At 35.6% G+C, this 66,133-nt stretch overlaps 4 protein-coding genes across 4 annotated transcripts; 2 read left to right on the top strand and 2 right to left on the bottom strand.

Moving 5' to 3' along the window:
- Positions 1-15,533: 15,533 nt before the first annotated feature.
- LOC128237720 (uncharacterized) lies at positions 15,534-17,611 on the bottom strand. The gene is made up of 3 exons (XM_052953302.1): positions 17,582-17,611; positions 17,159-17,322; positions 15,534-16,497 (listed from the first exon to the last, which is right to left on the bottom strand). The coding sequence occupies exons 1-3, from the start codon at positions 17,609-17,611 to the stop codon at positions 15,534-15,536; spliced, it is 1,158 nt and encodes a 385-aa protein (XP_052809262.1).
- An 11,934-nt stretch (positions 17,612-29,545) lies between these two features.
- Positions 29,546-31,312, top strand: LOC128236546 (uncharacterized). Its single transcript, XM_052951467.1, has 4 exons — positions 29,546-29,686; positions 29,897-29,938; positions 30,108-30,190; positions 30,838-31,312. Exons 1-4 carry the CDS (start codon positions 29,644-29,646, stop codon positions 31,033-31,035), a joined length of 366 nt encoding a protein of 121 aa, XP_052807427.1. The 5' UTR covers positions 29,546-29,643; the 3' UTR covers positions 31,036-31,312.
- A 589-nt stretch (positions 31,313-31,901) lies between these two features.
- Positions 31,902-33,005, top strand: LOC128237719 (U1 small nuclear ribonucleoprotein 70 kDa-like). Its single transcript, XM_052953301.1, has 2 exons — positions 31,902-32,234; positions 32,265-33,005. Exons 1-2 carry the CDS (start codon positions 31,902-31,904, stop codon positions 33,003-33,005), a joined length of 1,074 nt encoding a protein of 357 aa, XP_052809261.1.
- A 1,525-nt stretch (positions 33,006-34,530) lies between these two features.
- On the bottom strand, positions 34,531-35,405 carry LOC128237718 (neurofilament light polypeptide-like). Its single transcript, XM_052953300.1, has 2 exons — positions 35,358-35,405; positions 34,531-34,893 (listed from the first exon to the last, which is right to left on the bottom strand). Exons 1-2 carry the CDS (start codon positions 35,403-35,405, stop codon positions 34,531-34,533), a joined length of 411 nt encoding a protein of 136 aa, XP_052809260.1.
- Positions 35,406-66,133: the final 30,728 nt, after the last annotated feature.

Below are 66,133 nucleotides of genomic sequence, written 5' to 3'. Positions count from 1 at the left end.
GTTCGTTCATGTACTTTGTTCATTTGAACATCCCGATATAAAAGCACATAGTCACATAAGGTATGATACAACATTAAAATTATAAATAATACTTTCAATATTAAACAAACCGCACATTTTAGTTAATACCACGTGGTTTAAGGTTGTGGTAACAGAATGAGCATGGGTATTTTTATCATAATTAATCGGACCTAAAGGTGACGAGGTGAAATATATTTTTTATCTTACACTGAATCAAACCTTTTTCCTTTTAGATACAATTAAAAGTGGTATTAAAAGACAATAAATTTATAAGAACAAAAGCGCAAAAGTGAAATTTCATTTCGAAAATGACGTTGTTGATTTTATGTCCCAGCCCTGTGCGCGTTGATGTTTGATTTGGGTAGCAAAACGAGCTTACATTTCAAACAGTGAAAAAGTGATCAAGCAGTGAAATATCAATTTCATTTCACTTATAAATCTCTATAAATCACCAGAAATCATATAATAATATATAACACTCAGTAGGTCTGTACCGGACTATGATTCAGCATGAGATTTTGCAAGCTTTTTTCGTACGATTTCATTTGCCTTAGCGATCTTTATACAATCTTTTTCGTCTACGTAGAAGTCTTCATTCCAAATCTTAGACATGACATGGAGAGTTGTACTATGATTATTAGTTTTAATATCAGAGCAATATGTCCCAACGGTAAAAAGCAGCTTTGTAAAATACACCACTTCGCCTGCTATGTCGTTTTCGGCTTCTATTTTCTGTTCAAATTTCAAAAGAAAGTATTCATATATTGCGTAATCTAAAAAGGACCTTTTGCGAAAATTCGACAACTCTGTTTCATTGAAGGCCTGTTCCCTGTCGTATTGTTTGTTAATATTTTTCTTGGAATACAAAATATCTTTTAATGACCAATTTAGCATTCGTTTTAATAACACGAGAGATTCATCCAGCCTTTCCATAATCAACACCAGAGCAAATCGTGTATTAAGATAATCAAGATATCTTTTTACATCTTCTTCGCTTTTTGAGGCGTGCTTACAGAAACCAAAATCAGCTCCCATTGAATTCATGGTAAATGAGCATTCCGACACATCACTCATTAGTAAGTGGTGAATATAATCTGTTTCTGGAAATTTCATCAGGTATTCCTGTTCGTTTCTGTAATAGTAGGCGGCGCTAATCATTCTTGCTAACGGTTCGCGAATTATCGCTATATCTTTTCGGTCTTTTGTGAGCAATTCATCGAAAAATGTTTCATTATAGTAGTTTGTGTGTACTGCAAATATGTCAAACTTTAAGGATCCGTTGATAGGTATTATGTTCTCTTTATTGTTGACGTAATGCGTTTCCTTGGGCACTACGGCTCTCAGATTGTGGTCTGCAGCGAACCGAAAAAGTAATGTTGTTAATGTTGTTGATCCAGCTTTTCGAACTTTAAGGAATCCCACACGAGTTACCATGGTTTTTGCAACTCCCCGTTTTACTTCATTTGAGTTTTGAGTATTTGTATTCGTGTTTACATTAAATGTCGAGTGAATAGAGCCATGTTGATATAAAAAGACGGCCATGGATGTAGCGACGGCAACCAACAACCTGCAAACAAACACATTCATTAGCACGTCATTCTTAATTGTATGAGGTAACAAAAAATAAACAAGAAGGCTGGGCCCTTATCCACTAACGTTTCTATTCTGAGAATAAACATGTCTGTATCATTAGCAATGAACTTGTTCAGGCAGTCATCCTTTGTCAACATCAGTTATTTTATATAATACTATATTATGAAATATCTTTTTTGGATCCTGAGTCTCAACCCAAGGCTTAAAACCTTAATGAATATGGCTCAAGACCACAGTTATCTGTCCCCCGTTGACCAAGATCCGGATGGGAATACAGAAAAAAGAGTGCTTGTGTTCAAGTATCAATATTTGATTAAAATTGAATGAAAAAGAAGCAAAAAATGTTCTTTTTGCAGAGAACTTGACTGAATTTAACACTCCATTGCAGAAATTGATAGTTTTAGTGTAAATATTTGAAAAATCATAGCTTGTGGAAGTCTGAAAATTAGGTGTTTGTAGCCGATTGACTCCTTGGCGGAAGGGTAATGTTTTTGAACTCAATTTTGACAGTCGGGCCAATGGTCAACATGGTGTTTTCTTGTGATTTTATTTTGTGTCTTGAATTGTTCTAGAGATGCCATGTCCTTGTTTTTCAATTGGGATGTGTATAAAGTCAAAAGCCAGGATAGTGTCTATATGAAACATATAGTAAAAATAACTGTGGTATCACGCCTGATATGGAGATCCTATAGCCCGTTTTGCCTTTCCTTAGATCAACGACTTTGCAACCACTACGTCTATCTGTATAGTTGCATTTGCAGGGACGTGTGAACGGGATAGTTGGTGTTGGAAAATATCTCTTAAGTGTACTTGACGAATATCTATTGCTAACATGAATAATTTCCCTCGTGTTCACTAATGTAGATACTATAGTGTACATGTGCCCATGCGAAGTCATCTTGCATGAGAAAACTCATTTGTTTAACAAATGTCAAGTTGCTTGAAATGTGCCAAGGTTATTGGTTAGAGGCTTCAAACACATTTCGTTTCCACATCAACGTACTTACATATTTGATAAAATCACTATTATTAGTAAGATCAATGTAGTATTACGCTAAATGCATATGTTAGCAGACAATGTATTCAATCTTCTCACGTAAGCTATGCTTGAATATTAGTATTATGTTCTGAAGAAAGTCATCATAGAATGTGTTTAAAGAGTTATCGATTTTCGTATTTTAGGTTCTTCACATTGACTGTAAGTATTAATCATTGATAGAATGGAAGTCATAATAAGATGCATTTTTCTTACTTGAAGTAACTGATACGTTTTTGTTTACTGTACATACTGTTCGTTCTCCGTATATACCATTAACATTTGTTCACACGTTGTATTATATATGCACTGACTCTCCGTATTGGGGGGGGGGAATAACGAATATCTCTCTCTCGTTTATCTTAACAGTAAGATATTCTTTACATTAAAATATTCTAAACAGCAAGACATTGATGATATTCTTGATAAAGAAATCAGAAGTTCAAACATCATAACCAAATTTAGGAAAGCGTTTAATCAATCAGTCCTTATTTTGTTAAAAGTGGAGAATTATTAAAGATATAATTTCTCCTGAATTCATGACGCTGCTATTGTAAATGAGTTATAATTAAAACACCCATCCAAATGGTTTTTGTATTTTTGCGTGCTTTTGAAAAAAAATGTCATGACCTTCGAACAAGAATTAAACGGGATTAAATTCCGTACTTATGGATTTTAGGTCAGCCTACGTGTACGTACCAATGTATATACATACACGCACTCTTAGTGATCCGCAACGTCTTTAGTTCTGGCGAATACAGCCGGTTGAGAGTGATCTATTGGTATATGTGAGAAGTGGTATAGCTGTCCGCCTCTCAACCAAGAGGTCGTGGGTTCGATTCCCAGTGATAATTTCTCATGACTTCTGAAAATGACACAGTGCTGGTTTCTGCCCAGGAATCTGAATTGAGAGTGATTCTATAAGCTATCAGCTTTGTCACAATCGAGCTAACATAAATAAGTATATACTAATACAGCCGAGGATTTGTTTAAAAATATCTATACTCCAGGTCTATTTCCATTGGAGCTTTGTCTGACACACTGTCTTGCTAACACATAATTAAGTAACGTATTTTACAAATACCAACATTCCTATCCCTTTTTAAATTATCCTTAAATTTTCTTAAATAGAATACATCAAATTACGTTCTCATCGTACATATGGGAAAATGTATTGTTTATAAAGTTATTCGTTCACACTTGTAGTTCCTTTTATGTTTGTCCAAAAGTATTTTATGCATGAAACGCAAGAAATGTTCAGGCGCCCTTGATTTTTGTATCAGTATTACGCTCTAGCTAGATAAGGATAACGTTCAATGGCGTTAAATTTGTTTTTTGCCTTCAATAAACATTCTATATATTTATTTTTTTTACTAAACATACACTTAATGATCAAGAAACACATAGACTGATTGAATGATTGTTTTGCTACCTTGACCTTCTTAACATACCTTCGTACAGCACGAACACACCCTCTGTTTTAAAGTTTAAAATATACTTGGAATTGAATACTAGTATAAATGAAATTAAACACACGGACCATGCAGAGAAGTAAAACAAACACTCACCAAAATGGTCCTTGCGCTTTCTTGAATACAAATATCATGTTTTAAAATGATGTCGAGGAACAAATACTCATATCTGTCGAACGGATTGATACGGAGTGCAATGTGTTTCACAATTGTAAAGTTCTAAGGCCAAACAAGCATAAAACAATATTAGAATAACAACAATTACTTGGACTATTACTTGGTTATTGGAACGTTTGGTCGACAATTTATCTAAAGAATGGTAAGGACTTGTAAAAAAACCATGTACGGACCAGGTTTTCCCAGCACAATGGTTTATGGTCTGCCATCGTATAGATGTATGTTTCTACAAGTTTATTTCTTAAAACTACGCTATTATAGGCTCGTCTCTTTATTTGTATTTACTTCTGAGGTGCCAATAATCACATACATTTTTTGGTGTAAAAGTTTTAGAATATACTTTATAGTTGTTATATGAAGGGGTAAAATCCTTACTTGACAGCATAACCAATCGTGTAATAAGGTTCACTTCAATTATTCACATCGCTAGAACTACTTTTCGTCCGAGTAACCAAGGTTGTCAACGGGTAAAATTGTAAAATAAACACGGTTTTGGGATTTAAATAAATTTCTACTGATGTAAGAATTTGAGCAGCAAAGCTGGAAACCAATTTATTGAAAATGGCTTTATTATGATGTTTTTCAACGACTTGATTAAGTATCAAGTACTGTCAGACAACCCCGCTTTTTTGCTTTGTTCTTATTAGGTATTATTTAGCAGCGTTTCGTAATAAAGTGTGAATGTATAAATCGTTCCAAGGCGGTACCTAACAATCCTTGATAAACATACCTAGTGTTATATATGTAGTATGTATGCACTGTGCTGCTTGTGGCGTTTTGTGCTGTTCTTCCATGTTTCTTGTTTGTGATTTTATGTTATATGTCTTTGATGTTTACCCAGTGCCATTAAACTGGGTTTATGTCTAAACCTTTTGCTACTGAGTTTGTTTCTGTAGCTTTTTGCATAAATATTGGTAATACTGTGGCAAAAAATTCCACTAATTTGATTTACTATTCTTTTTTTCAATTTGCGCCATCGTATTTGAAACCAGCTTACAAATTTTCGTTTTGAATAGCCTTTCTTGACTCAACAAGTTTTACATCTGCGACATTTTATAGGGTAATTTAGCAGTCTCTTATGGTCATTCCAAAGGAAAATTACATAAGCAGATGGCATTTTATAGGGTAATTTAGCGGTCTCATATGGTCATTCCAAAGGAAAATTACATCAGCAGATGTGAACAATCCTTGCGAGCTAGGTGTGATTCTTCCACTTCCATATATTATAGAAACGTTTCCTCGATAAACAATGCTCATAAAGTGATCATCATTTGTGCTTAAAAGCTCCATTTCGGTTAAACAACAATGTGACCATCTTAAATTTAAGGATTAAAAATCATTTCGGGGTCCTTCATGCGATCTTTAATTCCACGCTCAAAATGGCAATTCATGTGAAGCACGTGAAATCAAATGAATGCACCCAAAATGCATTTCAATCCTGGTGTTTACCAAATTTCTGCACAATTATCCAGGTTTCTTTCGAAATGAATTTACAACGCTGTCCATTGAATGAAACAGCAAAGTACCGCCCCGTTTAACCGCATCACACCAATGCAGTTTTATCATAACGCAGAAAATAGTTATGTTATATTGCCTCGTATTTTTATCTTTATTTGATCTTTAAAATAGAGGAAACTGTCTCAAATGTTTCCTTTAATAAAAACTCATATCCAAAAAAAAAGACTAAAAAAGGACATACTTTAGCTTTTACTAATACTCGACAAGTCACTGTGTGCTCACACAAGGGAAAGAAAATAAAAAATAAAAATGAGATAAACGAGAAAACCCAATTCTAGTTAACAAAATATCTATTGTATTTTGATGTTATGCGTTACCTAATTAAAATTCAAGACAGTCCGACTGAATTTCTTTGGTAAGTTTATTACATAACTGTATATTATTTTGAAAGTTTACCTCAAATACTTTGTATTCTTGATGTCGAGATATATGAACAGTGTACAGAATGTAAGGAAATACAAATTTGCCATCCTTTTAGTCTACACTTATTAAGTCATACTAGCATACTTTCCCACACTGTGTTCGATGTTTGAAGAATGTCAAATGGTTAATGTGAAGATCTTGGACAGAGCCATAGGCGGGAAGCCTAAAATAGAGACACCTGTAGATGGACTTTACGCTGCTGAACTTGGTCATAAATAATGATTTCAGCGCTTGCCAGGTACGTAAAATATTTCTATGATGATTCATTTTACAATTTTACAAAAAAAATTAAAGATTTAAATGTATTTTTGTTGAAGCGACGTAAATCTTTTTGATAGGAAGCAAATATAAATCAGGCTAACGCCGTGTTTGGTTTGGCTGCGGAATTAATCGGGTTCGCCATAAACCATTTGACAAAAGCAGGACGGACAGACGTTTTCATATTATGCCCAACACTTTTTTCCATTCATATGGTGAAAATAGAGCACGCTGTATTGAAAATCTATATCACGCTACATAGCTCATTCACTATTCAGTTGGTGGTAGAGTAAAAAGTGTTCTTTTAAAAAATCATTTTACGGATCACTGGATTTCTCAAAACGGATTGTTATTACATATTGTGATATTTATTACAAAATGTTCTACCCAAAGGGAGTCCATTTTTTATTTGTGATATCTATAACAGTTATTTTTCTGATCATGAGCCGGTACCAATACATAAACGAACGACTTGAGCCGGGTTTGTGTTCCATATATTATTGTGTCGCATGCAAAGCATGACAGACACTTAGGGATTACTTTATCCGTCGTCATTCTGATTCACAATGTCGACAGCGGGCGGCGTCATACTTTCGTATAAATACTATTACATTTAAATTACTTGTTCAAGATTGTCAAAGTTATGGTTACCATAAATGCTCTAGGAATACTAGATTTTGAACATGAATCTTTCAAACTCTTTCTCACACTGTTCTTACTACGGCAGTAACCTTACATATATTACTGTGGTTATATTAACATAAATATATAATAAAATAGCCGATGTCAATGATTTAAATACGAAAACCGCTGTTTGATTGTATGCGGTTCGTTTAGAGTTTTAATAAGAGCGACTATGTTAACTCCTCTAGAATCCCATATTTATAAATTCAAAAAGGCCAGAAAATAAACCTTTATTAAAAAACAACCTAAGAAATATTTACAAATGACGGTGCAGGGCTAATGTAACGTATGTCTGAATGTTGCTGCTGCTGCTGCTGTTGTTGTTGTGTTGTAGGTGGTGGTTGCTGATTGTTGTTGTTGTTGTTGGTGGTGCTTACAACAGTATTATCACGTGTTCGATTTTCAGATCGGATAGGCCACGCCAGACCGCAAAAAAAAATTCAGACATACGAAACGATATTTCAACACAACAAAGAAGATGTTACAGTTTGCATCTAAAGCAAAGCAACATTTTGTCAAAATTGGTCAGGAAATAAACAACACGTCAGTGCAGAACTACTTCAGCAGTACATTGTCTGATGTGAACGCCTTGTTTGAGTAAGTGTATGTGATAAAATTGTTGAAACATGTATTGAAATATTTTAAGAACGCATTTGTAAATACTGAAGTAAGTACCAAGGTTATTATCCCATAACATGTTCTTTTATTATTTAATCAACTATTCACTAAGGTTATTTCCAAACGCGGCATTTAAATGTATATGGCCATTACAACAAGGTGAAGGCGCCATAAACTATAAAAAAAAAGTAATACAAATCCGACAAGGGTTAAAGTTTTATATTATAAAAATGAACTAATATAGTTTAAGAAACAATTAAACCTACATGGTAAAGCTCCTTAATTCTATTTGAGCTTTGATACATTAAGCTACCTTTAACAGTGTTCTCGTTTAATTGGATAATACGAAATACTTTAACATATTGATAGAATATGAACGTTCCAATTCAATTTTGCAATTTACATGTTTAAAATTAAAGTTGAATTTGATTGGGTTTTTTTCATGCAAAGTTAAACTTTAAAAAAATTTGGACATATTTAGTTTCAATAAAAATGCGCTATAACTTACTTATGCATTGATGGATTACCATATTACTTGGTACAAATGTTGTAACTTCTCGGCCATTTCCGCACCGCATGAGGTGTGTCTCATGCGACCAATCAAGCGGCTGGATTTCACCTTATTAATTATTTATGAGTACGAGAATTTTACAGCTGATTTGCCCAGGGTATCATATAGGTTATTGGGTGCCGGGGATGTGTGCCTCTTAATAGGGTCTACTTTTGAATTTTCGACCACTGGGCTTGTCCATTTGTTTTTGTCATTGTATTGTTCAAAATCCTACCACAATTATATGGGGTCACTAGCAGTCACACTTTTATCAATGGCTTGATGACATGACAGGATACATTTCACATCAGATACTGAATATCAAATCTATTAGGACGAAATAAAAGAACGCATATTTACAAATTGGAAGTGTATAACAGCAACGTATAAAAAATATGATCTTGGATTCCCATGTGTTCAGCAACATTTGTTACAAATTACTCATATTGTTTCTTGAATTAAACCAATGTTCATTAATATTGTTTTTCCATTTATGTTTAAACTTTTGCGTTCTCATTACTTAAGACTTAAGTTTGCAGTAAAAGATAATGAGGGTTTACCACGAAGTCAAGCAGAGAATAACAGGATGTTGGCTGTGCTGTCAAGCATAAACTTAAATAATATTCTATTGCGCAATCAAGCATAAAATAACACCATGATAAAGTGCACAGACTTGCAAATTTAATGTATAAACAGATGCAAACAATATTTATTAATGAATCATTTAGCTGTTATAATTCTAAGCATGCAAGCATCATAATATCTTATTCCATTACGTAAACTTCTTTTAAATGGTTTTGTTATCAATTCAAGTCTGACTTATTCTATAATAATATAATTGTATACAGTTATTGCAATGTTAGATAACTTTCTATTACACGTATCATTATTATCTTCAGAGTATTGTTTAAACAATTATTGTGTCCCTTCTCCTAATCATGTATGTGTATGTACCATATTTGTAAATATTGTTTGTCCTCATGGGCCGTATGGCTTATTGGATGTGTAATAAATCTTTTTATTCATAAGATGAAACGATGTTTTCAACATGCACGATGCGTGCTTTGTTTTATTATTCCATAGCAGACACAATTCAAAATGAATGTACAGTGTACAAGCGGGGATAATGCAAAACTCGAATAAAATATTTAAACTTTCCTTTTCAACGACTCAGATATTTGATGCAATCTACTGCTAGGTATTTGACTATTTAAAAACACTATTACATTTTAAGTTTCATATTTGACAAAAGTTATACAACAGCTTGGTTTTTATGTAGTATCGCTACAAGGTATAATATATCAAAACTTAAATATTGGCTTTTTTTGTCATTTAAACGTCTTGCAGGTATCATATCCGCCTCCCTTTGGCGAAAACGGATAATAAGTACGTTCCCAAATCTTTTTTTCTATTAGAATATTCGTTTTGGGCAATAGAATTCCCGGATGATTGACTGTTTCTGTTTCCGCTTTTCCCGGATGTCCTTCGTTACTGATATATATGTTTTATTTGCTAGTCTTTATTCTCTACAATTAGTTTATTTTCATACATGTAGAGTCAATGGAAACAAATCAAGTAAGAAACAGCATCCAATTATATAAACGTGGATAAGTCCTACCCAGTGGTTATCTTTTGGTTATCTTCCTGGTCAAGTTATCCGATAACCGATTATATAAAAATTAAGTTACCCCAACCAGTGCGTGATTCGGCTATTTTTTGGACAAAATTTAACCGACCTCTGGAAGTATGGTTAACTGACTTATTCAAAACTGATGGCGGATCAGATATAAAAAACCCCAGATCGATTCCAAAATAATTTTGACGATTTTACAGACACATAGACTCTGCCTAAATAGAAAATAATTGTAGAAGACCGATATCCATGTTTTTTATGAATTAAGAGATAAGAAATAATCAATGTCTTATCTGTGGCCCAATTTATGCATGGAATGTATCCACGGAACCAGAAAACAATAATTGTGACAACAAGCTGCATTTTGAGAACGATATTTACCTTGTATTGTGTGCATATTATTCCTTACACACTGCGTATAGACCAACAATCGCTTGCAGGTCTCGCCCTTACTGTGTATTAATATACCCTCTCTTTCAACATATTTTGTTTCATTTGCACAGATTTACAATCAAAATAAACCGCGTGAAAACATTGAGAAAAGTTGACAGCGATTACATCATTTTCAAGGAATCTTAACTATTCTAAAGTATATGTCTGCAACTTTCTCTTAATACACCCTGGTAAAGGCACCCAGCAGGATAATTGCTACTGTTCAGTAATATGCAATTATATTGAAAACACATGAAATGTGTGCGTGGGAAATTAAGGAGAACATGTAAGCATAATTGTAATTTAAGACCGTCCTGTATTCTTCGGATAATATGTCAAAGATAAATAGATATATATATTATTTATCTCATATTGTATAATATGTTTATTTATGTTCATGTGCCTGGTTTTACCAGCCAAAGTCGGAAGAACCAGTGTTTCAAAGTTCTACACAAGTCTGCTAGGGAATGGAACTGACAACAGATCTAATACATTAAGAGCAGTGAGATAATACATAGCAATATCAGGTTAGTTTATTATAATACAAAATTATATTGTGAAGTTGAAAACATATTCCAAAACATAGCAGTATACTCAGTACAGTCATTTAAATTAAATCGAACATATCTATTTATATATAATATTTGGCTTCTTTATAATTCAACCATCATTAATTACAATGAACATGGATATCATATAATAAAGGGAAAGCAATTCTTTCTTGCAAATATTTAGAATGCCTACCCTACCACATATGGGTAGGATGTTGAATATATGTTTGTCTGTCTGTCTGTTTGACTGCCTGTTGTCAAATACTATGTCTTGAATTCTCCCCTGAAGGGAAACGGATACATTTTTAATGGAGTTTTACAGGAACATTTAAATGTAAAGTATGGATTTCCATATGTATACATGCTCTATTGCTTATTGAATAGTTTAAAATTAAACATTTGAGTAATTGAACATTGGAGTATTATAGAGACAAAATTGCATCTGTTGCATTAAAAAAACATGAATTGACAGTCCATTTCTTCGGATTAGTTTCCATGAAGTTTGGAAGGGCAAAATAATATCATTTATCTACCTTTAAAATGTGATCAAATGCCTAAACACACATACATGATAAGTATCATTTCAAATACTTCACTTTTCTTCAGATTGCTGCGCATGGAGGACCAAGTTCATCTGACTCCTGTTTAAGGAAATTAATGGAACTTAAAAGTTTATAAGAGGAGAAGAAGAATTTTCAATTTGCTGCTCCCAGAGGGCATAATTGTCTACCTCCTATCTTGTATTGGCAGGGTTGAATTCTAAATGTTTATTGTTAATAATTATATTTTCATCAGATTTGTTTGTTAGCTCTTTTTCTTGCAAATTTAAATTAACACAATAATGGATAGTACCATATGTGTTATATTAAAGAACTAATAAATACCATTTATCATGTTAAAACAATGTTTGATTCGATTATATACTTTTTAATTGGAATGTACCAAAAAAGATATTCTATATTTAAATTTTACTATAATTAGATTTCTTTGTAAACTATTCAATTGGCTGTTAATGGTTCGATTTGAATAAAAACAATAGCATTCGACATTTTCTGATATAGACACTTGACTGTATTTACTGAAAAGACCCTCCGTTGGCGCAAAACGCTTTTGGACTAGGAATCCACCTAATTTCACAATTTTTACAAATATAAAGTCAGCGAAATTGAAATTATTCGATTTTGTTGTTTGTCTGTTTATAATGTATTGTTTTTTTCTTCCTGAAAATTCGGTATTTCAAAGTCTCATTTGGGTCCACCGCTACGACAAAGTAGGGTAAAATCCCCGATTATTACTTAAGTAAATAATAACAGTAGTTTACTACATCTTCCAAAATAGTATTTTGGTAATCGAATTTCGAATATTCGATCGAAAGAATTACCGAATATTCGAATATCAATTTTGCCATTCGTTTGCATCCCTAGTTTTTTTGGAAGTATTGGTGAAGGGGTTGTTCAATATTTAAGTGAAAAAACTACAGAAACCCCTTTTAATGGCACTGGGTTAACGCCAAAGACATAGAACACAAAAACAAAACAAAACACAAACAAGAAACATGGAACAACAGCACAAAACTCCACAAACAGCACAGTGCATATATACTATATAAAACACTATGTATGTTTATCAAGGTACCGCCTTGGAACGGTCAGTAAACTGTAAATTTACGGGGGGCTTACACCAGTTTACGTGCACAAACCTCACTCTTATCCCTACAATCATGAATAAAGAAAAACACGTAAAAGGAAAATCTTATCAAAGTATGCAATAACTTGAGGAAACTTAATAAAAAAACAAATAATAGTAAAATAATAGGTAAACCCCAAGTGCTTCAATGATAAAAGATCCTAACTCTGTCTGCAGACGGAGGAATACAACTCATGAGTATAACACTTTTCAAAGTTTCAGCATCGGAATATGGTCACTTTCACAATGATTTTGCCGTGATTCACGGAATAAATCAGGTAATTTTACGTTGCCGGGTTTCAAAACAATCCTTGCAAATGTAAACGTAGTTCGTTTCACATCGTTTGCGTAACAACTCGCCTACCCGACTGACCCAATGACCAATCTTATTAATATACTTGATATCGCAAAAACACTTATTGATATCTCGTTTTAAAAACGTTGCCATTCAGTCTAATTGCGGGACGGGATTGTCGCCCGTAATTTTTGTGCACCATTCCCGATCAAGCCTGTTAGAGCCCTTACATAAATTTCATAAACAGACTGTAAAAAGTTGTTACTACCTCTACACCGTTTGCAAACAGTTAAAGCCCATTCGGCATTTTTTTTTAAAAGTAGTGAGAACGATTTCGGTGTGATGGGGTTTTAAGCAGCATATGGTTAACGCCTAAGATATATTTCTAAAACGAGACCAAGGTTTATTAAAGGTGCCGAAGGAGTCTGCAATGTTTTTAATCAGTAATTCAATCACAATCATTCAAATGAAACGTGATCATGAATGTTTATGGAATAATTAATTAATTATGTTTTATGGAATTGGTAGTTCACAAACGACGTAAGGCTCCTCAGCATTGATATATAATGTAAACAGGCTTAGATTTAAGAAAGGTTTATATTACAATGCATTACTTCTTTTGTTGAGCGTTTAGTTTATATTTTCTTAAAGGGACTCGTTCATAATTCGGACTTTTTTACGAAATAAAGTGGTAAATTATGAGGAGTGTTAAAACAAGATATTGACGGCTGGAATCCTTCAACCAATGTTGACAATCATATATGTTCAAATAATGTCTTTGTTACTTACGCCATTCAACAAAAGACTGTTACATGATTGGTTGATTGACATTATCACTGGGTGCTACCTATGTTTTAAATAAAGGTTAAAATATCCATCACCTTAGTATGGTTCTATGGGCGAGTAGATTAAGTATTGGTTTCCTCATTTTATCTTGACAGTACCGTTGTGTGTTAGCTCCCCACTGCTATTAGGTTCTTTAATACTTTAATTGTGTTTTTTTTCTGCAAATTCGGTAACAAAGAGCAAATTAATTATAATACGAGTATATGTGGTTACAGATGCATAGCCAGGAAAACATATTTTGGGTGCCAAACATGAGCGAGTTACTGTAAAATAAAATAGTTTCTTGGAAGAACAAATCCTGACTCTTTTCTGGTTTTAGGTGTTAGGGAAAAATTTCTTTTCTTTAATTTTATGTATCTTTTGGTAAATAGTTCCTGAAATATAGCCAGATGAGCAATGTATTATTATTATTATTATTATTATTATTATTAATATTATTATTATTATTATTATTATTATTATTATTATTATTATTATTATTATTATTATTAATAACAATTATTATTAATTATTATTAATATTATTATTATTATTATTATTATTATTATTATTATTATTATTATTATTATAATTATTATTATTATTATTATTATTATTATTATTATTATTATTATTATAATTATTATTATTATTATTATCATTATTATTATTATTTACTGTTATTACTCCGGCGTCATATCACGTACAGTCTTGTCCCGTCGCGTCCAGTCACATACTTTGAATCGCAGGTAACATCAAAAGAATTGAACACACTGTCATGAAACTTGATAGGACTGTTGGCAAGCATGGTTTTTTGTGCACCTTCTAGTTTTGTCACATTCAACACTTAGTCTTATCAGAGTTATGGCTCTTGTCTTAATAAATAATGGATAAAATATTCACGAGTCTTGTGTTGAATGCAAAATATAGATATTCCACTTACAGTCATAACTAAATAAGTATATTTGTCAGAAAACTCTGTTGTGCACTTAATAAATTTGTCAAGTTCCACCGAACGCAGTGTACACAATCAGAGAATAGAAAGATTTTGGTGGGATCTTTACGTGATATGTACAAATGTTAGTAAAACAATGTTTTAGCCTTTCGATGAAGAGTACATTCTACGCAGTTCGTTTACTTGTCGCGACTTGTCCTCGTTGTTAACGGTTTGCCCGTGGATGGAATGCCTGTCTACCTGTAACCGGGGGGGGGGTAGAGGGGGGGGGAGGGGCGCCACTACATTTGTTTGTACAAGGCATCCTTTAACACAGAACGCAAGGTCAGACTAGAGGGCGAGTCTTCAACCAATACTGACCAAGTCCAGGAAGACCATATATTGCCCAAGTTTCGGTGAAGATACGGTTTTGCTAACCTTTTATCTTAAATTGACCGAGAACGTTATATAGAGAGTATATAATGGAACAGAAAAGAACCAATTTTATTCCACGTTAACAGTATAGCTTTTCTATAACAATACCATATACATATATAAACATTTCAACTCCATAATTGCAGTGAGCGACATTAAGAAATGTTTTAATTGACATAAAAAGGATTGACTGAAAATATTACTGTTTCAAATTAACGAAGCATAAACTTAAAGAGTTTTTCTGATCATATGCATATGATATACAACTAAGAAAATGAGATACATATATTATCACAGATTACAATTTAGATATGCTTACTCTTGAATGGTTTATTTGTTCAGGGATTGCACATCGTTACACATTGATTACTTTGATCGTGTTATTATCTTCCCTAGGCAAAGTCCATTTCCCAGAAGTCGCTGTTCAATTGCTGTTGCAGTTCGTTAGAAAACTCGTTGTACGAGTTATATGAAGTAGGCAGATCAAGCGTAACAGAACATGTGTGGGCGACAACCCTTCTTGCTAGCCCACGAAGGTGCACGAAATTAATGTATATGTTTGAAAAGTTGACAACATCGCTGCCACTACAAAACCGTAGGAAGTTCCTAAGTAGCTGATCGTAAGCGCTTTTGATAAATTGTCTCAGAAATTGGACGACTCTTTTCTGCTGTGGGTTTGCTATCTCCGCCGTTATCATGGCCGCAATTTTCCGGCCATCTGGGCGCAAGGATCGGAGGGTATTGGTCAGAGACTCGATGCTGTCGAAGGAACTCCGAAGCCTCTCCAGCCTCATGATAGTCAGTGGATATAGCGCCTGCTCTACACACATCACGCTGGCACATCGCTGAGCCAGCCGGCGAACGTTTCCAGCGTTTGGCATCTCCTTCACGTGATACCTGTCAAAAACATCAACGAGGTCGTCTTTATCATCATGTGTGAAACCGCCTGCCAACATCCGGGTCATTAATTTTCGTTTGTACCCGCCGAGAGTGGCCAGCCAGGATTGCATCAACATTTCTAGCGATACATCCCCAAACAAAGACCTGGCAATACTAGCAACGCTAAACTGTAGCGGAAGGTATCCGGCCTGTAGGAATCCCCTTACGAAAACATTCCCGATTGCTCTCCACATATTTTCAGTCACACTAGGGGATACAACAGGCACTGCTTCGACATCGCCCTCGAAATAACGCCCTATAACGTCGGTCCAGAAATCGGTCAGCACATCCCGAAAGACGCCCATGTTGTCAACCGCCTGCTCCCCAATGACTTCTACGTGTACATGTCTTTCGTCATCATTCTCGAAGTGGGCTAGTAGATCCGAGATCAAAGATGATCTTCTGACTTGGATAAGGCTGAAAGAAAGCAGACTTAATTGATTTTTTGAATTATTTAAATGTTTTATTTTGCTTTCTTTAACAAAAGCCATCATTTTTAGTCAATCACTCCGCAACTACCCTTAGTTTGAAACACTTATTGGCAAGGGACGTTTTCAAGAGATGAACAATATATCAGACTGAAAAAGGAATGCAAACATTTAAGTTATAACTGCATTCTTTAGTTTAAAATGACATATGTATAAAGTCCGATCAAAACTCCGGCAATTTTACAAATATTGCGGTTTGAATCCAAGGAAACGGTCATCCAGGGAAATTTGAATTAAGCAAAGCTCCAGTCTCAATCTGTATAACATGCATATTATTAACTAATTTAGAGCCTCAGACGGTTATATTGGATATGCATATATACAAAAGGCGGATTAATAAGTCAAGTCAAGTCAACAGTTTATTGAGTAATTAAAGGCCACTGGCCCAAATTACCTAACATACAAGAAAGGCATGAGTTGTGTCAGCGTAATTAATCGATACAAGCAAAGTGTAAATAAAAATCATGATGACTTCCCCTTAATCTTAACTATTAATGTCAGTTTAAGTGAAAACAATTTATCTCTACGGTTTTATGGCCGCCTGTTGTATGTTTATGTAGTATAAGAGTGAAATATTTGTATGTACTTACACGAATGGAGAATTTTCACCATTGGCAGATGCGGGTGGGGGATCCGTGGCGGATGGAGAATCCAGTGCATGTCCATGATCCCGTTCTAGTCGGTGAAGAGGTATGGATCGGGGAACCGGTGGAAGACATGAAACCGATGTTGGTCGATGATCCGGTCCGGTGAGCTTTAATTAAAAATATAAGTTTTCGACACAACCCTTCAATGACTGATGTCCAGGTCGCCGGACAAAGGACATATCAAATGTGCTGAATATAAACTTAACCTAGCCTTTGTCTAGCATTTGTATACTGATAACAGAGGAGCTTCCAAGAGACATAATTCAACAAGCTATACATTTATATATTTGCAAATTTGTAACCAAATTGATTCGTTTAATCCGACAATGCCACTTAAACACCGTATGTTTTTATTTCTGTGCTTACTTCGTCATTTTGCTGTTCCAATATCTGCATGTCATCAAAAAGGTCCCCGGATTGATTGTCTTGCTGGATTAAAATTCAAATATGTTCATAAATGAAATGATTATTTGTATAGTGATGTCACTCAAAAGAAAAAAAGAAGAAAACGAAGGGGAAGAAGAAGAAGCATGCATGTTTATCGCTCGTTTCAAAATTGCTCAGTTGCATGATAACAATACACATTAAGATAAGGAAGCCAATGCATTTCGACTCTGCTTCAACTAAGCCAGTAAATGACTAGCTAATTGAGCTATCCCGAAGAGTTAACATACTGCGCTCGGATTTTGATGAACCTATCTTTAACTTTCGCAAATGGAAGATACTAATAATCTGATATCTCTGTCGCAGTGATCCAATATTCTAAATACAATTAAAGTCGTTATTTTTAGGCGAAGAGACGGACGAACGCACAAATGGACGGAGAGACATAAACTTAATCTTTGCGCAGACCATATAAAAAGTCAACACTATGTAGCAAATAATGTTTCCATTCCATTTTTGGACGTACGGGAATAACGAATAAGAGGTTAGTATCGTGGATAGAGAAAGTTCATCCGGCAAGGCGGAGTAATATATCGGATTAAAATATGTTTTGTGCTACACCATGGCTACTTACATCTTCTATCCACTGAATGTCAATTATTGTTGCTGCACGAATTTCGTTTTCCGACAGGGAGCCCGTAAGAGTGGAAGCCGGAAAAGAATTATTCGATCCAGGGAAGTGGATGTTGAATTCTCTGGTTGCTCCAGGTTGACTTCCTGCTATGCTAACAATAACCTGCCAGATAACCAAGCAGACATATATCGCAAGCAAAAAGTTAATTTCCGTCAATATATAAACTTATATGACGAACATATCTTTATAGTCTTGATCGACCGACCGGTTGACCGATCAACCATCTGACCGACTAAATGATTGACTGACCGACTGACTGACCAACCTACCGAATTGCCAACGCGGGTATAATGACATGAATTTGATATAAACATTGCATGCTGTGAGCATTTTTGCTAAATCGTTACTTCTTTTTACTTACATCCATCGACATTGTAGGTGAAAACCGCCGCGTTAGTGTTGTCCCTCCGGGCAAACGAAATCTTATCATTACTCCTTCGGCGGGCTCTGGTGGTATCGCCGCATTTATGGCCTCGCGGATCTGAAAGTTGTTTACTTTAAGTTGTCAAAAACAGAACGTGTATCACTACTTAAACGTGAATAACACGTTTCTTATCTTATGCTTTTTTATTTTACATAATTGACCCCAGTGGCATGTTTGTCCATTACCATGTGGGTAAATTTGCCTCTCACGAGAGACTGGGGTGCACCCAATTTACCCCTGTTGTATTATGGACGTGTTTATATGACAAATAATGCTATTTAAAATATTTTATCAATATGTGAAAAAGCGATAACTAGATCTCATTATTTGTAGTATCGATATTAGATAGTAAACATGTTTTGATAATGTTATTGGTATTTCATCGTTTATCTCTTTGAGGGAAAAGGAACACATATGAAGAAATCGCGTGTTAATGTATCTTTCATTCATCTGTGTCGTTTTATCCATTCACACGTGTCTATTTGCGTTCCAAACACTGTTAAATTCGATATATATTGGTACATTCACAAAATGGTTATTTGATCATTTCCATTTCGTTATTCGCGAATATCCAACTGCCACCCAGTCGGTAGTTTGGGATAACTCATTTGATCGTTTGAACTATGGTTAATAATAACGATAATAATAAAATGGGCCAAGTTATCAGCGTGGTGCTGAAAAAGCTTTAAAAAGCATAATGCTTAAAAACAATTTTGAATGACCCTGTAGCAGTCTGAAAGAGTCAGCATGATGCTGAAAATTAAGCAAAATACAGGGTGGTGCCAGTGACACCCTAATCGTAGGTCCATTGGAAACCATGTTATGTAACGAACGTACTTGATTTACTCCTGCTAGCTCGTTCAGGAAGGCGCACGTGGACGAGCAGTTTTTAATGTGCTCTGACAGCGGGTCGTCATCGGCATTCAGACTTCTTAACTCCAGACCGCATGAAAAACATCGAACAAGGTCGAGGCCGTACCCTGAAATTTAACTGAAAAAAATATTGCAAGAAAGCCTTTATAGATAAGTCAATCTACATCAATTTGTTTGCATAAATAACCAAACTGATTTACCTCATGATGTACCAATGTTCCTTAATATATTTTAAACAAGATCATAGTGCATGCATATATGTATAAGGCATCAATTACGTTTACATTTCGAATTCAAATATATGTGTAACCATACGTGTAATGTACTTTAGTTCTGGCTTCCATATCTTTAATGTTGATATTTATTTTTTTGATGTTTACAACACATTAACACGTCCAAAAAGGTAATATATAACGTGTTCGCTGAAGTTCTTTAGCTAAATGTACTTATCAGGAGAGGATCCAGAAATTGACGTGATAGGTTACCTCCAAATTTTCAATTCGAATTTAACCATATAGCATGTAGTGAAATACTTGTAGAAACCTGTAGCATAAAATCCCGCATTAGCAAGTCTGGAGGAATCAGAAAGGAAGCTCCAGTTGTCGAAGCTTCTTATTCAAATGCTTAACTCAGCGTAGTCGGTATTTTCAGGCATTTAATTGTATGTAACGCAGAGCACTTGGTTATTTTATACTTTCGTCTATCAACGGTAATATCTTTCTAAACCTGATTATTCATACCTTACATTTATTCACACTATGAAAGTCACGCGGGAAACCGCAATCCATGTTACTATATATAGAGTGAAAGAGAAACAAAAAGAAATTTTGGAACATTGGAATCCCGCACATCAAGCCAAAACTTGATCTATCTCATTAGTGAAGTATTATTATCATACATGTACTTAAATTGCAAAACAAGTATTCAATGCACTTCGATTGTATTGATTATCAAACGCATTGTGCGTAAGCATATACTGCCCATAAATACAACGTATAGACCTTTCGTTACCTGGTGTATTGTACGTTCCTTGTTCTTCTTGTTCTTGTTCTTGGTCTTTTTGTACTTGTTCATGTTTTTGTTGTTGTTGTTCTTCTTCTTGTTCTTGTTTTTCTTCTATTGGTCACCATGCCGGACAAGTGGGTTTTCTCCGGGAACTCCGATTTCCCTACAACACACACACGCGCGCGCGCACACACGCACGCACGCACGCACGCACGCACGCACGCACGCACGCACGCACGCACACACGCACACACACACACACACACACACGCACACACACATATGGGCACGCGCGCGCGCACACACACATAATACACACTACCACACTCTCTTTTAGTATCGTTCCAACTAGAGTGATATATAACATGTTGAAATAATTTGTTTGGCAACCGTTTAAAACAAACATCAAATAGATGAACACTGGAAGGTTAAGATAACACCGTCGGTGCTTGAGGTGTTCGACGAACAAATATTAGTAGTTTCAAATTTCACAAAATCATGTTAACACCGAAACTCGCGCATTGTGTACTTCAATAAGCTGGTAAAATGATTTAAGCTTTTGAATTTATTTTTCTTCTTGGCTTTGCCGGTTATATATATAACATTGACCTTTGTGTTTTAATAAAAATAATTAAACTCATAATAATACAAAATAATAGTAATAATTAATAATAAAATAATAATATAAATAGTTTTATAAATAGTTTTATTAATTGTTTTGAAACAATGTGCCTTAAAATCTTTTAAAGGTTTTGATCTTTTGAAATAAATTAAAAATAAATTGAGTTAATATTTGTTGGCTTTCCAAAGCCATCGTAAACACGGACCTGATGGGTTTCCTGTGTGACGCCACGCGCATTGCTCGAGCCCTCGGTACTGAGAACTCAGGGACGGTCAGTTACAGTGTATCTAAGTTACACGATTTCATTTTACCTCGATTGTGAAGACATCTCCTAATTTATAAGACTCCTACTTAAATCTGTTTCCTGGTTAGAAATAAATGCTGATGTCCTTTTAGAAAAACAAAGAGGACGTTTCTTATATATGCAGTGGGCCTCGAGCCGATGGTATCTTGACTGAAATGAACACTCGTAGCGCAAATGCTATTTTTTATTGTTCAAGGTAGGCAGTTTAAGGCTTGCAGTCACATAACCACTTAGCTTTCAAAGGTCTTGCGGTACTATATAATTGAGGGTATGTCACATGATTATCGAGAAAATGTTAATTTGACATTATTCATGAAACCTATACAAATATTTTCATATGTAATCGTTCTTGCTAATTCCCTAAACAGCAATCAAATAACAGGCGGATAACTTAATAGTATAGTTTTACGACACCTGATAATTAACTTGTTAATTTTCACGTTACCTGTTGCCTATAAATCTATTACTTTAGTATGTATTTGTTTTTGGACGGTGCCCCTCAGGGCCCGTCCTAAGTAGGCACATCAGCCGATCGAACTACAAGCCAAAGCACGCCAATGCGCTCAGTAAATAGTTCGTATCATTGTTTTGAATACACAGTTAATTTAAAATGGTTGTTACATAGTTTTTTTCTAAAATATCTGGGCGAATAGTGAGGGAAGTGGGTCATGTATAACTGAAATTGACCGAGGACGTTATATATAGAGTATATAATGGAACAGAAAAGAACGTATTTTATTCCACGTTAACTTTATAGTTTTTCTGTAACAAAAACATATACATATATCATTATTTCAACTCCATAATGCAGTGACCGACATTAAGAATGTTTTAATTGACATATAAAGGATGGACTGAAAATATTATTGTTTCAAATTAACGAAGCATAAACTTATAGAGTTTTTCTTATCGTATGCATATGATATACAATTAAGGAAAGGAGATACACATAATATCACAGATTACAATTTAAAATGTGAACTAGATACGCTTATTCTTGAATTGGTTATTTGATCAGGGAGTGCATATCGTTACACTTTGATTACTTTTATCGTGTTATTATATTCCCTAGGCAAAGCCCATTTCCTCAAAAGCGCTGTTCAATTGCTGTTGCAGTTCGTTAGAAAACTCGTTGTACGAGATGTATGTAGTGGGCAGATCAAGCGTAACAGAACATGTGTGGGCGACAACCCTTCTTGCTAGCCCAAGAAGGGGCACGAAATTAATGTCTATGTTTGAAAAGTTGATAATATCGCTGCCACTACTAAACCGTAGGAAGCTCCTAAGTAGTTGATCGTCAGCGCTTTTGATAAGTTGTCTCAGAAATTGGACGACCCTTTTCTGCGGTCATTTCTAGCGATACTTACCCAAACAAAGACCTAATTGATGTTTTGAATTTTGTAAATGTTTTATTTTGCTTTCTTTAACAAAAGCCATCATTTTTAGTCGATCACTCCGCAACTACCCTTAGTTTGAAACAATTATTGGCAAGGGACGTTTTCAAGAGATGAACAATATATCAGACTTAAAAAGGAATGCAAACATTTAAGTTATAACTGCATTCTTTATTTTAAAATGACATATGAATAAAGTCCGACCACAATTCCGACAATTTTACAAATATTGCGGTGTGAATCTAGGGAAACGGTCATCGAGGGAAATTTGAGTTAAGTAAAGCTCCAGTCTCAGTATGTGTAACATGTATATTATTAACTAGAGCCCCAGACGGTTATGCATATACAAAAGGCGGATAATTAAGTGAAATTAATTTATCTATACTTTGTTCTATGACCGCCTTTTGTATGTTAATGTAGTATAAGAGTGAAATATTTATATGTACTTACACGATTGGAGAGTTTTCCCCATTGGCAGATGCGGGTCGGGAATCCATTGTGGGCCGTGGATCAGGTGTGGGTTGTTGATTCGGTGCCCAATCAGAATGTGACTTAAAAATACCACGGAATTCTAATTATTACGAAGTACATGAAATATTCGTTTTTGAAACAACCCTTCAATGACTGATGTCAAGGTCGCCGGACAAAGGACATATCAAATGTGCTTAATATAAAGTTATCCTGACTTCTTTCTAGCATTTGTATGCCGATAATGGAGGAGCTTCCAAGAGACATATTTCAACAAGCTATTCATTTATATATTTGTAAATTTGTAATCAAATTGATTCGTTTAACCCGACAATGCCACTTAAACACCGTGTGATTTTATTTCTGTGCTCTTTTCGTCATTTTGCTGCTCCAATATCTGCAGGTCATCATAAAGGTCCCCGGATTGATTGTCTTCCTGGATTAGAATTCAAATATTTTCATTAATGGAATGATTATTTGTATAGTGATGTCAAGAGAAAGGTAAGGGGAGAAAAGAAGAAGCATGCATATTCGTCGCTTGTTTTAAATTTTCTCTGTGCATGATAAAAATACACATTAAGATAAGGAAACCAATGCATTTCGACTCTGCTTCAACTAAGCCAATAAGTGACTAGTTAATTGAGCTATCACGAAGTGTTAACATACTGCGCTCGAATTTAGATGAACCTATATTTAACTTTCGCCAATTGAAGATACTAATAATCTGATATCTCTGTCGCAGTGATCCAATATTCTAAATGCAATCAAAGTCGTTATTTTTAGGCGAAGGAAGGGATGAACGCACAGTCAGACGGAGAGCCATACAGATTATCTTTATGCAGACCATATAACAGGTCAACACTATGTAGCAAGTTTTTTTTCCAGTCCATTTTATGGACGTACGAGAATAACGAATAAGAGGTAAGTGTCGTGGATAGAGAAAGTTCATCTGGCAAGTTGGAGAGCAATATCGGATTAAAAATATATTTTATGCGCTACAGCATAACTTCTTACATCTTCTATCCACTGAATGTCCATTATTGTTGCGGAACGAATTTCGTTTTCCGACAGGGAGTCCGTAAGAGTGGAAGCCGGAAAAGAATTTTTCGATCCAGGGAAGTGGATGTTGAATTCTCTGGTTGCTCCTGGTTGACTTCCTGCTATGCTAGCAATAACCTGCCAGATAACCAAGCATACATATATAGCAAGCAAGAAGTTGATTCCCGCTAATATATACACTTATATGACGAGCATATTGTCTTTATAGTCTTGATCGACCGTCCGATTGACCGATCAACCATCTGTTCGACTAAATGATTGACTGACCGACCGACTGACTGACCAACCTACCGAAATGCCAACGCGGGTATAATGACATGAATTTGATATAAACATTGCATGCTGTGAGCATTTTTCCTAAATCGTTACTTCTTTTTACTAACATCCATTGACATTGTAGTTGAAAACCGCCGCGTAAGTGTTTAACCTCCGGGCAATTGAAGTCTTTCCATTACTTCTTCGGCGGGCTCTGATGGTATCGCCGCATATCAGGGCTCGCGGATCTGGAAGTTGTTTTTTACCTTTAAGTTGTCGAAAACAGTTCATGTACATATACTAAAACGTGAATAACAATTTTCTTTTCTTATGCGTTTTTATTCTACGAGATTGACTCCGGTGGCATTTTTGCCCATAATCATGTTGGTAAATTTGCCTCTCACGAGAGACTGGGATGGATACAATTTACCCCTGTTGTAATACGGACGTGTTTATAGGACAAAAAATTCTATTTAAAATATTTTATCAGTATTTGTTAAAGCAATAACACGATCATATCATTTGCAGTATAGATAACTTTTTGAGAGTAAACATGTTTTGATAGGGTTATTTGGGATTCATATTATTTATTTTTTTAAGTCAAAGGTACACGTATAAAGAAATTGCGCGTTAGTGTGTCTTGCATTCATCTGTGTCGTGTTATTTATGTACTTGTAAGTATTTGCTTTCCGAACATCGTTAAATGCGATATATATTGGTACATTCACATAATGCGTTTTCGATCATTTCAAGTTGGTTATTCGCGAATTTTCAACTGCCACCTAATCGGTAGTTTGGAATTCAGTTGAACTTTGATCTATGGTAAATAATAATAATATAAAAAGGGGCCAAGTTATCAGCGTGGTACTGAAAAAGCTTTAAATAGCATGAGGCTTAAAAACAATTTTGAATGACCCTGTAGCAGTCGAAAAGTTTCAGCATGATGCTGAAAAATTAAGCATAATACATGGTGGTGCCATTAAGACCCTATCCGTACGCCCATTGGAAACCATCATGTTATGTAACAAACGTACTTGATTTTCTCCTGGAAGCTCGTTCAGGAAGGCGCACGTGTACGAGCAGTTTTTGGACTGTGCCCCTCAGGGCCCGTCTTAAGTAGGAACATCAGCCGGCAAATTGATCATCTTGTGCACAGTTGCTTCAACTAAGGCCTACGTTTTTAATTTTGAGTACAACATTGAACTTTGAACCATGTGTACTGTTTTGAAAACATCTGTTAATGTTATGCTTCGGTTATCTTGATTGAGTCCTTTTGGCGTATTTGTTATGCAACTGGAATAAAATTTTGACCATGATGTAGTTCTGCACACAAACATTAACGATGATATTGCCGGGTGACCGTTTCATCAACTTTTCAAAGCTACAGCAATAAAATGAATATGTTTGGAAAATAAATATCAAGCTTAGATATTTGGTTTGAAGCATTGTCTAATTGTCCTCACCTAAGAGTGTTCAAGTCATGCTCCTATATTCAAGATTAGGTCCCGATGATTTTCTGTGTTTATAAGAGAAAGGACTTAGTTCTATACTTGCAGCAGACCGAACAATGTCACCGTCCATCAGCACTTTCAGTGCTTTGATTTTATGTGCTCTGACAGCGGGTCATCATCGGCGTTCAGATTTCTTTGCTCCAGACCGCATGAAAAACATCGAACAAGGTCGTGTCCCTACGCTGAAATTGAAATCCTCTACGCTTACGTGAATTTATTTCATTTGGTTTAATTTGAGTAATTAACCAAGTATATTTAATCCATTATGTTCCAACTTCCGGTGACATTTTACACAATGTCATATAAAATGCAAATAGCTATTAGCTGTAATAAATGTACAACCGAAACCCGTTGGCTCGAACTCGCTTGGCTCGAATTTCTCGTTGGCTCGAACCAGATAAAAGGACTGATTTCTTTATACTGAAGGTAAACATTCCTGCTTGGTTCGAATTCTCTGAGGTTTGGGGTATATTCGGCGGTCCCTCAGAGTTCGAGCTAACGGGGTTCGACTGTATAAGGTATAAGTAATGTATACATTTCGATTCAAATATTTTTTTATTGAGGGGAGCAAATGAAAATGCGTACGTGAAGTATTCTTCTTGGTACTCCGCGACCATCCGCAGCTGTATAAAAGAGAACACAAATGAATAAATTGGATTGTTCTACTAAATTTTTATTTCTAGATTTAACTATCAAACAATTAACAAAACACTTAAAAAATATATGGTATAATGGGCCCATCCAGACTGTAATACACTCGGTGACCACTTCTTATTTTATATAAATCCGCCATCTTGGACGCAATAGAAACTGATCGCTTTTCGGGCGCGCTCGGGCGTAACATTATTGAGACGGCGGCTCCGACGTGACGCTACAGAAATCTAGCCAGTCGTTGGCGGTCCGCCGAGCAGGAATGTGAATCAGGTGGGTTCATCCAGTCGATATGCACTCAGTGACCCCACTGTATATACTATATAAAGCCGCCATCTTGGACGACGTAGAAAATGAGTCGTTTTATGGGGGGGGGGGGCTCAAGCGGAACTCTTTGAGGGTATCGATTAAACGTTTTCGTTAGCAGATGCATATTTTATATCAATAGACAGGTACACCCAAATGTTTAAATTATTTAACATATGTAACAGTGTATTGGTTACGGTCAGAGTGTTTATAATTTTAAACTGAAAATACTTACTCTACGTATGTACGGTGTCTGTGGTGTAAAGTTTATTTTACTCGCTTACCATGCCAGCGGTCCCGGGTTCGATCAAAGGAGCGGGTGGGGGGTAAAAAAACTAAAAGTTCTTTCTTGTTTTAATCAAATTACAATTATCTTATCATATAAATACGCAGACTCAATGGAGCGTATCCTCCTCCTAATAGAGCACAGGGAGCGCCTCCTCCTCCTCACGGAACACAGGGAGCGACTCCTACTCCTTCTCAACCTCATGGAACATAGGGAGCGACTCCTATTCCTTCTCAACTTCATGGAACATAGGGAGCGACTCCTACTCCTACTCCTCCTCAACCTCTTGGAACATAGGGAACGACTCCTACTCCTACTCCTCCTCAACCCCATTGAACATAGGGAGCGACTCCTACTCCTACTCCTCCTCAACCTCTTGGAACATAGGGAACGACTCCTACTCCTACTCCTCCTAATCCCCATTGAACATAGGGAGCGACTCCTACTCCTACTCCTCCTCAACCACATGGAACATAGGGAGCGACTCCTACTCAACCTCAACCTCATGGAATATAGGGAGCGACTCCTACTCCTCCTCAACCTCATTGAACATAGGGGGAGACTCCTACTCCTACTCCTCCTCAACTTCTTGGAACATAGGGAACGACTCCTACTCCTACTCCTCCTCAACCCCATTGAACATAGGGAGCGACTCCTACTCCTACTCCTCCTCAACCTCTTGGAACATAGGGAACGACTCCTACTCCTACTCCTCCTCATCCCCATTGAACATAGGGAGCGACTCCTACTCCTACTCCTCCTCAACCACATGGAACATAGGGAGCGACTCCTACTCAACCTCAACCTCATGGAATATAGGGAGCGACTCCTACTCCTACTCCTCCTCAACCCCATTGAACATAGGGGGAGACTCCTACTCCTACTCCTCCTCAACCTCATGGAGCACAGGGAGCGACTCCTTCTCCTACTCCTCCTCAACCTCATTGAACATAGGGAGCGAATCCTACTCCTACTCTTCCTCAACCTCATGGAACACAGGGAGCGACTCCTAATCCTACTCCTCCTCAATCTCATGGAACATAGGGAGCGACTTCTACTCCTACTCCTCCTCAACCTCATTGAACATAGGGAGCGACTCCTACTCCTACTCCTCATCAACCCCATTGAACATAGGGAGCGACTCCTACTTCTACTTCTCCTCAACCTCGTGGAGCGCCGATAGCGCCGCAGGGAGCGCCGAGAGCACCGCAGGGAGCGCCGGGAGAAAAGACAATGATCCTACAACATCCGTTCACCATGATGATATCTGGACACACAGGTGTGTTTTGCTTCCTGCTGCGGCGGCGCTCTCGGCGCTCCTTGCAGCGCTTCAGGCGCTCTCTGCCCTTCATTCTGCTGATGTAAATTGTTTTGACTATGCTCTTTGAAATCGTTTTTTTTTTTAATTCACTACATTACCCATTCAACTATTAATCTGAAATTGCGCGTATATGTACGTGAGTTAAGTGGTCGAGCTAGCGTTAAGTGGCTATGCTATCGCCTGTCATTAAATAGAAATGCCCCCTCATAGATAACACAGCTGGAAGGGTTACCGTCCAGCCAGTTTGTTGTATTGTAGACTTTAGAATACTATCAGAATAAGTGTGCGTATAGCACGCAATAGCGTGATAAATAGACTGCAATTTGTCTCATTTAAAATGCATTCTCATGCATCAGAGGTATGATAATGATGGATCTTAAGCATAGTTAATTATGGAATGGTATTCAGGTTAATTAATTGCATTTAATATGCTTAATGACATTTGTATTATACTTGATGACTTCCCGTTCGGGTACTTACACTGGTATGCGTTATGTTGGTAAAACATATTGTCATAAAACAAACAAGCCAAATTCAAAGTCCCATTACCGTCGTTCTGTAGTAAGAAACTGTAAAGCAAATGTCAGTTTTCAATGTGTTCCCGCAAATCCACTTTCAATACCGACTGAATTCAATACTAGGTTCTTTGTTTGATTTAAGGTTGAGAAAGGAGAAAAAATATGAAAATCTATAGGTTTTCCAATAGAGAGTTATATAACGTATTGAAATAAGTTGGCAACCGTTCAAAAACAAATGGATTTGTGCGACGAACGGGTATTGTTAATATTTCATGAATATTAGTAATTTCAAATTGCACAAGATCACATTTACGCGGAGATAAGCGCATTGTGTACTTCAATTCGCTTGTAAAATGGATAAAGCTTTTGGATTTATTTTACTTCTTGGCTTCGCCGGTAATATATATATTAAATAATAATAATACAACTAAAAATAAAAAAAAATAAAAAAAAATAAATAATAATAATAATAATAATAATAATAATAATAATAATAATAATAATAATAAAAATAATAATTTTATTTGTGTTGAATCTTTTAAAGGTTTTGATTGTTTAAAATGAATTAAATCTGATTGGGTTAATATTCTGTTTGACTTTCCAAAGGTGTCGAAAGCACGGAACTGCCGGATATACTGAGTGACCTCGGTAATATAATTTATCAAATAATAGTAAAAAATAAAAATAATAATAATAATAAATAATAATAATCAATAATAAAATTGATATGATTATTTGTGTTGAATCTTTTAAAGGTTTTGATTGTTTTAAATGAATTTAATCTGATTGGGTTAATATTCTGTTTGACTTTCCAAAGCCAAAACAGTCAAGGGAGTGGACGAATTTGTGCAGATCGGCACGCACCTTGCTGGAACCCTCGGCACTAAGGACTCAGGGGAGGTAAGCTACAGTGTGTCTTAGTTACACCATTTCATTTAACCTCGATTGTATAGACATCTGAATTTATAAGACTCAAAATGAAACCATTACCTGGTTAAAAACCGAACATGATGTCCTTTTAGAAAGACGTTTAAAATATATTGTAGAGAGGTATGAACCAATGATTATTAACTGGAATGAACACATAATGCCCATATGCTCTTTTAATAGTTAAAGGGGAGCAATTTAAGGCTTTCAGACACGAAATCACTTGATTTCAAAAAGATTGCAGTAATGATGGAGAATATGTCGTATGATTTTCTAAGAAATGGAAAATCGACTGTTTTCATGAAACCTATACGAATATCTTGATATGTTATTTTTTTTCTAAACTGCAACCAAATTAATGGTGGATAATTTAAAAGTTTTCACGATACCTGATATTTAACTCATTAATCTTAACGTTACCAGTTGCCTATTAATATATATATGTATTTGTATACAAGATGTTGATTTTTTTTCGCAAAAGTTTTCATGTAATATCTCCGGACAATTGCGGTAACCATTCATCGGACTCCACACACTTTAACCACTCCAATTGCGTTTTTACCCCGAAAATGACATCAATCCGGCAATGCATTCCTTAAATGGTTATATGGTTATTTCAGATACCTTTTGGTGAGGATGGGAGGACGATAAGCTGGTCCTTTAAAGGGAAGATGATTGGCTTCCAGTGGAAATACATGGGAATATGCACTGACTCCAAAACGGGCCATACTGAGACAGTGTTCATGGAAAGCAGAGGGGGAGCATTGGACCACTGCTTAACGAACCTCATAGGGAGACTCAAAAGAGAGGAACTTTAATTGTTTACTATTATCAGGAATGCAGACACTTGATACAGTTCTTTAGTGATACTGATTTAGTTTCTTTATACATTCGAATGGCAAATGTTTTAAAACATATAAACATATAGCAAGTTTAAAATCTTTAATACCTACCTAGTTTCCAGCTTTGAGGTTTTCAAAATGTGAAGAAGAATATTAAGAAGAAATAACAATCTTTGTAACAAATGACCAGCTTATGAAAATGATTTGCACTTAATTATGTATTGTACTAAATTTGAAAGTTATGAATCTTTTACATCGTTTTGTGATAATAAGTTTTCAAATATGATTCAGGTCTACTTTAAGCGGTATCTTAGTTCAATGAATCATTATGACATATGAAATAACACTGAAGGGAAATAAAATAAATATCTACACTGTTGAAGAAATACGAATAACTCTTTAACCGCCGCACAAGCTAATATATCAAATACCCGTTTAATTTGTTTCTGACCGCGTATTTTTGGCTAATAGCGTCAAATGCCCATTTGTGATCAAACATTACCATGTCAGTATACAATCCTCAAGCAGTGTTGAGTTATAGTAAAATAGTATTAGTATGCGTTTACCAAAATAAATGGGCATGGAGCGTCGCAGAGTGTTTGAAATACAAAAATTCCAAATACTGTTTAAATCTAACGACTCACCTGATAAATATAACTTACGACTGATTGCGGATTAAAGGTTCTTTCTTGTTTAAATCAAATTACGATTATCTTATCCAATAAATACACAGAATCAAAGGAGCGTATCCTCCTTCTCATGGAACACAAGGAGCGAATCCTACTCCTACTCCTCCTAAACCTCATGGAACACAGGGAGCGACTCCTACTCCTCCCAACCTCATGGAGCGCCGAGAGCGCCGCAGGGAGCGCCGAGAGCGCCGCAGGTGGCGCCTAGAGCGCCACAGGGAGCGCCGAGAGCGCCGCAGGGAGCGCCGAGAGCGCCGCAGGGAGCGCCGAGAGCGCCGCAGGGAGCGCCGAGAGCGCCACAGGGAGGCCGAGAGCGCCACAGACAGCGCCGCAGGGAGCGCCGCAAGGAGTGCCAATAGCTCCGAGAGCGCCGCAGGGAGCGTCGAGAGCGCCGCAGGGAGCGTCGAGAGCGCCGCAGGGAGCGTCGAGAGCGCCACAGGGAGGGCCGAGAGCGTTACAGAGAGCGCCGCAGGGAGCGCAGAGAGCGTTACAGAGCGCCGCAAGGAGTGCCAGTAGCTCCGAGAGCGCCGCAGGGAGCGTCGAGAGCGCCGCAGGGAGCACCGAGAGCGCCACAGGGAGCGCCGGGAGCGCCGCAGGGAGCGCCGAGGGCGCCGCAGGGAGCGCCGAAAGCGCCGCAGGGAGCGCCGAGAGCGCCACAGGGAGCACCGCAGGGAGCGCCGAGAGCGTTACAGAGAGCGCCGCAGGGAGCGCCGAGAGTGTTACAGAGAGCGCCACCGGGAGCGCCGAGAGCGTTACAGAGAGCGCCGCAGGGAGCGTCGAGAGCGTTACAGAGCGCCGCAAGGAGTGCCAATAGCTCCGAGAGCGCCGCAGGGAGGGTCGAGAGCGCCGCAGGGAGCGTCGAGAGCGCCGCAGGGAGCACCGAGAGCGCCACAGGGAGCGTCGAGAGCGCCGCAGGGAGCGCCGAGGGCGCCACAGGGAGCGCCGCAGGGAGCGCCGAAAGCGCCGCAGGGAGCGCCGAGAGCGCCACAGGGAGCACCGCAGGGAGCGCCGAGAGCGTTACAGAGAGCGCCGCAGGGAGCGCCGAGAGCGTTACAGAGTGTTACAGAGAGCGCCACAGGGAGCGCCAATACCGCCGAGAGCGCCACAGGGAACGCCGCAGGGATCGCCGAGAGCGCCGGGGGGAGCGCCGCAGGGAGCGACGAGAGCGCCGCAGGGAGCGGAGGGAGAAAAGACTATGATCCTACAACATCGTTCTTTTTTAATTCAGTACCATTACCCATTCAAATATTATTCTGAAATTGCGCGTATTTGTAAGAGATTTGTGGTCGAGTTAGCGTTAAGTGGCTGTGATATCGAATGTCATCAAATAGAAATGCCCCCTCAGAGTCAAAACTTTGGCCGGCTGGCACCGGCCACAAGGAAGCGGCAAGAGGACGGTGTTGAACGGTATGAGGACGGTATGAATACGTTATGAAAACGGTAACACTGTATGAACACGTTCACAACACGCTCATAAACCGTTACAGAACGGTGATGAACGGGCAAAAAAAATCCACCGTCTGCAACGTGTTGTAAGCGGGTTGTGAACGTGTCATGAACGTGTTGATACCGTGCCACCGTCTTCATACCGTATTCATACCGTCCTCATTACAGTGTTCATACCGGACTGCCAACGGGTGTTTCCAAAGCGGTACCGCCTGATTCTGACGGCGCCGCCTCCCTAACGCATGGGTAACATCCTGTTAACGCCTTGACGTTACCATAACGTCCTATAACGGGTCCATAACGTGTCCTTACCTTCACAGTAGCGTCATATGAACGTGCCATTACCAACAAATTTACTTTTGTCACCGTGTGCCACCGTTTGTCACTAATTATTGGGTATATATAGAGGGGTTGCGTCAGATGAGCTTTACTTTTTCTTGTGTACATGGTCGTATGAGTCGGTGACCAACTGACCAACTGACCAACTGACCATGGATTGTCCTGACAGGGTCCGACTCATGTACATGTTGGCTATTGCCAAGCGTGAGCGTGATGAGTTGGACCTGGACGTCAATGACCACATTGTCAGGAGAAACCAGAGAAGGGCACAGAGAGGCCAACGCAAGAGATGCGCTTGGACGAGGGGGTGGGTGAGGCGTCGCCGTGAGTTTGTCCCCGCTTGTGCTGTTTACACGGGGACACATTGAACACTGGAATTTGCTGTACAGTTTCCGACGTAGAATAAGAGAATGGGAAGAAACCGGAAATCGTGGCTTTTTCGTCACAAAGGAAAGTTACCCTAAGCGCCTGTACTAAATGTACCTATACAAAATGTTGCCTTCCGCCGTAGCAAATAACGTAATTTATCACGTGTTATACACACACTGAGGCTGATATTGTTAGAAAAGGCCAATACCATCAATACATTATTTAAGAACATGTTTGATAAAGATAAGCTGTCTTTTTATTACCAAATAATATGTTGTCAATAGATTTTCCAAAACCTCGATACTATTCTGAACAATAGGATTTGTATTAATGGAATTAATAGTGGGTTAATACTTCTTTTTAAGGTCGTTAACATATGCAAATGAACGAAGAATGGTTTAGAGCGCGAGTGCGTAGGCTATGGTATCTTTCGGTCTTTTGATATAAACCATACATGTATTTAAAATATATATATTTATCAAACGCATTTCGCGTAAGCTATACTGTTCATGGAAACACCTGATGGACTATAGTTACCTGAGGTATAGTATGTACCTGCATATATTAAGTGCTTAATAGTGTGATAGTTTACTAGTTTTATCATTTACTTAATCGGTTACAATGCATTTCATTTTTCATATTTTTTATCAAGAGGCATGTTGGTCTCCTCCGCCACCTCCTCAGCCTCCTCCTTCTCCTCCTCCTCCGCTTCCTCCTCCTCCTCCCCCGCTTCCTCCTTTTCCTCCTCCGCCTCCTCCTCCTCCGCCTTCCCCTCCTTCACCTCCACCTCCTCCTTATCCGCTTCCTCCTCCTCCGCCGCCACCTCCTCTGGGTCCTCCTCCTTCTTCTCCTCCTCCTCCGCTTCCTCCACCTCCTCCTCCTCCGCCGCCTTTTCCTCCGCTTTCTCCTCCTCATCCGCCTCCTCTCCGCCACCTCCTCCACCTCTCTGCTTCCTCTCTGCTTCCTCCTCCTCCGCCTCCTCCTCCGCCACCTCCTCCTAATTCTCCTCCTTCCCCGCCTCCTCCTCTGCCTCCTCCTTAAACATACCATTTCATTTATTAGTTTACATGTATACAGTTATAATAATACATTTGCATAACTGTTTTTTACATACATGAAACTGCTTATCGTTGATGAGAGTAGCAATATTAGTGCCTTAATGTATCATAAGTTGATATACACAACGTTTCAACAATGAAGGCATTCCAACAACTGACTCCTTTGCATGCGAGACAGACCTTACACAATCAAATCAAATCTTCTTGCAGTTGCATGATACTGGATGACAGCCAGTTTGACACGTGTGCCTTATTACTTTCATAATATGAGCAGTTGGTGCTGTTTCAGTTGTCACTGTATATAGTTGTTTGTTACTCACTACTTCCCAACCCCAAATTAGCGGGTTCAAAACAGTGTGTCATTCCCAGTCCTGAATTTAAACAAATACCCACAAACTGTATCTTTTAACACATAGTACTTCATCACCACTTTTGATCCAAGCATTGTCATTAATTTGCACAACGGTATCTTTCATTCTTATAAGAAAATCATATAAAACCAATTTTTTATATAAATGGCCTCAATTTTACGATTCCGATAAATATTCCGATGAATTAATGAAACATTTAGACATTTCCACCGGTTGTCTACGGGATATATACCTGATGGGTTTAGTACGTGACCCCATATGATATATACGGGGCTGAGGAAACCATATTCGGGTTCGAGTTTCGCTCTCACCCATACGGGTTCCTTTGTCCTGTACATTCCATATCGGGTCACCTACTAACCTCGTAACGTATATATCACGTCTACAATATGGTAGCATGTTTAAATGATTCCTTTATTTATCGGAGTCGGAAAATAGACGATATATGCGATATAAATTTGGTGAGCCAATATGGAAATATATTGGGTCGCCGGTCATGGCCCATTGTTGTCGCGTCATTCATGTTGGAGGCTTGATAAAGACAAAATCCAGAAACTCATACTTTTGTTTACATATTTCAACATTTTGCCCCCAAAATCACATTTCACAATATATGTGTCTCCACATAAGGTATCTATGGTGATGTAAATATAATTTCCTACGTTTGAGTAAAACGAATTAGAAGGAAATTAATTTCCCTTGTTTATAATGTAATAACCGCCAGGTGGCGATTGATAAGCACGAGGAATTCGTGCGAATATGAATGTAAAGGCATTCAGCTTTGGGGAACCGATCCGTTCACATCGATTCAATTGATTGTTAAATTTGAGGTCGTACCGGGCAGTATGCAGCAGTCCGTGTTTACTGAATAGGCCGTATAAAGCATGGTTTAAATCCTCGTGCAGAGGGTAAGTCGTATTGAAAATATGTTTGTTGGATTTATATGATATTACGAATTACATGTATGATCATAATTATTCAATATACGTAGTAGAAAAGTGAAAAATTCAGAAATGATGAGTTTATTCAGTTCATATGTACTGTGTTATTAGTGAGAAAATGTCCTTGTTTTTAAAAGCATCGATAAATTTGTTCTAGAGAAAATATTTCCGCTATTTTCATATTTAGTGCTTCGAGTTTTACTTATAAAGAGTGTTTTTCGTTGACATATTATTAAAGAATATTTAGGTGACATTTTATTTCTGTTTTGCGAGCTACACGTTGGAGAAAGATGCAAAACAAAGAAGTCGGGGCTACATAATTTCGCGGTTCAACCACGTGGGTGTGAACGCATGAGCTGGTCAAGATGGTCATCTCGTGACAACATTTTTGGGTTGATGTCATCGCCTGTTCACGTGCCACGCTTCCGGTGTATTTCCCTCGACTGTTGGGGTTTTCTGTTATAATATCACCAGACAGCGTCACCCATAGTTGTGGCCATACAGGCAACATAAAAGATAAGTATTATAAATAAAATTCAATCAGCTCTGAATTGAAAGAGAAAGATTTTAAGCAATGCTGTTAAATCTGCAAAGCATTACAAATGATAATTATGGCAGAGCCATTGGCTTTAAGTTCAATGATGAGGCGTATGGAGCGTTATGGAGTCTGTCCGTGTGTATGTCAGTAAAATGTGTTCGATATAAAAGGAATTCATATACTTATTATTCAATATTCAGTTTGTAAATGGTGTGATACTACCGACATATTCAAGTACTTACTGTATATAAAAGTGTATATACATTAATTTTCACAATATTTCAAATTCGGTAGGAAAGGCACTTCTATGTTATACGCAAGGATTATCAAAAGTAGTAAGTTTTTAAATAAAACTGCTCGCAAAATGTCATGAAAGATTGCATGGGCTAATTTGGGTTGGTCTATTTGTGCCCCCGATCACAATGATTACACATGTATTCAAGAAAATGTCATTTGATAGAGCATCAGGAGTTCTGATTGTTCCATGCTGGAAATCGGCATTGTTTTGGCCGTTTATTTGTCCGAATGGATCATTTGTAAGGGAGGTAACCGATTGGTTTGATTTACCTACTAGGAGATAGTATTATGTCCCTTGCAGAAACGTTAAAGGCATCTGTGTAAATGAACAGGCAATAATTTACGTTACGTATTGATATATGGTCTTTGTTTATAGTAAAAACAGTATTGCACGATTTGATCTAATGTTGCTTGGTCTAAGAAATATGACAGTATTGTCCTTGTTTGACCGCGGGCAGTATTGCAAGGCGCAGAAATCTATTTTAATCATGTAAATAGCGCGGGCAGTATTGCAAGGCGCTGGTTTTGATTCAATTTGATATTTAAAGAGAGCGCGGGCAGTATTGCAAGGCGCTGTATTTGATTCGTTTAGACATATGAAAACAGTGTGCACAGGCAGTATTGCAAGGCACAAAAATGCATGATAGATAAACATAATATGCACAGAGCGCGGGCGCGCAGTATTGCAAGGCGCCAGTTTTTCTAGTTGAGCTATTTAAAGAGCGCAGGCAGTATTGCAAGGCGCTGTAATTTTATAATTCAGTCATGCAAACAAAGCAGAGGCAGTATTGCAATTTTTGGATGTAGATACGATTCGAATGTCATTGATGTTTCTTTGGAGATAAAACGTTGCCAGAATTGGTTTATATTTGCATGTAAAATAACATGATATATGTCGATTTTAAATGTAAAATAATCATGCATAAAATTTTGGTTGTATTCGATACTGTTTTGTATTGTAGATATTATTTAATGCAATTTTATGATTAAAAAGAAAAAGAGTATGTTCAGATTTGATATTTTTTCGTAAAACAATTACATTGTTTACAAAAAGAGTTTTTGGTTTTGAAAGATATTTAATAGTATGGAGAACACATGTATGATGAATGGGGTACTTTGTCTGGAGTGGCTGATTATCATGATACAGGTACTTGTTAATATGCAAATATTGTTATAAACTTATAAAAAACCGGCATTGCTGATTCACGGAAGCATCATCAGAGATGTTTTGTTATAGTACACGGTGGCATCACCAGTAATAGTTTATATGTAATTATTGTTATAAAGTTTTTAACAAACGATATTGAAGAGTCATTACGGAATCGTCAAAAAGCTGATTCGTTTTAGAACACGGTGGTAATACCAGATATAGTATATAAATGTAAATATTGTTTTAAATGTGTAAAATCAACACTTATTCATGGAGGAATCGAAAGAGCTTAATTGTTATAGTACACGGTGGTTTTACCAGTAATAGTTTGTATGTAAATATAGTTATAAAAGCAACATGGAGTGATGATTCAACATTGATGATTTAACGACAGAATGGCCGGATGTGAAACATATGAAGTTATAATAAGCGGCATCGCTGATTCATGGCGGAATCGCCAGTGATGAATCATTTTAGTACACGGTGGAATCACCAGTACTAGTTAATATAAAGATATTGTTATGAAGTTATTTAAAACGGCAACCCTGATTCATGGCGGAATCGCCAGAGATGAATCATTTTAGTACACGGTGGAATCATCAGTACTAGTTAATATAAAGATACTGTTATGAAGTTATTTAAAACGGCAACCCTGATTCATGGCGGAATCGCCAGTGATGAATCATTTCAGTACACGGTGGAATCACCAGTACTAGTTAATATAAAGATACTGTTATGAAGTTATTTAAAACGGCAACCCTGATTCATGGCGGAATCGCCAGAGATGAATCATTTTAGTACACGGTGGAATCACCAGTACTAGTTAATATATAGATACTGTTATGAAGTTATTTAAAACGGCATCCACTGATTCATGGCGGGATCGTCAGAAATGAATGATTATAGTACACGGTGGTTTCACCAGTACTAGTTTATATGTAAATATTGATGTTTTGTTGACTTATATGAATGTAATAATTCTCCAGGATATAGCTATTAGTATCTTCAAAGTTTGTATGAAAAATTCAATCTCGCTTGAGTTAGAATGGATACCGAGATCCCAAAATGAAAGGGCAGACTTCTTATCTAGAATAGTGATTATTATGATTGGGGTATCTCGTTTGAAATTTTGGACATAGTTATTCAGAGGTTTGGCATATAAGATGTAGACTGGTTTGCATCAGAACACAATGCTAAATTGACAGTATTTTTCTCTAGGTCTTCAACAGGGACGGATGCCTTTTTTAGAGTCATACGCAAACCAAAAAAAAAAAATTGATCGAGTAAAGGGAGTTTTGGTAGTTCTTTATTGGAAGTCAGCTATGTTTTGGCCATTATTGTGTCCAAATGGGATATTCATATCAAATATTGTTGATTGATTTTAAGGGAGAATATTCTGTAGATGAAAACTAATATGGATTGTATAACCTCCCTTTGCATAAATGTACAAAAGCGGCTTCGCTGAGCTAAGGCGGCTTCGCCTTGAGAGACATTCATAGGAATGAATGAATTGTAGTACACGTTGGCTTCACCAGTACAGTTATTATATGTTGAAACATATTGTTATAGCATCAGTCATAAGCCATGATTGTTAACTGAACTAATTTATGTGAATAAGTTATAAATGATGGTTTTGCAGAAACATTTTCGTGTAAACGTCTATTTTTGCAGATGCATAAGGATGGCATTTTACCAAATGGTTTAGCAGAAGGCTTGGCGGGCAAGGTGGATCTTCTCCCGGAACTGCTAAAGAAGTGGATGGCAAAAAGTATTATTCTCGAACGAAAGTTATTCATTCAGTTGGAAAAGTAGGAATCAATTTACGGTTTAGGGAGAAGGGATATTTTGCCTGCTAAAGTTTTTACTATTACAATATATTCATTTTCATTAGGTTGAAGTGCCTCAAGTGTTTTGCGACTTTCGCTCTTGCAACTGTATTGGTTTAAGTACAGTATTCATGAATGATATGTATTTGGTATAAATCTATATAGTAAGCCCATAAGAGACAGTTCGATAATTAACATAGCTCGAACTCATTCCAGCTTGTGTCAATTTCAACTGTTGAAAAAGGATTCAATTGATTTGAAATGAAGGATGATTTTATCCGAAATGTATACTGACTATACATGATATGCTGTTTATTGATATATTATACGGATATATGAGGTCAAATTATTCGGACAAATTGCTCCTGACATTGACGATATTAAAAGTAGTGAACATTGATTAAGACCTGCTGGAGAAACAAGTGTGTTCAACAATGGAGTTAAGGACAGAATGTCAAAAACATGGTGTTAATTAAGTGAATCTATTAAACAAAGACACGTGTAAAGGTTTCTTTATTGTTTGAAATCGGTATTTAGTTTGTAAACGGAAGATTAAATTTCCATGTCAATTATGAGTATATTTGGAAAAGATCATGATATTAAGAATATTTGGTTATTTATATCCTCATACCCGTTCTTTGAACTTCATCGGTTTCCCAAGTGCTTCACTCACTGTGACTTCCAAAATAATACCATTGAAAAGTATTGATTTTGTTGTTTTCTATAGGAGGTTATAGAATGGTATTCAGGGAAATATAATTTCCTACGTTTGAGTAAAACGAATTAGAAGGAAATTAATTTCCCTTGTTTATAATGTAATAACCGCCAGGTGGCGATTGATAAGCACGAGGAATTCGTGCGAATATGAATGTAAAGGCATTCAGCTTTGGGGAACCGATCCGTTCACATCGATTCAATTGATTGTTAAATTTTACAAGAAAATGTTTATTGTGAAAGGTTTTCAGTTACTATGCAATTTCATCATATGAATGATAAATATGTTTTTCATTTTTCTTCAAAGAACATAATCATGTAATGTACATTTGTATGAATTGATAAAATACGTATATATGAATCATAAAATTATATGTTTTTCTATACATCTTTGTTAAGGAGCTTATGGGTGATGAGGCCCGACATCTAGTGGTACGAGACAAATCCTGTAAATCTGGATGACAAACGGGCAGAGGTTTCTGAGTTTTCCCCAGAAGGAGGGTTTTATCTCAGTTTTTCCTCGGCCAGTCGACCACGTCTGTAAGCTCCATTTTTGTCAAGCATGTTGTTAATAACCACATACTTTGCTCATGTTGCAAGTTCATGCTGTATGTGTTAATCGGTTTCCCAAGTGCTTCACTCACTGTGACTTCCAAAATAATACCATTGAAAAGTATTGATTTTGTTGTTTTCTATAGGAGGTTATAGAATGGTATTCAGGGAATAATATCTATTAAATAACGTTATTCTGATATATTTATTGCTAGATTTAATTTTGATATAGAAAACTCCCAGAAAAGCATACTTTAATTTACATTTCTTTTAAATTTTACCTTAAAAATCCAATTTAACAATATATGATTTGCCCAATATTAACCATGTAATGGTGAGGTATCATATCTTTTTTATAGTAATTTTGCTATTTCTATGGCTAAACCATGAATTTGATACAGACAATTTCCAGAAGCTCTATTTTCAACATTTTACTTAAAATCACAATATCGAACACCACAAATATGCAAGAATCATTTCTGTGTATTTTTTCCGTTATCAGTATTTTAAGCGACGGGGTCAATGGTCTATTCGAGCGTTGTTTTCCGTTGTTTTTGTTATGTCAATAAAATTAATAAACAAAGCCATTTTAAAATGTATGTTGGGTTAGTAAGATGTCAGCATGGCAATTAAAATATTAGTTAAAATGGAGAGAACATACGGATTTAAAGTGAAACAAGACGTCTCATAGGTTGACTATTGCCATTGCCTTTGCGCTTTTTAAAGAGTCAAAAGACGTGGAAAATTTAATTGTTTACGACACGGTATACAATATTTGTATGGGAATAAGTCATTCATCTTAGTTCAGATTTCATTTCGGAGAATTGGTCGGTGTTCATCTTCAAGGCATTTTGGTCACTGTTTGTGTCTAAAACGTTGAACTGTATGTTTATATTTACATATTTCGAGATGAAAACATTCACTTCATTTAAGAGGAAGATGTAGTTTTTTTTTCTTGTATATATCTCACAATGGCAACAATCCATCTTAACTCCTGAAAGGCTTGGTCTATTCCCTTTAAAATGGTTTACAATATGCTAATATAACTATTTTATACTCGGCGAGGCAAGCCAAACTCGTCGTTTATGTTGGTACGAATAAATACCAGGGACACATTTCTGAAAACTGATATTTTTTAGTTATTTAAATAAATTTTTATTAGTTAGTTTACAGTTGATACTTATTTCTTATGAAATGTGAAAAACCGAAAAGCTTATAGAATAATCGTTGAGTCCTTTTCCTGGGTAGCAAACAGTACTGTATTTGTGTCCTTTTAGAGAAAAAACCCAAGTGGGGACTACATAGTTTGGCAGTTTTCTACCCTGGTGTCAGTGATATTGCTGTTCGTATTTTGGAGACACAGTTTGGATTGTTTTAAGATGAAATAAAATTTCGATACATTTTTTTTTATAGAATAAATGGAATCGTAAAAATCAGCTACACAATATTTTTGCATAAGTTTTCACTGAAGTATCGGTTTAAATGGAGCTTTTTACTATCAGTAATGATAAATGAAACGGTCCGTAGTTAGGGCGTGATCAAAATTATCTTTTCAATGACCAGAAAATAAATAAATAAATTTGAACGAAGTTTATTACTGGATGCACCAAATGTTGAATTATAAAATTAGATATTACGTCGGTATTTTCAAGTGTAAATAACTTCCCGTAGCAACAAAGCAAATACACATGTATACCATTATTTATTGAACTTCTGTTTTATTTTTGGTCGTTGACTTTCATGAAGGGCACCTTGAAGGACAATTCGTCCTCGATAAAATGGTATACGTGATGCATGTGGCGTATTTATATTAATTTAGACCGAACTCCAGTGGGGCTTGTAAATTAAATCTCACTCAATAAAAGAAAAAATGTGTAGAGTACTCTCATAAACAAAAGCACATGCTTCATTTTGTAGAAAAAAGAGAATTAAATGAGTTTTATTGTACATGTAAAATTATATATATATTTTTAATTACAGTTTTGTTTTGTTTTAAAATGAGCGAGTCATTTGTACAAGAAACTGTAGTTTCAGTGGGTTTTACTGGTTGGCACGTGAATGTTTGATTATTGGTCCGCGCCACAGCGCGGGCCATAATCACAAGGGTTTATTGGGAAGGCAATGGTGTCGGAAATGAGATTTGTATCCTTTGAAAGGCTTTCGAATTGAGTATGTTCAGTTTAAGTTTAAATGGCCGTAATGATGTTGAGATATTGGTGTATTTTAGATAAATTTCAAGTTCATTTGTACTTTGCGCTTTAAATGAAGAAAAAATAATGTTTTCGGATATCAGTATGTATACTTTACTTGGTTCTTTCCATACGGCCAGTTTGGTTATACATTTTCACGACCAAAGAAAGTGAAACCAAGCATGTACTTTCGATATAGGCTGTACAATCACAATGCATATTGGCGTAAAGACATCACATATTTACTTCATGCTGCTGTATCTTATGATAAACTTTGTTTGAAACAGCAAATTGGGATTTGTATGAAAATTTTGAAACCATCTGGGCATGATTTTGCTTTCTGTCAAACAACAGCTGAGGATGTACGTGCACGGTCTAGTAATGATGAAAATACCTTGAATTCATATATGTCTATGAAAAACATATAAGGGACAGTTGCTTACTTTCGTAACGCTCTGTATGATTTATTTGTAATGTTTCGTTGTTTGGGCCCACCTACTTTATTTATGACATTGTCTGCTGATGACCTTCACTGGCCTGAGTTGGGTATGTCGTTGGAAGATTTGTCTTACGATGAAGCTATTAATTGCCAGTCGTTTTATACTGGCATGAGATCAGATCCACTATTAACTGCTGTGCATTTTGATCGCAGGTTTACAGCATTAATGCGGTTTGTTATTCATAGTAGACAGAAACCTTTGGGTAATGTGAATGACTATTTCGCTAGAGTAGAGTTTCAGAACAGAGGATCACCACATTATCACATGTTTTTTGGGGTGGAAAATGTTCCAAATGGAGTTTCAAATGATACACGGGCATATTTACTGCGCTACATTGATAAAACAGTCCACACTCGCATTCCTGGTGATGATGACCCACATTTAAAACGTTTAGTATTAAAGTTACAAACACATTCACATACCAGTTATTGCATCACATACCAGTTATTGTATGCCTTCTTCACGGCCTCCATGCAGATTTGGCTTCCCTAAAAAACAGTGTTCCAAAACCTGTATATTAACACACTTTCATGCTACCAAGAACAAGGGACAGTTTTATCAGACTTATAGACCAGCAGATTCTTGCAATATTAATGCATACAATCCCTCAATTTTACTTCACTGGAGAGCTAACATGGACATACAGATCATAAATGATGCAAATGGTGCTGCATATTATGTTTGTCATTATTTGTGCAAATCTGAATCAGATGAACTTAAATTGGCACTGGCTAACTTGATTAATACTGTTTTCAAACAGAATCCAAACTTGACCAGTTTCCAACGCCTTTGGAACATAGGTATATGTGCATTAAAAATATAGGCGAGTATCTGCACCAGAAGCAGCTTTTAGATTAAGTGCTTTAAAATTGCTGCAAAGCTCAAGGACAGTTGTTTATCTGAATACCAGGCCTGTTGAAAATAGATATTGTATGTTACGACCTACTTCAGAAATAAATGAACCGGAAAATGATAATACAAATGTTTTTGTCTACAACCTTATAGATTACTACTGTTCACGACCAGACAACATGGAAATGATGTCATTGTGGTACTTTGCTTCATGGTTCACGAAATGCCCTGCTTCCATATCCACTCGGCAAAAATCGGAAAGAGTTTTTATACAAAGATATGATGTTTGGGTAAAAAGAAGAACAAAATTTGCTGTTCGTTTTCCAAAATTCTCTGTTTCATCAGATGCTTATTACTTTGCTCTCTTGATGTTGCTTTTGCCTTTTCGCATTGAATCTGATTTGTTGAGTGGCTATGATTGTGCTAAAGATGCATTTGTTGCGAAGCATGCTTTGCTTGATCACTCCATGGGAATGCATAATTCATTTCTGCAACAAGTAGAGGCTAGTATGCGAAGAATTCAACTTGCAGAGGCTGAGTTAAACAATGAGAGCCAAGATGATTGTGATGTAGACATTGATTTTAGACCATGTGATGTGCAGAGATATTTTGACCCGCATCAATACAGCTCTAATACTATTGACACTGAATCTACACATTACCACCAACTTTCAGCTTGTTCTATGAATGTGTTAACATTTGAGACATCTGTACAGACTCTTACTATATGCCAGATGCGTGCAATTAACATTGTGCAACATCACTTCGCGCATAACATTCAAGAGCCGCTTCGGCTTTTTATAACAGGGGGTGCTGGTGTTGGTAAATCATTCCTTTTGAAAATGATTGTTGCTTTCCTACAATTGTTTACTAGCCAACAGTGTGGAATGTCTCCTGTCAGGTGTTGTCCTCCCACAGGGACTGCAGCTAAACACATTTCTGGTCAAACTATTCATTCATTGTTTAACATTCCAGTTGACAAATACTTAAACTATGCATCTGTTACTGCTTTCCAGTTGAGAAAGTTGCAAAAGAGATTTTCAGGCGTACATACTTTGGTCGTTGATGAAATCAGCATGGTTAGTGATCGTTTATTTACTTTTATTAGCAGAAGATTTTCTGAAATATTTGGGAACAATAGCCCATTTGGTGGCCTAAATGTAATGTTATTTGGAGACTTCTTTCAGATAAGACCCGTTTGTGGTTCATTTGTTTTCAAAAATAGAGTCCTTTGGGAGCTTTTCAAACCTGTCTTTCTGCGCACAAACGTTCGACAAAATAGTGATAGAGAGTTTATTCAACTGTTGAATCGAGCTAGAGTAGGAATGTTGTCACAGTCAGATTTCACCCTTCTGAAATCCAGACTTACTGGACATGGAAATAGCTTGCATTTTTCCAACACGTGCAGCAGTTTGTGAACATAACAATCAATGCCTTGATGAACAACAATCAAATGTTTACATTGTTCATCCAGAACATGTATTTGGAGGTAATGATCAAGCTGCTGGTCAAAATTGTCCACCTCTTTTTATTCCAACTGACGACCGCGATGCAGGGAACATGCCAAATGTACTCCGGTTCTCCATTGGTTCAAGGGTTATGTTATTGCGTAACCTTGATATCACAGTTGGATTAGTTAATGGTGCAATTGGAACTGTTCATGCTGTTGGATAATAGTGGGGATATATCAGACATTTTTATACACTTTGACGATATACATTTACCTCAACATACACAAAATGAAAACCAAAATATTGTTGCTATAAGTATGATAGAGCACACATTCCCATTTGCTGGCAGGTCAATAACAAGACGAACATTTCCATTAACATTATCTTGGGCTTGTACTATTCACAAAGTTCAGGGAATGACAATATCGGAATCATATGTTGACATTGGCTCATCAATTTTTCAACCAGGCATGACATATGTTGCTTTGAGTAGAGTTACCACTTTACAAGGCTTACACCTTCTTCGACTTGATACAAAAAAAATTATGCTAATGATGAGGTTTTAGAAGAATATCAAAAACTTCGTGAAAATGTGGAATTACTGTAAATTTTGCTACTGTACATTGATTGGATGTTTGTGCCTAGTATTTTGGTTTATATGTGATTGCCATTCTTGTTCTAACATTACATGTTCATAAACTTTTTTTGTTATGAAATCCAGCAATATCAAATTTAACACACTTATTTTCAATACAACCATTTGTCAAATGACCAAGTTTCAACAATATTTCTCATCAACTTCTTATGATCTTAACAACTTATTGCAAATTTTACATTGTCTATTAACTAATCTACTTTATTATTGACATATTCTCCATTGTTCAAGATGAAACTTGTAGCAACATGAAATTTTAACCATACGAATGCTTTCGCATCATTTGCTAAAATAATTATTATATGATAATATTATAATGCATATTTTTGTGCATAGGGGCTCAATGCATTACAATGCAGCTATGTTCAGCTACTCATTCATAAAACAAAAATAGAGTGAAATAGTACAAAAGCTCAATCATAAATTGTTTGCTACCTTTATCCTAAGAGAACAGTAAATGAAAATAGTAGCCTACATTTAAGCACATGTTCATTGCCAAATTAGTTATTACTTCCATGGAACATTAAGGTGGAACGCGACTATGACTTTTTTTTCGAGTTACTGTCTGACAATTAGTATACGAATAGAAGGACATATTCCCAATTAGGGACTGTTTTTACATTTTCAATATTCGAAACAGTTTTGAAACTATGACTCCTCAACATATACCACTGACGTCAGTTTTGAGACGTCTCTCATATTTTTGCGTTCCAGCTACAATAACCGATAGTTTCACCAATTCTTCGTTTACCGCTAAGAAATTTTAACCTCAAGTGCATTTTGTGAAAACGTTTACGCACATATATTTTTCGTTCTCTTGTTTTACTTTATTTATTCAAAATTTGTCTTTAACGTCAATTCTCGCGGGAAAAACGGCGTCGTGTTTCGCTGAAAAAAATGCGCCTTTCTTTAATTCTTGAAAAAACTGCTCGTTTAATTTTTGATTTTTTTAAATACATGTATTCAATGTTTTATTACAAATCGCCTGATATAAAAAAATGTAGCTCACCGACTTCGTTTTTGCGCAGTATCAAGTAAACTAACCCCTATACATGCTCTTTTTCATAACGTATTGTTATAAAACGTTTAGCATGACGTAAATCGAACTATTATTTACACTAATAAGAGCTAAGTTTTGAATAAACCACTGATCAATAACATATAACAGTTGTTGTTAATTTTAGTTAAATTGATAACTCAACATTGTTTTCTTCTGTTGAATTCCGAATAGTTAACATTATTAAATCATTAAAGCACTGATTATAAATGAGGTATAGTTAAAGTGACATGCTTATCCAAAATCCATGCATAAACATGTATAACAAGATCAATTTTGTCTAATAAAACTTTAACTTCTTACTCAATTATGCATTTATGGAAAATATTAATTAATGGTTACAATATTTTAACCGCGTGTTTAATAACAGAATGCGCAAAAACATTAAATTATTGGTGAATGCTAAAATATTAACCGTGTCTACTTTAATCTCATAATGAAAAAATACCATGTTTTATGCTCATTTTTTTTTCAAGTCAACTCGGTATTTCTCATAAGAACCTTTGTTTCGACCAGTTTTCTGCAACCAAGCGTCAGATCACACACGACCTTACTATCATTGAAGTCAAATATACTTATTTTATTTGCATGTAGAATATAAGTTTTTTATTTATACTTATATATATAGCTATATCCTACCTATATAAATATTTTGACACCAATATGCTTTAATTTTAAACTGTACTATTATTGTATATAATATTACTTATGTTCTACGTCTATTAATGTTTGAATATATTATGGATACGCATGCATATATGCGCACGCGCTCGCTCTCTCTCTCTCTCACACACACACACACACACGCGCGCGCACGCATGCACACACGCACACACACTCTCACACATGCGCGCACGCGCGCGCGCGTGCACCCACATACACACACATACACAAACGATCATACGCACGCCCACACACACGCACACACACGCGCACACGCACACACATACACGCTCTCACGCACATGTACGCTCTCACACGCAGGCATGTATGAACAAACGCTCGCGCGCGCACACACACACGCACGCACGCACGCACGCGTGCACAGACATTGTACGCACGGCAGGGACATTGAATGCGTAATAAGGTAGCTATGTTGGCTTCTGTATCATGGGCATTGAATGCATCGCCGAAAGTTGTCTCATGAAGTTGCTTGTACGCACGAGAAGCTTTGATTGCGTGGTAAAGTCAGGAAAACAAAATAACTTGTTATGGATTCAAACAAACAATGCATTGATTAACAAAATTAAACATTTTACTGCACTAAAAACATTAACTTTAAGATCATCATTTGGGCAATTTGGAACATATATTTTATCATAGTGTGTGTGTGTGTGTGTGTGTGTGTGTGTGTGTGTGTGTGTGTGCGTTTGCGTGCGTGCGTGCGTGTGTGTTTGTTCGTGTGCATGGGCGTGCGTGCATCTACGAGTATGTGGGCGTATACGTGCGTTCGTGTGAGTGAATTTGTGTGAACTATAACAACCCTTAATAAGATGAGATAAAAGAAACAATTCAATGTGATCATTTACAATCAGTACAAACACTCGTATTAAACACAAATACGATTTACCACAACTAATACTATTGTTTTAATATGCCTTTAAGAATAAATACATATTGAAAACAATGGTTCTTATGAAGAATACCGAGTTTAATTTGAAAGAAATATGAGACCATAGTAAATCCTTTAGCATTCACCAAAAAAAAAATGAATCATTTTTGCGCTTTCTACTATTAAATAAACAGTTACAATCTTGTTATCAGTGAATAATATTTTGTATGAGTTTATTATTTAGTAAGAAGTTAGGGTTTATCAGTCAATAAATGTTTGTTATACATGTGGAATATTGATTTTGAATAAGAGTTTCACTTTAAAACTTTAGTGTGATTTAAATTAACGCCGATGTAACATTCAATTTTGACCCCGTTATATATTGACCACATGAGTCATTTTCTTTCTGTTCAAAGAATGACATTTTTTAACATCAGGAACTGACCATCCCCCACCCATCCCCAAACCGTAGCGTAACAAATGACCCTCGTTGAAAATGTTCAAGAGTTATATTCACTACCAAACTTAGTCAATAATATGGTTACCTCTATTAGTGGAATTTATTAATTGTATATGTTTTTATTCAACAATAACCGATTGACTACATCAAACTTAGATTCAAAACACTGAACTCTATTGTCGCGTATTTTATAGATCTTTATACTATTACATTTTTCTCCGATAGTGACATACAGAAGGAAACTTGGATGATTTTAAGGAGGGGGGGGGGACTGCACCCCCTTTACTGCCAGGATCCGTTTGTGCTTATTACAATGCAGATTTATGTCGATTATCATTTTTTGGTTTGTTAGTTTTATTTTGTGTATGAAATGGGTGTCACGCACTGGATTTACTATGCTTTTGCTTAGTTTAGAGCCTAATAACTGAAGATATAACTGCAGATCTCTACTAATACTTATTAAAGAAATTGGTAACTAATAAAGTAGTAGAACCGTTTATTGTTGCGTTATTACTGTAGATGTATATATAAAAAACAAAGCATTAATCAGCATAGTCACAGCTCATAGCATAGTGACTGGAACGATTATTGATGTGTATTATCAAAATATTATAATTCGGCAAATGAGATTGCTTAATAATTAAGAAAGCCTCTCATTAAAATAGCCGCCAGATTTAAGTCATTAATTTATAAAGCTGGTTATTCAGCGCCCGTCTTGTGTGGAATTAGATATTTTGTACAACAACAATAACAAATATCCCTAACATAAAACTGATCAGACACTCTAAGATTTCTAATCTTTCCATTTAATAAACAAAAACAATTCGATTAACGTCATGGTAAACGTTTAAATACACTACGTATTGAAAAAGAAACAGGTATAGATTATTTAATACTGCGCAAAAACGAAGTAGGTGAGGTACCCTTTTCAAGATATCAGGCGATTTGTAATAAAACATTGAATACATGTATTTAAAAAAAGTCAAAAATTAAACGAGCAGTTTTTTCAAGAATTAAAGAAAGGCGCACTTTTTTTCAGCGAAACACGACGCCGTTTTTCCCGCGAAAAATGACGTTATAGACGAATTTAGAAACAATAACGTTTAACAAAAGAAAGAAAAATATATGTGCGTGATCGTTTTCACAAGACGCACTTGACGTTGAAATTTCATAGCTGTAAACAAAGAATTGATGAAAATATCGGTTATTGTAGCTGGAACGCAAAAATATGAGAGACGTCTTGAAATTGACGTCAGTGGTACATTTTGAAGACTCGTAGATTCAAAACTGTTCCGAATATTGAAAAAGTAAAAACAGTCCCTAACTGGACATATGCTCTTCTATTCGTATACCAATTTTCAGACAGTCACTCGAAAAAAAATTCATAGTCGCGTTCCACCTTAAGCCAAAATTTACAAAATTATTCAATTAAAATCTTCCAACATTACAAAATCAGTTTCTTCACTTAAAATAAAATCTTCAGCTGAAAGTTAATTTGTTTGACGATAAATTCAATGCATTTCAGTTGATCACGTCACTGCTGTATAAATAGCTTTCAGTAAATCATGTCGCTGTTGTTGAAATAGCTTTCAGTTAATCATGTCACTGCTGTATAAATAGCTTTCAGTAAATCATGTCGCTGTTGTTGAAATAGCTTTCAGTTAATCACGTCACTGCTGTATAAATAGCTTTCAGTAAATCATGTCGCTGTTGTTGAAATAGCTTTCAGTTAATCATGTCGCTGTTGTTGAAATAGCTTTCAGTTAATCATGTCGCTGTTGTTGAAATAGCTTTCAGTAAATCATGTCGCTGTTGTTGAAATAGCTTTCAGTTTATCATGTCTATGTTGTTGAAATAGCTTTCAGATAATCATGTCGCTTTTGTTGAAATAGCTTTCAATTAATCATGTTGCTGTTGATGAAATAGTTTTCAGTTAATCATGGCGCTGTTGTTAAAACGCTATCAAGATCACCATATTTCAACTGTCAACTGACATAATCTGTATGTTATGTCAAATAATATTTATCCATCTCTAACATTGATAAATTGTCCATGTCAAATTCAAAGCGAATGCTGTGATTGTTGTAGTAATGACTTAAATGATCAGATAGTATGCATTTCTCTAATATAAAATATATGTGATACATATATGAATACATGCCTGCAACATTTTCCATTTACAACTTCTCACTTAAATTGTTTTTCCAGAAATGGAAAGCTTTCAAGTCACCTCTGTTAAAGAGGCCTTGAAATTGCCTCAAGATGCCAAGATGACAATGGCAGATCAAGTGCTGCAAGTGGAACGTGTCCAGTCCTACACTAATGCCCATTACACTAAGCAGTCATACTGTCCCTGCCTGGTTGGCGATTCTTCAGACTGTGCGTGGCTGAGGGTGTACCAGGTGCCCAAGATTACCCAGTTTTCAACCGGAACCAGCCTTTTGTTGAGAGGAGTTCTAAGAAAATCCGGAGCACAGCCATTCTGGTTTGTCTTACTACAATATTTTTTGTTTTGCATACACAACATTTCAAGGTTTGTTATATATTCTTAAAGTATAAACATATTTAGTCTACTATTTTACCTCACTTTTTATTGACTGTACTTTCTCCATCATTTTACACTTATATGTTTTAAAAACCATACTTTAAGTGAAATCATGAACAGTTAAAATATTTCATTTCATTGATTAATTATATGAATACAACTTTTAAATTTGCGAAATAGCACAAACATGTTGCTAACTTTTACAGGTGTCCAGGATCAACATAAGTTTGTCCTTGGATGGATGTTATTGTGCCAGACAATGTAAAAGCTGCAGCGCAGCAACTTCCAAAGGAATTAAGACCGCAACAAAACCCTTAAATGAGGCAATTGCTGGGACATCCCCATCAACAGTAACAGGGAAAATAACACAGGTATTTAATTCCAATTCACGTCACACTTTTGTACAATGTCTTTTTCCAGGATTTTTTTATAGCAAATCAAATATTCTTCAGGAGCATATTAAAGCTGCACTTTCACAGATTGAACGTTTTGATAACTTTTTTTATTTTTTGTCTTGAAACGAGCCAATTGATACGAAAATCCATGGAAACAAGTTATATAAGACTATTGACAAAAATTGGATGACAGATTTTTATATTTAAGTTAAAAAAATAATGTTATATACATTTTTCCTAAACATTAATTTTTGAACTGTAATATGCAAATGTGCGGTCTGATCTTTTGTCAGCAATCTTTATCTGTGGTTTGCAGATATTTATGAAAAAAATGCTCTTTCCAACACAAAAAATATAAAAACTTGAAAAAACAATATATCTGTGAGAGTGCAGCTTTAATAATTTAAAACAAAATCATATAAGGAGAAAATAGTGCTGCTGCCAAGTGATTTAATATGCAGTCATGCATTTACCTTACATTCAAATAAGAATGCATCACAATCGGGTAACACAATACACTTCCTTCTGATCTGATGTTTACATACTTAAAATAAATGTTTTCCTCATGGAACATTTTCCATTTTGACCCAATGTGTTGATGAACTTAAGCAACATTTACCAGTAAATATGTCGCATTTTCGTTTATGACATTAATAAGATATAAAATTGCACTATTAAATGTTTTCATGGTAACCCTCTAGCTTGAAGCCTAGGGCTAGTCATCAGGCTAGTGGAAATTCCTAGATGGTAACCCAATCGGGTTAGCTCATTTTCAATCACAGTTCGGCAAATTTCTGTTTCAAAGAACAATCACAAAAGTTTTTAATTTGTTTTGTAATATTGACCTCAATTCTATCATAAGTGATAATTTTATACCTACAAATAAGGTTAAAATAGTGTTGTTGTTTTCCAGGCTAGTAAAATGGATTTGAGCTAGTTGTATTTCTCAGTTACTAGCCAGAAAGAGCTAATAGTTTGATTTTTTTGGCAAAGACTGGTCATGCCTGAAAATAACATGTGTTACAAGCCTACAAATACTGTAAAAAAACAACTCCATGTTGTTATATCACTATTTGATATTAAACTGTCTTTATTGAACAGTTAAGATCAAACCATGAGCCAGTCTTGTAAAATGTACCCTACTTTCCTAATTCCTGAACCAAAAGGGACAAAAGAGATACAACAACAGATTCTTACAAGTTCCCGGCATAAGGTGTCAATGTTTCTTTTGCCGGATTAATGGCAGATTTGTAACGCATAAGACTGTCGATCCAGAGGTGGTAGGTTCAAGCCCTGCCTCACTCTACCAAAATTAAATTGTCTTTTGTTCCGTGTGCTGGCCTGAAAATCCTGGTGTAGACTCAGGATAGCTCCATAAGTGGGATATATCTGGCTGTGCACTATGCCTTGCAAAAATAACACAACTAACAGTCACACTCGCAAAATGGCCTACGCCAGAGTGCAAATGTAAATAAACATATCTACACTGTCAATAGTTCATACAGCCTAGGTGTCACCAAAAGTTGCTGAAAACTGTAGAAATAATAATTCATTTTAAAGCCAAATGCTACTACAACCTTAACATTATCTTCATTTCCATTTCAGGTGTCTCCTTTGAAGAGATTCCATGACAAGACACTGAGTTCAAAGTTCCTGAGGCTGGTAGATGATGCTCAACAATCCCCTGTGAAAGTGGCCTTGTTTGGCAGAGAGGCTGAACAAGCATATTCTCCAGGAGATGTGATAAGGATCACAGACACATAACCATACAAGAAAACAAATTCCTTATCAACGAAGAAATCAGCTAAATTGAGGTATGTTTTCATTTTGTAATATACACATAATTTCTGAACAATTCATAACATGAACCAAAAATATAATTATCTTCGATTTTTTTTTTGTCTTCATCAGGCTTAAATCAAATCTGCACTTTCCATACACCAAAAAATCAACATTAACATTTGAGGTTATGACCCATAATGTAGTGATTTTTAATGCCTGTTGAACCCATACTATTTTGGTATCATTTAAGAGATTCATGAGTAAAGAAACAATTTTATAATAAATGATAACCAAAGTATTAAAATCACTTATTTTCAACTGTTATATTTTAGCTAAATAAAGAGCAAAAAATTCAAACTGTTATAACTTTAATAACAAAAACTTGATTACACTACAAATTGTTATTCAGCAACAAAATTTAAAATTACGATTTATGAAAAAGTAAACCTTCGGTGTCGGATACCTTTAAAAATAACAAATTATCTTGGCAAAGGAAATTATTATTATTTGTCATGCTTATCATTTTACATAACGAAACTCTATTCCTTTACAGTTCCTCCCCCAGGAACATATCCCCATTGACGTGACAACAATCCCATCTACTGATGATGCTGACTTTAAAGCAGATGAAACAACCGTAGAGGCAATCACTGTCATTGCTGCCAAGAGTGCGTACTCATACCAGGCATGTGACAAGCCTAGTAAGTTCCATTTACAGAATTGAAACCATTTCAATATAAACTATCTTTGATTGATTTCCCTGAAATCAAATTCTTCCAGGCAATGGATTGCTGTAGCAAATAAAATAAAATAAAATAAAATTTCTTTGCACACGAAAAAAATTCAATAAGGTGCACAAACTTTAATATATTTGTTGCACGCACAACAAAATCTTTTAATTTGAAGCCAAAAATGCTCCATCAAAGCTATTGAATACTTAATAGACAAAAATTTAAAAATAGTTTTAACACAGACTGTTGTCACTTTAAAAAAAAGCATTCCACATTTTTACAAAAAATAATGCCAAATTTACCTTCTTCTTGCCTGAAACTTTTATGTTTCATAATTTCCTAATCATATTCTCTTATACCAGTTTGCAGAAACAAGAAGATCCTGGACGATGGGAACACAACAAGCCCTCTACAGAAGCTCATTATTCCTCTGCCCTACTTTACATCGCACGAGAAAATAACAATTTCAATGAAATAAGAATCTTCCAGGACAATCTAATGAATTTTTTTCCTGACATACCCACAAATGACAGTGCTGCAATGATGACACATATGAAAAGTGCAGTTCCTGTGTCTGCAAAGGGCCGCTTCACCCGAACAGGACTTGAGATTCTCTCAACCAAAAGAAAACAGTGCTCATGACTTTCATATATGTAACACTTCTAAACCCAACCTGCCATAGAACTAATCACTGATAAGCCCCTTCACTGCCGTAGAACTTTTTATAGCTTGTGTTTGTTAACCAGATCTTATCAGGGATAGTGTTAAATGTACTAAAGCTAATTAGTGGTTTATTTATCTTATAATACATTGCGTGAAAGTTAAATAGTAATAATTAAGCTTTTCAGAGATATAAAACTTATTTACATTATTCATCTATAAGCTACATTCTATGAATCAAATAAGTACAGTCAAAAACAAAAAGGTATACACTTTATGCAGCATATTTAATTCAAGCATCATTAAATCATTTCGTTTCATATTTTTAGACCAAACTGATGTCATCAACATTTATTTATACTTTCTAATTGAAAACCTCTGTTGATGAATAAAATAATTGTAGTCAATACAAGAATGAGGCAATATAATCAGGCATCCCCAAAATGTTAATAACATGAGTGTTTTCTTTTTTCATTTATGTATATAAACATTTCTTGTTCATTTATTTTCTTAACCTGCCTTTTACCTGTACACCTTTTCCACATCATCTTATTGTTGTTATTACACCATGAACTTACAAACACTATGTATCCTTGTACATTATAATGCTACTATTTCCTTTTCTTATTGATAATCTAGAATTTTATGCCATCTTATATAGCCTAGCATATTCCATGTCAAGTCTATTCTTATGGTGGATTTAAAACAAGTGTTAGATTATTTCATATTGAATTAACATCTAGTGTTTACAATCTTTATTGCTTCAATGAGCCTTCTTATGATGTTTTGTTGCATCTTAAAAAAAATTGTAAGTATTGGTGTACATAATGTAAATACAATTGTTGCTGTTCTTGATATTTCAAATACATGTTATTGATAACAACTCAAAAATTTGAAGTACCTTTTTCAAATAAAACAATAATTGGATTTTTTTTCAGTACAATGTTGATTTGTGAGTCATTTATGCTCAAGTCCATGCTCTTATTTTTTTTAACTGTTTATGCTCTTAAAAATGTCAATACATTTGTTCTTGTTTGTTATTGTTTTTTTTTCATGTATGTTTATGAAACATTTATTTTTTGTTCTGTTGCTGTTATAACATTATGATATTTTACATTATAATGTTAGTATTTTCTTTTCTAATTAATAATCTAAATATGTTATTGATAACAACTCAAAAATTTAAAGTACATTCTTCAAATAAAACAATATTTGTACTTTTCAGTACAATGTTGATTTGTGAGTCATTTATGCTCAAGTCCATGCATATATTTTTTTAACTGTTTATGCTCTTAAAAATGTCCAAAAAAAATTGTTGTTGTTTTGTTTTTTCGTATATGTATATGAAACATTTATTTTCTGTTTTGTTGTTGTTATTACATTATGATATTCTACATTATAATGCTAGTATTTTCTTTTCTAATTTATAATCTAAATTTTATGCCATCTTATATAGCCTAGCATTTTCAAATTTGTTCTTAGTTCTAATGTAATGGTGAATTTCAAACAAGTATTACATTATTTTATACTACATTTGAAACTAGTTGTCGTCAATATTTATTACTTCTGTAAGCATCTTATGACATACTGTTGCATTTAAAAAAATATGAGCAATTGCTCTTTGGTGTACATAATGTAAATAAATATTTGATTGTGCTTAATACCTCAGATCAGTATTATTGCTTAAATTATTTTAAAAAGCATAATTACCATTGTTTATCACATGCAATTTCTCACTCATTTTAAATCCTCTCATGGTTTCGCAAAAAATATTTGGTTTCATTGTATTTTACAAACAATTACATCATTGTACCATTGCCTAACTACAATGACTTCCAACATGTTTCATTGTAAATTAAAGTGTTTTTTTTATTTCAATGTGGCATTGATATCTTAAATGTCTTGTACTTCAGTGCAAACATTTCACATTGCTGATGCTTGTGTTTCTCTTATCTTATTCCATCATTTGTGTGCTTTATTGCTTTCACAGCTTCTGTGTTACTGTTTACAAACAAAGTTCATAACCAAGACACAATTTAAAGTAAATGTCATATCTTCTCAAACTTTTTAAATATTATGTTCTGTGCATGCAATAAACCATTCAAACCCACATCAGACTTACATTATTAAATACCACGTTCGTGTTTGCGCGGACCTTCCCTTTCTTGCTGCTTTCGCAGCAGTTTTGTACTTGTATCATTAGTCTTAGGTAATAAAAAGTTCATAATTTGTTCGTCGGATTTGCCGCACATAAAATTAGAAAAAAAACTTTTTTATTGTTTAAGCACCCGCACATATCCTTTGACTGTGCCGGATTTGTTTTGTTTACTTTCGAGTTTTATCAACTCGAATATACAAGGCGATGTCACTGCGTCGGGGAAAAGTTGTGGATAGACAGTGTGTTCTTTTGGCTATTTCAAGTGCTGAAAATAACCTCTCTGTCCACGTCAAAAAGCCCCATCTTTATGAAAACTTTCTGTCGTCTGATTTGTTAGCCTTAATATGACATTTAAACAAACTGGCTGAATTTATCTTTTTAAAATGAGTTCTGAAATCTCTCTTCTGGATATAAACAATGGCTGCGCTTATCAGTCTGTTATTTGCTTACTTGTTATTTATGTCTTAATCAGATTTTGAGTGCAATACTGATCGATTGATATAGTCTGTTATTTATCGTACATATGTACGGTTCGTTATTCAGCATTTATATTGTGTTTTCTATAACATCACAAAATTGTAAATTACCGAGATGGTTTTCAATCTCAATAGTTTATTAGGGCACTTACGCGATGGCGATGATTTATGTCATGTACATGCTTGTGAACAGTAAACCACTATAATGCGTTGTAATGGATTTGAAACTTGTTTATGATGAGCATATAAAACTTATTTTCATGTACCTAAGTTTTTTCCAAATATATTTATTTTTCATTTATTTTAAGGAAAAAAATAATATATAAGATGCTGTAGGGAGCATACCATAGTTTCACGCTAGCGAAATGTATTTGACACAAATGTATGTGGACGCCAACTTTTACACAATATTAAGTTTCAACTTCTTGTGTGCCCTGTTAACAAACTCAGCTTGGTTCTTAGGTGGCCGACTTAACTCTGATATTAAGCAGACAATTCTATAGTCCGAACCAATTCCAACCATGTATTGAAAACAGTGTGTAAGTTGTAATAGTTTTATTATAGTAAGTGAAACAACCCTCGACTGAGTACAATTGTTCATACAGTAATAATGTGTATTTATATAAAAATATTTTTAAGGGTCACTTCAAACACTAAGTCTTTCGCTGGTGCGTACGTTCCGTAAATAGCGTATGATATTAAATTATTTTATTTGTTATCTTAACCATGCACCTTGTGATGTTATTTCCGCAGTATAACGCGATTTTAATTTTGTTCTGGTATGGCAGTCTAAGCGAGATAACACTTACAAGTCACCCTACTTGCTCAATATTGTTGTCTGTCCTTAAATTCTTTAATACATGTATGATTTGGGAATGCTATAGGTCTATATCAATTTTATCAAAATTGAACGTTTGTAAAAATACGAATAAGTAAGTTATATGTCACTGAGTATTTATTTTATCAAGCAGTTCTATAACGTTATTATTGTTATTATTTTAGTTAAAACTCAGCTTAACTACTTTATCGAACGTAACGTGGTTCGATTTTTGCTCTCAACAAATGCTTAACCCAGTCCGACTGCCAACGAAAATAGTGGCGCTTTAATACTCGCACAGCAGCCGTAGGTTGGGTGAATGCTACTGCCTTGAACAATGATGGCGATGGCACCAAAAACGTTGACAGTGCAAACTAAAATGATGACAGTGCCAACAAATTGAATGGCAGTCATGTGACCGCTACAAAAAAGAACGTTTTAATTTTTTTTATGGCAACCATCTTGAAAAGGTATGCCACAGATACAAAGAAAGGGTCTGAACATAGCCCTCAGTTTTGGAATGTAAACATGAAAAGAAAACAAAACAAGAGATCTTGGCACAACAATATTCATATGAGATTTGGTACACAGGCCAAAAAATATATGCTCATGTCTAACATGTGTTTTTAATTCTAGCTTCAATTTTTAATTATGGTCCCTTTTACTCTGAAATGTGTACAGAACCTTAACGGAGCATACATTGAAAAGACTGCAAGGTATAGACTTTAAACTTCATATACATGTAGATCTCATTTAGAGGGATGTAGCAACCATAACTGCAGTGTTTCTTTAGTTATTGTCCTTCGTTTATTTTGATCTTTAATTCTCATCTGGGGCATAGCTCTTAAAGTATTTCAGGTATTGACTTTAAACTTAATGTACAAACAAATCTCATTGAATAAAACCTCAATGAAGATGAACCATAACGCTGGCTGCAGTATTATTTAAGTTATTTCCCTTTATAAGTTTTATAGTCCAGAGCATTGATCAAACTATTAACATCAAAACATTTTTTTACAGAAATATCTTTCTTGATTTTCAAAACTGCCTTTTTATGTAGTAAAATAGTGCCTAAAACTGTGTGTTTGCTTTTTACAGATTAGATTTGTACATTGTTAATTGTAATCATTTGCCGAAAGGCGAAGTTGATACAGTTCTTAATTTGGCGGGGGAAATGGCAGTCCCAGACTGCTCTTGTGAAACTTGATATTATTGTGCACTTGTTGCGTTCCTCATAGAGGGATGCTAAAATCATGGAGATAATTGAAAACGAAACACTTAATATATGTAGCTACGTTAATGTAATGTACACACATAATATTGTAATTCTTTGAAGATAAAATCTAAAAAATAGAATCATTAACTTAGTACCAAAAAGCAAATTAGTACAAAAAGTACATGTTAACATAATAAAAACATAAATAAACAATCAAAACACGTACCTTGATAGTTTAATATAGTAATTCTAAATAAATATACAAAGTTTAGCATTTGACCGGCATAAAGATGTCAAATTAATTCATAACATTTTTAGCACATTTCAAATTTAAATAATTACCTGGACAAGAGATGATTGGGTCATGGAATAATGTGTATTGGATAAAGGACAAACATAGAGGACTATAGCTGATGCTATCGAAAGGTGATAATTAAATCACCTGGTCAGACATGTGAAGTTCTTTACCTTATAATTTTCTCTTTAATTAGTGAATTATTACATGAATAATTCCAGCTGCAATACTTTGAGTCCTTTTTACTTCAATGTAAGTCAGTTGCGAGGTATTTCATCATAGCCAGTAGTTATATGGCTTTCAAGACTTTGATTGCAAAAAGAAGGTGGCAAAAAGTAAGAAGAAGAAGAATCAGGTAAGTCGCCAAAATATGTGACAAAAAAGTCTTAACTGTTTCCAAAACTACTGTTTGCAATGGAAACTAAATATTAACCTCTAAAAGACTAAAATAATTGTCTTTGGTGCCAGAAATCTGAAGAAATTTACATTAGCATTGCTAACCAAGCGCTAGAGATAGTTAAAGAATACAAATACCTAGGTGGATATTTCTCGTCCACCGGTAGCTTTTTATACTGCCGCAAATTTTTAATAAGCCAGGCTAACAAAGCAATGTATGTTCTATTTCTTAGAATTAATAACCTAGACTTGCCTTTGGACATACAACTGAAGCTTTTTGATTCCACCACTGTCCCGATTCTAACGTATGGATGTAAAGTCTGGGGTTTTGAAAACCTAGATCTGTTGGAGCAACTTCACTGTAATTTTTTGCGGCGGATTACATATACTAGAAAGAGAACTCCACGTTACATGCTCTACTCGGAACTTGGTAGATACCCCCTTAACATCATAGTTAAAACCAGAATGATAAGTTACTGGAGTAAACTCGTTTCATCCCATGACTCGAAATTAGTTTCTTGATATATAAAGACATTTTACATAGTAATAATTCAGTCTGGGCCAGTTACATCAAGTCAATACTTGATTCAACGGATTATTCATACGTTTGGCTTAATCAAACAAGAGTACCTGTAAAACATGTCAGTAAACTTGTGAAATCTAACCTTGTAGACCAATTTCAGCAAACTTATTTTGAATAATTTAATCTTTCGTTTAAGGGTAAAATGTATTCTCTGTTTAAGTCCGATATTAATTTTGAGGAGTACCTTAATATCTTACCCAAATCTCTACGTTTTACATTCTTGCATTTCCGCACAAGTAATAATAAATTCCCTATCGAAGTCGGTAGATGGAGACAGAATGCTGTATCACTTGTCAATAGAAAGTGTACGTTTTGTAATCTAAACAATATCGGTGACGAACTGCACTATTTACTTACAAGTCCATTTTTTAATCCTACCAGAAAAAATACATACATAGTCGTTTCTACTCAAGACCTAATGTCTTATATTTAAGTGAGGTTTTAAATTGTAAGAACCCGGCGAAGGCCAACGACAGGCGATACTTGAACTACACACCCATCATGATGGTACTTCGCGGCGAAGGCCAACGGCAGGCGATACTTGGACTACACCCCCATCATGATGGTACACCCCAATTATGATGGTACTTCGCGGCGAAGGCCAACGGCAGGCGATACTTGGACTACACCCCCATTATGATGGTACTTCGCGGCGAAGGCCAACGGCAGGCGATACTTAGACTACACCCCCATTATGATGGTACTTCGCGGCGAAGGCCAACGACAGGCGATACTTGGACTACACCCCCATCATTAGGGAATGCTGATGATTTTAGTAAGAAGTGGTAAATACATTATATTTATTTATTTTTATTGCACTATTTACTGATTGTTTCCCATACAACGTAACCAAAATCGAGAGTATTTTAATATATTGGAATGCGCATGAGTCACTGCTTTGCACGAAATGAAATGGAATCAGCAGTTTCTCGTGTACAATAATTTATTGTTATTGAATTGTAATGGAATTTATATCCTATCTTGCATATGAACATAAAGGCACTAAAGACAGTATTGAAGGTGATTTAGGTGTAAATAAGAGATGAATCGCCTATAAATGTTGATAAAAATTGACGTATTTCGGAATTTAAGTCACAATAAACAACTTCTTTGTGACAAGATAGCAGCCAAAAAGTGTTGTGTTTACGTTGAAACACATAAGTCAAAAACAAAACGTAGAGAAAACCAAACACATTAAACACAGCAGCCAACAAAAGTGAAAAGGCTTTTGTTCCAGATACAGTGTGTGTATTCCACGCGAAAAAATAACTCATAAATGCTAGGTCAGATTTTGCTTCAAATGAAGACAAAGATAACTTTCCTTTTTTTTGCATCATTTTCAATGAATCAAAGAGCAGTCTACTGTATGCCGCTTATTTAAAGAGCCCCTCTTTCGTCTTATTATCGGTGTTTGATTAGATAATTAGTTTCCTAAAACACTTTGACAAAACTTTTTCAAAAATAATGTTTTACAGTGCTTCATCAGGCAATGTTTGTCGAAGTGTTTTAAGATTCTAAACTCTCAATCAAACTTTGGTAAAATACCAAAGGCGGGGTTCTGTAAGCATCCTTGACTGTGCTATGTTTCATTTAAAATGGTGAAGAAATAATAAAATTGTCTTTGTGTAATGTCTTTATTCGAAGCAAAATATTGCTTTCCGCGGACGGATTTACAGTACCAAGGTATGACGTAATTTAACACGTGATCAACATTCGTTCACTGAAATAGTGCAAGTAAAAGAATTAAAGGAAACCAGCGGACTAAAACAACAAGAAATGTATTACGGAACACTGAACGCTGATTGAACGTTATTCTGTTTTATACATAAACATAATTCTTCGAAGAAAAATGTATAAACATATATATATATATATATATATATATATATATATATATATATATATATATATATATATACCTGATAATACATGAAGTTTTGTTTGACATCGGTAAAGCCCAGCGTTTCAATTTTGATATTCGTTCAACGTTTCGTGTTTCGTGGTAAAAGTAAGGACCAGAAGAAGTACTTATTGGCTGCCAAGTTCTTGTAAATGATCTCCTTGGACATTGAATGATTATGCCTTACAAAGGTAGCAGACAGAAACATTGGGTGATTTTAGGACGCAGCAACAAGCAGCGAGATGTTTACCAAAAAACAGATGTTTGCAAAAAAAATGCATTGTCATTTCAAAATTGATTGTTTGATTGTTTACAGATAAATGTCGACAGAAACATGACTGATTCAGTGATATCTAATATTATTGTCCACCCATCTGTCCAGCCTTTGGTATGAAATCGTAAATATTTTTATTCCATTTTGTACAAGAAAGCATAGACAAACGAATGGTAACATAATTACATACAGAACTGTACAGTAATTCGGACCTGTGTAATTCTGATAGAAAACAATCTCATTTTGCTTTGTGTCTATTTATCAGTACAATGTTTTTATAAATTATTTGTACTGGTTGGAGAGCAGTATTTGGTGGAAGTCAGTAGCCGGCAATAGTCATTTTCTCCTTTCATTTATTATTTTCATGGCAATGGTAGGTGTTATTTTGTAAAATCATAATTGTGCTTTTTTGCCTCGAATGATAAAAATTGTCAAATGATTAATATAGAATTTGTCATTGGAAAAAACGGAAATGTAATAAAATCGACAATTTCTCAAGTGTGGCATGGTCGCCTGAGTTTGACTACGCACGCATACTGATTTGCATATTTATTTCTAACAATCGTTTTCCCCAAAATTGCATTGTCAGAATTGCATCAATTTCTGTGAAACAAACTCAAGGAATAGTGGTTCATTTAATTGCTTTATTAAAAGAAGTTATAAATGCAAACTCGATGTCCCTTTCGGACAAATACAAATAAATCCATGATTTATAATGAGGATTTCATTGTCAAACGGACACATTCCTGCATAGTAATACTGTTTTGGCATGGTACGTCGGGGGGGGGGGGGGTCACAAAGTAACCAGAAACGCATCAATTTAGAAAGAAGTGCTGCATTATTTTATTTCAACAATGGTATTGGCAGGATTTTGTTTGGAATCAGCTTTCATGCGCTCTATTTTTTTGCTATCAAATTATATAATGTTCATCAAATACTGTTAAACACTATAATCACTTCTATTTGATTATAAATTTGAGCTCATATCCAGAAAAATTTCCATTCAGAATGACACAACATGTATTGGGTTTTAGCTTAAGAGTTCATACAAAAACTGTACATGTAACTTTACAGGGGTGCTGCACCCTGTTCTTTTTCAGTGGCACATTTCTGCCTTCATGATGACCTGCATGGGTACTTTTGCCTTTATGAAATTAATTGCTCAAGAATATAAAATATAGGTTTTGTATTGTCTAAAAGTGTCCCTGTTCCTTTTCTGCAGCACTTTGTCTTTTCTAAATCCAGGCTAAGACCGTAGGGTAATCCGGTATTACGTTTGAAATCCCAGTTACTGCTTCTTACTTATCTTGAATAAGGCCTAATTGCTCAATTTTGCGCAAGCTTCATGATGTCACAAATTTTGATAATAAACAATCATCCAACATTGAACCCTAGTTTACACAAACTAAGATTTAATATCGTATGATTTTTTTTATCAAACTACAAAAACGATTTCTTTCAATACCCTTTCTAATGAGAAAATCTTTTAAACCTGCCGTTCACTGCTTTTTGAGTAGTCACAGAGGTTGTTTTTCAAACAGCCAGTTTTATTCTTGACCCAGTCAGGTTCAAAAACAAATAAAAAAGAAGTCCGATATATTTATATTTTCGGTTTGTTTTTCACGTTTCGCAGATGGACAACCATACAAGGAAAATCACCTCCGGAGTTGCACATGGGCTACACACACAAATATCTACGCCAAAACACGCTTGCTGAGGAGGATAACCCTAGAGTCAATATTTGCCAGTCTAGTTCAGAATTCAGCTTCAAAGTGCTTCTTCTGATTTGGATTCAAAATTTTACACTGGCTCGAACAAGTTGAATGTGTATGACCAAATA

The sequence above is a fragment of the Mya arenaria genome, chromosome 6 (assembly GCF_026914265.1).
Source record: "Mya arenaria isolate MELC-2E11 chromosome 6, ASM2691426v1".
Taxonomy (NCBI): domain Eukaryota; kingdom Metazoa; phylum Mollusca; class Bivalvia; order Myida; family Myidae; genus Mya; species Mya arenaria.
Note: the sequence above shows the minus strand (reverse complement) of the source record. Positions and strands in the feature narration are given on the sequence as shown.

Coding starts and splice junctions, on each gene's coding strand:
- LOC128237720 (XM_052953302.1), bottom strand. CDS start 17,611: ATGCAGATATTGGAACAGCAAAATGACGAA. Junction 17,323..17,581: donor TGGAACAGCAAAATGACGAA/GTAAGCACAGAA, acceptor TTTTAATTAAAG/CTCACCGGACCGGATCATCG. Junction 16,498..17,158: donor GGTGAAAATTCTCCATTCGT/GTAAGTACATAC, acceptor GCTTTCTTTCAG/CCTTATCCAAGTCAGAAGAT.
- LOC128236546 (XM_052951467.1), top strand. CDS start 29,644: ATGGATAAAGCTTTTGGATTTATTTTACTTCTTGGCTTCGCCG. Junction 29,939..30,107: donor GGATATACTGAGTGACCTCG/GTAATATAATTT, acceptor GACTTTCCAAAG/CCAAAACAGTCAAGGGAGTG. Junction 30,191..30,837: donor GCACTAAGGACTCAGGGGAG/GTAAGCTACAGT, acceptor TGGTTATTTCAG/ATACCTTTTGGTGAGGATGG.
- LOC128237719 (XM_052953301.1), top strand. CDS start 31,902: ATGGAGCGCCGAGAGCGCCGCAGGGAGCGCCGAGAGCGCCGCAGGTGG. Junction 32,235..32,264: donor CCGCAGGGAGCGCAGAGAGC/GTTACAGAGCGC, acceptor GAGTGCCAGTAG/CTCCGAGAGCGCCGCAGGGA.
- LOC128237718 (XM_052953300.1), bottom strand. CDS start 35,405: ATGCTTGGATCAAAAGTGGTGATGAAGTACTATGTGTTAAAAGATACA. Junction 34,894..35,357: donor ACTATGTGTTAAAAGATACA/GTTTGTGGGTAT, acceptor AATTAGGAGGAG/GTGGCGGAGGAGGAGGCGGA.